Here is a 72,089-nt window from a genome sequence, read left to right as displayed (position 1 = left end):
GACAAGATCATTTCACTCTAGCCCATCACCCAGACGAACCAGACCTGACACGACTCTAAGCATAGCAGGCATAGCAAGGTAGGAACAACACATACATATGGCTCAATCAACTCCTACACATGCTAGTGGGTTTCATCTAGTTACTGTGGCAATGACAGGTCATGCAGAGGAAATGGGTTCAACTACCGTAGCACATAGCAGTTTAAAACGCGTTGTCTTAATGCAGTAAAAGAGAGCAGGGGCGAGAACATGGGATTGTATCGATATGATCAAATGGTTGGTTGCTTGCCTGATGGGTCGTTGCACTGATATGGTTCTTCGTTGGGGTAATCACGATACTCCTCAGGGGCAGACCCTGCCGCAAAGAGCACCGATACACCACATTACCAAACAATATGCAACAATATGATGCATGCATGAAACATGGCAATATGAGTGTGTTGGGCTAATGCAACTAAAACTAGATGGGTTTGAACCATTTTGAATCAAAGATTCAAGTTTCAAACTCATACATGGCCCTTATAAGTGCTTTAACTAGTTCTACCCTAAACATCAGGTTAGCTTGCTTAAACATGCATGAAACCAGTACAGATGGATAGATTGGATTTTTCTGATCATTTTTCATATATAAAACTTTGCATTTGGAGCTACGGTTGATTTATTATGAATTTTTGAAGTTTGGGCTATTTTCTGAAATTTATAAATCATTCTGGATTTATTTTAATTTCAGAAAAGGATTACTGCGTCAGCATGATGTCATGCTAACCTCAGCAAGTCAACAGGCCGGTCCAGGTCAAACTGACCAGTGGATCCCGCATGTCAGTAGTTAATTAACTAACTAATTTTAGTTTAAACTAATCTGGATTAATTAGCAGAGGGGGGGCCCACTTGTCATAGGCTCAGGGGGTCAAACTGGGCCCACCCTGGTCAAGGTCAAAGTCAAACACGCCGGCGTCTAGCCGCCGGCGAGCCCGACGCGGCGGCGGAAGTGATTTTGGCCGTTTCGGCCACCAAATGGGTCGCGGAAGGCATCTAAGTGGAGCTGGGGATAAACCGCAGCTCTTGGTGGAGCTAGTTGGGGTCGGGGTGGCCGGAATCGGCGCCGGCGACGACCTAGGCGGCCGCCGGAGTTCGGGTGGAGGCGAACTCGGGGCTAGGGTGTGCGGTGAGGTGCGGGTAGTGCATGGTTAGACCCTACGCGACGTGGTGAGTGCGATGGACACCGAGAGGTGACCGGAGGATGGCCGGGAGCACGTCGGCGACGAACTTCGCGGCGGTGCGTGCGGGTGATCTTCGTGTGTTTGCTACACAGCTCGGGGGCGAGAGAGGAAGGAAAGGGGAGGTAGCTAGGCTCACAGGGCACTCGTGGAGCAACCGGCGGGGTCGGGGACGGACTGATGCGGCGACGGCGTTGAAGGGGATCTCTGGCGACGGCGGACTCGGGCGAAGTCGGTGCGGTGGACTCGGGCCACACGAGCACGCGGGGCTCGGATAGCTCGACGAAGAGGATGGCGGCAGAGCTCCTAGACACGGTGGCGCGGCGCGAGGTTGACGGAGAGCGTGGCTACAGCGAGGGTGCGGCGGCGATGGCGTCGGCCATGGCGTGGGAGTGCGAGGGAGAGGAGTTGGGGGAGAATGGAAGTGTCCTGGGATTTCACGGCACGACGTGGAGCTCATCCAAGATCACAGGGGGACGAGAGGGGAAGCAGGGCGACGGGCAGGTGCGTGGCGCACGCTGCGGCCGCCGTCGAGCAGCTGCCTGCCTGTCTGGCCAAGCCAAGCAGCTCGCTGGAGCGGTGGCTGGACTGGGCCGGCAGGTGGGCCTCTGGGTGGCGCCAGGTAAGTTTTTCCTATTTCTGTTTTTTTGTTTTTATTTTGTAAGTTTGTTGAATTTCTAAAAATACCTAGGCAACTCCAAAATTCACCAAACTGCACCTGGTCCATAGTTGGAATATTTCCAACATGAAACATTTTAGTTTGGGAATATTTGAGCATTTGAAATATTTTATAAATTTTAAATGCCCAAATTCAAATACTTATGATTTAATTCAAAGACCTTAGGATGACTTAGAAAACTATGCATCACTTTTGGCAGAGGTTCTGAACCAAGACAAAAATGATGGACATTTTAGAAGGGCATTTCAGGTTCATTGAAAATATTTTTTAGTAAACCCTAGTTGTTTCAGAGGGGGCTGGGGGTTCTGTCATCCCCATTTCAGGTTTCTGTTGAAAGAATAAACATGATGCAACATTCTAATGCATGAACTAGCTAGGGTGTGACAACTCACCCCCACTCAAAAGAATCTCATCCCGAGATTTAGGTTCCTCCGGAAAGAAGGCGGGGTACTCAAGTCGAAGATGATCCTCCCTTTCCCAAGTTGCTTCCTTCTCAGAAAGGTGCGACCATTGAACCTTGAGAAACTTGATATTATGACGTCGAGTGGTACACTCGGCTTGATCGAGGATACGAACGGGGTACTCTCGATATGTAAGATTATCTTGAAGATCAAGCGTTTCGTGGTCCACTCCACGGATAGGATCCGAGAAGCAACGCCTGAGTTGAGAAACGTGGAAGACATCGTGGACTCTGGAGAGATGCGGAGGTAGTTCCAATTGGTAGGCAACTTCTCCTCGTTTAGCGAGAATGCGAAAGGGTCCAATGTAACGAGGAGACAATTTGCCCTTGATACCGAAGCGATGGGTTCCCTTCAGAGGAGTAACCCGAAGGTAAGCCTTCTCGTCAACCTCAAAGGTCATAGCCTTATGTTTTCGGTCATATTGACTCTTTTGACGAGATTGGGCTGTTTTCAACTTTTCACGAACGATGCGAACTTGCTCTTCTGCTTCCTGGATCATATCCGGGCCAAAGAATTGTCTTTCCCCGGTTTCTGACCAGTTAAGGGGTGTTCGACACCTTCGTCCATAGAGAACTTCAAAAGGGGCTTTACCCATGCTAGATTGGTAGTTGTTGTTATAAGCAAATTCAGCAAATGGAAGGCATTTCCCCCAATCCATTCTGAATGTGATAACAGAAGCTCGAAGCATGTCTTCTATAATCTGGTTGACACGTTCTACTTGACCACTTGATTGAGGGTGAAAGGCAGTGCTAAAGGAAAGGCGGGTTCCCATAGCATTTTGGAAACTTTCCCAAAATCGAGAGGTAAAGAGACTTCCTCGATCCGAGTTAATTTCCAGTGGAACACCATGGAGAGACACTATTCGGGAGATATACAAGTCTGCTAGCTGACTAGCGGTTATACTCTCCCGAACAGGCAAGAAATGGGCTACTTTGGATAGACGATTGACAACGATGAAGATAGCGTTATTCCCTCTCTTGGTCCTGGGAAAACCAGTGATGAAATCCATACCAATTTTATCCCATTTCCAATTCAGGAATCGCTAAGGGTTGAAGGGTGCCAGCAGGCCGTTGATGCTCTGCTTTAACACGACGACAGACATCGCAATTAGCAACAAATTGAGCAATGTCTCTCTTCATCCTAGTCCACCAGAACCTCTAGCGTAGGTCCTAATACATCTTGGTACTACCGGGATGAATGGTGAGAGGGGATTCATGAGCCTTCTTAAGGATCAACTGCCGTAGATGCTGGTTCTTGGGAACCACTAAACGGTTCTCAAAGTACACAACACCATGATCATTTGTGGAGAAACATCTAGCATCTCCGCTAGGAATGTTCTCCTTGATCCTAGATATCCCTTTATCTCGCTTTTGGGCAGCGATAATTTGATCCGCAAGAGTAGGTTTCGCCACCAAGGTGGAAAGAAATCCTTGAGGAACAATGTGAAGGTTAAGCTTCCGAAATTCCTCATGGAGAAGTGGTTGACTTTGTTGTAACATCAGATTGTTACAATAAGATTTACGACTTAGTGCATCAGCCATAACGTTGGCCTTTCCTGGGGTGTAAGTTATCCCTAAGTCGAAATCTGTGATCAACTCAACCCAATGTCTTTGCCTGAGATTCAAATCCGGTTGGGTGAATATATACTTCAAACTCTGGTGATCTGTGAAGATTTTGCAACGATTACCGAGGAGGTAATGTCGCCAGGTTTTAAGTGCATAGACTACAGCTGCAAGCTCTAGATCATGAGTAGGATAATTCTCCTCATATGGGTGCAATTGCCGTGAAGCATAAGCAATTACGTGACGCTCTTGCATAAGAATGCAACCTAGTCCTTGTCGCGAGGCGTCGCAATAGATAACAAAGTCTTTAGAGAAATCTGGTGGTACCAATATGGGAGCAGATGTTAGGCGTCTTTTCAATTCCTGAAAGCTGTGCTCACATTGTGGAGTCCACTCGAACTTTTTATCTTTCTTGAGGAGTTCAGTTAGAGGTTTAGCAACCTTGGAGAAATTCTTGACAAAGCGGCGACAATAGCTCGCTAGGCCAAGGAAACTCCGAACTTGCTTGACCAATTCAGGTGGAGTCCAATTAAGGACGGCTTAAACTCGCTCGGGGTTGACAGCAATACCCTTTCCAGAAATTACATGTCCTAAATAGGTCACTTCTGGCAACCAAAATTCACACTTAGAAAATTTGGCATAAAGGCGATGCTCTCGAAGTTTCATCAACACTAGCCGTAGATGCTCGGCATGTTCTTCCTCGTTCTTGGAGTAGATGAGTATATCATCGAGGTAAACTACGACAAATTTATCCAAATACTCCATGAAGATGGAATTCATTAGGCGAGAGAAAGTGGCTGGAGCGTTGGTTAAACCAAAAGACATGACGACATACTCGTATTGGCCATAACGAGTAACAAAAGCCGTTTTTGGAATGTCCCCGTTCCTGATTTTGATTTGATGGTAGCCCAACCTCAAATCCATTTTGGAAAAGACTAAGGATCCAGCGAGCTGATCATACAGATCGTTGATCCTGGGGAGCGGATACTTGTTCTTGATTGTGACCAGGTTGACTGGTCGATAATCTACAACCATCCGATCCGTACCATCCTTCTTCTTGACGAAGAGGACGGGGCAAGCCCATGGAGACGAACTAGGTCGGATGAAACCCTTTTTCAAGGACTCGTCGAGTTGTTTCTTAAGTTCGGCTAGTTCTAGTGGTGCCATCTTATAGGGTCTTCTAGAAATTGGGACCGTTCCTGGAATGAGATCTATCACGAACTCAACATCTCTGTCAGGTGGAACACCTGGCAATTCCTCTGGAAAAACATCCGGAAAGTCACGGACTACCAGAACGTCTTCGAGGTCTGGCAACAGACTGGCGTTAAGAGAAAATAGTTGTCGCTTGGCTATTCGGGTCAAGACATTGACTATCTTTCTTGAGGGATGTGTGAGTTGAATAGTCCTAGAAAAGCAATCAATCTTGGCATGATGGGCTGACATCCAGTCCATACCCAAGATAATATTAATATCCGAAGATTTGAGAGCTATCAAAGATGCGAGGAAAACAAGCCTGTCGACTTGAATTTCATTTCCATGGCTTACTCTAGAGGTTTGCCATTTGGATCCCGGAGTTTGAATTACCATAGAGGTGGGCATCTCACAGAATGTGGTGTTATGCATACGAGCATAGCTCTCGGATATGAATGAATGAGATGCTCCAGTATCAAAAAGAATAGATGCCGGGTGGCAGATGCCGGGTGGCAATTAACAAGGAGCGTACCGAGAACGACGTTGGGATCCTCTTGAGCTTCTTCAGCAGAGATACAATTGACATGGCCACGTGCAGCGGTGGCCGGCTTGGCGTAGAACACTTTCCCTGTTGGCTTGCCACGGCCAACAGATTTTCCTGACTGGTTGGGGTTGGTCTGGGGACACTCGCGCAAATAGTGGCCTGGTTCCCCACACTTGAAGCAAGTCACAGAGCTGGTGCGTGGAGGAGCACTGTTGGTAGGACCACCATAAGGTTGGCTGGTGCAAACTATTGAGCGGGGCGAGGCGCTTGAAAGGATGGCCTCGGTGTGAACCTGGGTGGCAGGGCGGTGTTAGGCACCCACACGCGGCGCTTCTGAGAACCAGCACCGGATGAGGAACCAAAGTCACGCCCATGCTTGCGTGTTGCTTCATAATCAGTCTGACCAGACTCGGCACTGATGGCTTTGTTAACAAGCTTTTGAAAGGATGTGCACTCATGCAGACGGAGGTCGCGGCGAAGCTCAGGACTAAGTCCCTTGCGGAACCTTGCTTGCTTCTTTGCATCAGTGGAAACTTCCTCAGTTGCATACCGTGCTAGGTTACCGAACTCCCTGCTATAAGCATCAACAGAGAGTCGGCCTTGAGTGAAACTACAGAACTCCTCACGTTTACGGTCCATGAGACCCTCCGGAATGTGATGTTCACGGAAAGCCTCGCTGAATTCAGCCCAAGTAGTGACATGGCCCGCTGGGCGCATAGCTCCATAGTTCTCCCACCATAAACTGGCGGGGCCTTCAAGATGATATGCAGCAAATGTGACCTTGTCAGCCTCAGCTACGAGTGCAGAGCGTAGCTTATGAGTAATACTGCGAAGCCAGTCATCAGCGTCGAGAGGCTCGACGGAGTGGTGGAAGGTGGGTGGATGTAACTTGATGAAATCACTGAGTGACGCCAAGTTATTCCTCTGGTGGTGTGCTGTGTTTTGCTCGATGTGCTCCAACAAACGGTTGGTCTCCCACTTGTTTCTCTCAGCCTCTAGCATAACCTCGGCCAGAGAAGGAGGTTGGGGCAGGTTTGCATTCCTGGCTTCACTGCCTTCGGCCTGCTCTTGGGGGGCAGGGTTATTGCGCGTGTTGACCATCCTAGGAAAACAAGACAATGATTTAGTCCAGAATGATGGGATTCTGACGTAGAATGCAGAATGTAAGGAAAAACTCGGAATGCAAGATGATCATCTGTATGACATGGTAAATACAGAAACTGCTTCTTTTATTCCATCATCATACACACCATACAAGGTTTAGTACAGAACCAAACAAAGTACAACTGCGATGAAAGGAAGATTACATCTCATCGGAGGCATCCCAAGCTCCTATACATTATTTTTTTACACCTCCGGAAGGTGGTACACGCTAAGTCATATCCCACGGGTCACGCAGGACGGTGGACGATATGGCTAGTACGATACTAGTGATACTACTACTAGCTCAGATAGCTCCGTAGTAGTCTTCATAGAAGTCACCTCCATAGCCTGGAAGCTCAATGTGATCATCCGGAAACAGACAGTCCCGTGGAACTTGTGGTACATAGGGGCTAGGATGAGGTCTTGGACCAACAAACGGTGGCCTGCGAGGACCACGAGGTGGGGTGATGCCTCCTACATCACGCCAATCCATCACGTCTGGCAGAGCAGATCTCACAAGATAGAGATCTCGCATATCCATATATCCAGCTTGCACAGCCGGTGCAAACCGAGTCAAAGTGGCCCAATGATCAGCACGGGTTTTGAAAAGCTCCATCCTCAAGGCCCGATTTTCACGGTCCTTGTCCTCAAGCAACTGTGCAGTGGTGCGGGTTAGAGAGTTCTCCTAAGTGGAGTCGGCATAGATAGCCTGGAGATACCCTTGTGCTCCCGGGAGTGAAGCTGGCATATATCGGAAGTTAGAGTTCCGAAACAAACTAGTCCTGACTCGCATGATGGTCATCATAGAGTAGGCAGCATCCTGCACCGCCATCTCAATAGTAACCCCGAGTCCATAGGAACAGTGAAGGGGCTCGGTAGATCCAGGATAAGATGGAAATATCCTGACAGTGCAAAGATATTGACTTTGATTAAAGTCTCGAAATTGCTCTTCAACTGTGTACTCAGGATACCAACGGTATCCTGCCTCGGTCATTACCCTGACCAACATAGCAGTATGGTCGGGAACATCTAGACATCGAGTCAAACGAACCACTTGATTCTGAGGACGGGAAGCCATCTGGAACATGATAACACAAGGCATTAGAATTTCTAGCAGAAATTGGACAGCATGACGGCTGTAAATGCTCAAAAAGGATTTTGAGGCATTTGTTAAGAATTGCATAGACACTCAACAACATCATATCAAGGTTCTGGGTCCATCTTAACAACATAATGGGGTAGTAGAACTGAACTAGGCTTGTATCCATCAAACCTATAAGATACTAATGATTAGTAACACGTGAACCTGATAGAGAGGACAGATCCTAGTCCTTAACCCCCGGTGGAAGAATAGACTAACTCAGATCAGAAGGCCATGAGGTAAAGAAGTAAAAAGAGCCTTACGTTCCATCCCACAAACAATTCCCCTACATATAACTTAAGCATTTCTAGACTCAACATCGACCAGTTTGGCTTGGAGAACCTACAGGCAGCCCGGCTCTGATGCCAACGCTGTCAGGACCCCGACTCGATGCCACATCGATCTAGCATGTAACACCTCATATCACTTTGCGGCCTCACGCACGGTATTCCCACGGGTGTCGTCTTACCTTTGCCCGGGACAGTTTGCGCCTTTTGGCACACGTATATGATAGTGTCGCTAGCATCCATATGGTAAAGAGCTCGGGCTGACATGGCTAGTCGTAAACCCAAAGTGGCACAGACTTACAAGGACAGGCATCCATGACCCAGCATCAAACGTGTCGGTCAACAGCAGGTGAATCCGGGCTGTAGCACTGGGCTAGCAGGACTCCGGTAAACCGGGCTGTAGCGGGCTAACAGGACTCCGGTATCCATCGCGTGACATTTCCCCGAAGGGACAGACACAAGAACGAAGAAGGACACATGCCGGCCAGCCTAAGTGTTCCGGAGCAGTAGCAAGCTACCAAGGCTCAGTGGAGACACTAGGAGACATTTCCCGGTAAGAGAGGCTACTAAGAATAAACAACTAGATAGTCAGATCCCACACATACCAAGCATTCCAATCATACACACAATATGCTCGATATGTGCAAATACAACAAGGCATCACAACATGACTCTACAACACAAGTACTTTATTTAAGGCTCAGAGAGCCATACATAACATACACACAAGTACGGGTCACACGACCCAGCATTCAAGTCATACAGACATACAAGCCAACAGCGGAAGGGACATGTCTGAGTACAGACATCTAGTAAAATAAAAGAGGCTTGGGTAAGCCTAGCTATACTACATGGTCCACCATAAGCTCAGGATCACCACCTGGGCTCCAGCCTACTCAATAATATCGACATCTACGAAGAACCCATCAGAAGGGGTTGCAGCGTCTTTTGTAAAATGTAAATTATAGCAACATGAGTACAAAGGTACCCAGCAAGACTTACATCAGATCCTACATACATGCATATTATCAAGAAGGGTTGGTGGAGTTATTGCAGCAAGCCAGCTTTGACTCTTGGCTAAGCTATCTTACGAGACACCAACTTGAAATGGTTTTGCGCACACGAGTCCACTACTCACCACTTCAATACACCACCGAGGATCCACCTCCGTCATCCTACGAAAGAGCCATCCTCGGCACTCACACTTATCTTGAGGATTTTAGTAGTATCCATTTACTTGTCTATGAACTGTATAGGCAACCAAGTAGTCCTTTACCGCGGACGCGGCTATTCGAATAGATCATGTTAACCCAGCAGGGGTGTACTTCTTCATACATGTTTCCAGCACTTAGCGTCTGCACACGACATGTGCTCGGCAGACTTCAAGCGAAAGCCGACGTGGGTGTAGACCACGACCTACCTAAACACCTAAGTCTCTAGTCCAGGTTTATCGCCTATCCAGGTTCCATCCGCAGGGAGTCCGGCCGAGGTTTCCACATACGGCCCCGAACGATGTGTACATGGTTCCCGAGATACCTAATGGGTATCCGGTACACCGTGCCACGTACCTACCGCATCACAGCCCACCCCGCGGGTCAGCGCTGTCCACGGCCTCCAGTAGGCTACAAACACCAGAAACTACTTGCAACTCCTGGACAGAGTACTAGGGTGAATAAGAAGTCGAGCGGGGTCATATTTTAGGGCCCAATGCATGGTAGTAGCTGAATCTTAAATCACACATACAGATCTCAGTGCTTAAGGTCGGCTTCAATGAAACAACCCACCATGTACTCCTACATGGCCTCTCATCGATACCTTTTCCAAATCATGTTCAACACATCCCTCTCATTACCGACAAGATCATTTCACTCTAGCCCATCACCCAGATGAACCAGACCTGACACGACTCCAAGCATAGCAGACATAGCAAGGTAGGAACAACACATACATATGGCTCAATCAACTCCTACACATGCTAGTGGGTTTCATCTAGTTACTGTGGCAATGACAGGTCATGCAGAGGAAATGGGTTCAACTACCGTAGCACATAGCAGTTTAAAACACGTTGTCTTAATGCAGTAAAAGAGAGCAGGAGTGAGAACATGGGATTGTTTCGATATGATCAAATGGTTGGTTGCTTGCCTGATGGGTCGTTGCACTGATATGGTTCTTCGTTGGGGTAATCACGATACTCCTCAGGGGCAGACCCTGCCGCAAAGAGCACCGATACACCACATTACCAAACAATATGCAATATGATGCATGCATGAAACATGGCAATATGAGTGTGTTGGGCTAATGCAACTAAAACCAGATGGGTTTGAACCATTTTGAATCAAAGATTCAAGTTTCAAACTCATACATGGCCATTATAAGTGCTTTAACTAGTTCTGCCCTAAACATCAGGTTAGCTTGCTTAAACATGCATGAAACCAGTACAGATGGATAGATTGGATTTTTCTGATCATTTTTCATATATAAAACTTTGCATTTGGAGCTACGGTTGATTTATTATGAATTTTTGAAGTTTGGGCTATTTTCTGAAATTTATAAATCATTCTGGATTTATTTCAATTTCAGAAAAGGATTACTGCGTCAGCATGATGTCATGCTGACCTCAGCAAGTCAACAAGCCGGTCCAGGTCAAACTGACCAGTGGGTCCCGCATGTCAGCAGTTAATTAACTAACTGATTTTAGTTTAAACTAATCTGGATTAATTAGCAGAGGGGGGCCCCACTTGTCATAGGCTCAGGGGGTCAAACTGGGCCCACCCTGGTCAAGGTCAAAGTCAAACACGCCGGCGTCTAGCCGCCGGCGAGCCCGACGCGGCGGCGGAAGTGATTTTGGCCGTTTCGGCCACCAAATGGGTCGCGGAAGGCATCTAAGTGGAGCTGGGGACAAACCGCAGCTCTTGGTGGAGCTAGTTGGGGTCGGGGTGGCCGGAATCGGCGCCGGCGACGACCTAGGCGGCCGCCGGAGTTCGGGTGGAGGCGAACTCGGGGCTAGGGTGTGCGGTGAGGTGCGGGGAGTGCATGGTTAGACCCTACGTGACGTGGTGAGTGCGATGGACACCGAGAGGTGACCGGAGGATGGCCAGGAGCACGTCGGCGACGAACTCCGCGGCGGTGCGTGCGGGTGATCTTCGTGCGGTTGCTACACAGCTCGGGGGCGAGAGAGGAAGGAAAGGGGATGTAGCTAGGCTCACAGGGCACTCGTGGAGCAACCGGCGGGGTCGGGGACGGACTGATGCGGCGATGGTGTTGAAGGGGATCTCCGGCGACGGCGGACTCGGGCGAAGTCGGTGCGGTGGACTAGGGCCACACGAGCACGCGGGGCTCGGCTAGCTCGACGAAGAGGATGGCGGCGGAGCTCCTAGACACAGTGGCGCGGCGCGAGGTTGACGGAGAGCGCGGCTACGGCGAGGGTGCGGCGGCGATGGCGTCGTCCATGGCGTGGGAGTGCGAGGGAGAGGAGTTGGGGGAGAATGGAAGTGTCCTGGGGGTTCACGGCACGACGTGGAGCTCATCCAAGATCATAAGGGGGCGAGAGGGGAAGCAGGGCCACGGGCAGGTGCGTGGCGCACGCTGCGGCTGCCGTCGAGCACCTGCCTGCCTGCCTGGCCAAGCCAAGCAGCTCGCTGGAGCGGTGGCTGGGCTGGGCCGACAGGTGGGCCTCTGGGTGGCGCCAGGTAAGTTTTTCCTATTTCTGGTTTTTTTGTTTTTATTCTGTAAGTTTGTTGAATTTCTAAAAATACCTAGGCAACTCCAAAATTCACCAAACTGCACCTGGTCCATAGTTGGAATATTTCCAACATGAAACATTTTAGTTTGGGAATATTTGAGCATTTGAAATATTTTATAAATTTTAAATGCCCAAATTCAAATACTTATGATTTAATTCAAAGACCTTAGGATGACCTAGAAAACTGTGCATCACTTTTGGCAGAGGTTCTGAACCAATACAAAAATGATGGACATTTTAGAAGGGCATTTCAGGTTCATTGAAAATATTTTTTAGTAAACCCTAGTTGTTTCAGAGGGGGCTGGGGGTTCTGTCATCCCCATTTCAGGTTTCTGTTGAAAGAATAAACATGATGCAAGATTCTAATGCATGAACTAGCTAGGGTGTGACACTAAATAATTATTTCAGTTATTTTGAATTTTGGCCAAATCTGGTCAAACTGTGGTCAAACTATGGTCAAACAATGGTCAAACTAATTATTCAAGAAATATTAGTGTTACTAAATAATTATTGTTTTTTAAAACAATAGTTTCAAACTCAAACAGTAAAATGTGTCACTTCATGTTCAAGCAAAATTCCTGAGGGTTAATAGGATTGACATCTTACTATTGTCAGGAAAACAACAAGTGCAGACTTGGAAGCGAGGGAGAATAGAACCCGGAAGTTAAGCGTGCTCAGGCTGGGGGAGTGGGAGGATGGGTGACCGTTCGAGAAGTTAGATGATTTGGAATGATGAGGGGTGATTAGAGATTAGAGGATAAATTGAGCAGTGATGAGGGGTGGTGATTAGAGATTAGAGGTTAAAATAATTCAGAAATTTGAAAATAAATAAAAAATTCAAAATCATAAAATCATAAAATTTCATCTAGTCCCGGTTGGTGTTACTAACCGGGACTAAAGGTGGAGCTCCACGTGGCCTCGGTCTTTAGTCCCGGTTCGTGTTAGAACCGGGACTAAAGGGGGGGGGGGCATTAGTAACGACCCTTTAGTCCCAGTTCATGAACCGAGGCTAAAGGCCCTTACGAACCGGGACAAATGCCATGTTTTCTACTAGTGTTCTTGGTAAGAAGATTATTGATCCATTCATGACCATCAGGGTCGATAAGGTTATGTGGGATGCGCTTGAGGCTAAGTTTGGGGTCGCGGACATAGGAAGTGAGTTGTATATCATGGAACATTATCATGACTAGAAGATGACTGATAACCGCTCCGTTGTTCAGCGGGTTCATGAGATTTGGTCGCTCACTAAAGAACTTGAGCATCTCAATTGTGTGTTAGCGGACAAATTCATTGCCGGAGGCATCATTGCCAAGCTTCCACCTTCTTGGAAGAATGTTGCTACCTCTATGAAGCACAAGAGGCAAGAGTTTAGTGTTTTCAATGATATTGGCGCTCTTGATGTGGAAGACAAGACGAGAGCAAAAGACACACGTGCTGATTTCCATGAGGGGAATTCTAGTGCTAATTTAGTGCACAAGAGAAATTTTCCAAACCCATTAACAGAAACAACTACGTGGGAAAAGGAAAATTCGAAGGCAAGAACAAAGCCCAACACCTTCCAACTTCAAGAAGAAGAAGGAGACCTATTAGAAGAAAGGAAAATGCCATGTAAGCGGTAGTGAAAATCATTGGGCTTCATCCTGCAATGACCACTGGGACATGCGCCAGAATGAGAACAACGTAGGACTACTAATGTTGCTATTGGAGATGCTGATATGAAAGATGTCGGGTATGGTAAATCCCCTACCATTCTTTCAGTGTGTCATTCTCCCGATTGGTGGATTGACACCGGTGCCAATGTACATGTGTGTTCTGACATAAACATATTTTCTTCTTATCAGGTCACAAGAACTACACCCGTGCTGATGCCAAACGGGTCACATGCATTTGTTCATTGTGTTGGTACGGTCGATCTGATGTTTACTTCGGGAAAGATCATGACTGAAGAACACGCAGCATGTCCCCTCTAAAAATAGAAATCTTGTCAGCGGCTCTTGTTTGTGCCGAGATGGCTACAAGTTGGTATATGGGTCCAAGAAGGTTGTAGTGTCCAAATTTGAGGGATATGAGAGCAGAGTCTTGTTCCGCTTATCTTTGTCAGTCTTTTGCAATGAAGTTATTAATCATGTTTGCAGTGAAACTGAATCAAATGTTTGGCATTCATGGCTTTGTCAAATTAACTTTGATTGCATGACGCGGCTAGCAAATTTGAGTTTAATCCCGAAGTTTATAATTGTCAAAGGTTCTAAGCGACAAGTGTGTGTGAAATTAAAGCAACCTCGCAGGTCCAATACGACTGCTGAGGCGAGGCATTTGGCACCACTTGAACTCATACATTCAGATCTTTGCGAGATGTGTGGCTTGTTGACAAAAAGGTGGGAAAATATACTTCATGACTCTGATCAATAAATGTACTAGATATTGCATGATATATTTGTTGAAACAAAAGATGAGGCCTTGCACTACTTTAAAATCTATGAATCCAAAATAGAGAATTAACTCGATCGAAAGATCAAAAGGCTTAGGTCATATTGCGCTAAGAGTATTTTTCCAATGAGTTCAATTTATTCTACGCGGAACATGGCATAACACATGATATAATGCCTCCCTATTCTCCCCAATCAAAGGGATTGTTGAATGAAACAATCCCACTCTAACTGATTTGGTTAATGCCATGTTAGACACAATGGGACTTTCCAAGGAATGGTGGGGGGAGGCTATGATGACTGCAATTCACGTCCTAACAGAGTTCCCACGAAGAATAAATAGATTACCCCATTTGAGGAATGGGAAAGGAAAAGGCTTAAAATCTCCTACTTACGAAGTTGGGGTTGTTTGGCTAAAGTTAATGTCCTAATTACCAAGAAGCAAAAGCTTGGACCCAAAACAGTTGATTGTGTTTTCTTGGGATATGCTTTCAATAGCATTGGCTATAGATTTCTTGTGGTAAAATCTAAGGTACTTGACATGAATGTTGGTACAATCATGGAGTCGAATGATTCGACTTTCTTTGAGTATATTTTTCCTATGAAAGATATGTCTAGCTCATCTAATCGAAGGTCAGAGACAACTCCTGAACCTTTTATTCCATTGGACATTTGGAGCAGAAACATACTGAGATACATGAGGAGGATAACAATGAAGCTCCTAGAAGGGGCAAGGGACAAAGGACCGCAAAGTCATTTGGTGAAGATTTCATTGTGTACCTCGTGAATGATACTCCCACTTCTATTTTAGAAGCTTAGGCATCTTCTGATGCTGACTACTAGAAAGAAGCTATGCGTATTGAGATCGATTTCATCATGGCTAATGGGACATGGGAGACCACTGATCGTAATTATGGGCGTAAACCAGTGGGGTATAAGTGGATAAGAAAAAAATAGGCCCGATGGTCCAATTGAAAAGTACAAGGCATGACTTGTAGCCAAGGGATATACCCAAAAAGAAGGTGAAGATTTCATTGATACTTATACGCCTATGGCCAAATAGACCACCATTCGAGTACTACTCTCATTGGCTGCCTCACACAATCTTCTCGTTGATCAAGTGGACGTTAAGACAACTTTCCTAAATGGAGAGTTGGAGGAGGAAATTTACATGGAACAACCTGATGGTTTTGTAGTAGATGGTCATGAAGGAAAAGTGCAAATTGTAGAAATCTTTGTATGGTTTGAGACAAGCACCTAAGCAATGGCACGTGAAGTTTGAAAGAACTTTGACATCTATGGGCTTTGTTGCAAATGAAACTGACAAGTGTGTTTACTATCGCCATGGTGGGGACGAGGGAGTTATATTATGTTCGCATGTTGTGAATACTTATATTTGGAACAAATATCAAGGTCATTGAGGAAGTGAAATATTTTTTAAATCAAAATTTTGAGATGAAAGTCCTTGGAGTAGCCGATTTATCTTGAACATGCAGCTTTAAGAGGTGATGATCGTGGGATCACTCTGTTGTAGTGTCACTATGTGGAGAAGGTTCTGGATCGCTTTGGATATTTAGATTGTAAACCTTCTCCAACACCTTATGATCTGAGTGTGTTATTCTGAAGAATGAAGGAAAAACAAAGGATCAATTGAAATTTTCTCAAATCATTGGCTTGCTCATGTATTTAGCTAGTGCTACGAGGCATGATATCTAATTTGTTGTAGGCACAACTAAGCTGGTGTGTTTCTAACCCAAGAGATCTTCATTGGGATGCACTTGAGAGAATAATGCACTATCTTAAAAGAACGGCGACTTATGGACTTCACTATATTGGGTATCCAAGATTATTTGAAGGTTATAGTGATGCGAAATGGATATCTGATGTCGATGAGCTTAAATCCAAGTGGTTTTGTTTATACTTGGTGGTGTTGTTGTTTCCTAGAAGTCTTGCAAGTAGACCATCCTAACAAGGTGAACAATGGAAGCAGAACTCACAGCATTAGACATAGGAGCAGTTGAAGCAGAATGACTTCAAGAACTTTTAATGGACTTGTCGGTGGTTGAAAAACGAATACCAGCTATTCTAATGAAATGTGATAATCAAGTGGTGATCGGCAAGGTAAACAGTTCTAAGGATAATAAGAAGTCATCAAGACATGTGAAAAGGAGACTGAAATTTGTCAGGTTTATGAGAAACGCCGGAGTTATAGTATTGGAATATATAAACGCATCCAAGAATATGGCAGATCCCTTCACAAAGGGTTCATCACGAAATGTGATAGACAATGCATCGAAGGAGATGGGGTTGAGACCCACTATATAAGTTGTTGATAGTGGTAACCCATTCTATGTGATCGGAGATCCCGGGAATTAGAATTGGCGATACAAGTTGTTGAATAACTAAGAGGAGAATATTTATTAAAGATCCACTCTATTATGATGCAATTATCTCCTAATATGTATGGAAGGCTAATATTTATCTTAATGTGTTATGAATGGCTTGGGTAGGCAAAGATGTTGTCCTACAGAACATCTAGAAAGAACACACCTATATGTGTTAGACTGTTAAATGTCGCAATATGTGAGAGTTGGGTGCTCTCTAATAAATTCATGAAGAGGCCCCGAAGTATGACGTATATGCTCCTACCCGCGGGAAAAAATTTAGCGGTCTAGTATCGGTCAAGGCTCTAATGTGAAACTTGCTTGCACAGAACTTGCAGTTCAAGGCATAGTACATTGTTCAAGTTGTGAACGATTGTAGCGTGTAGTTCTATGTGGAAGTTTAACTTAACAGTCTCCAGCGGAACATCGGTATATAAACAATGTTTTTTGGAACCATAGGAAAGCTTGATGTGCCTCTGGGATCTGGTGGGGGATTCTTAAAATTATTGGGATTTAAACCATCTATTATATCCAATAATTTCTAGAAAAGTCCCGTAGGCCCATGTGGCACGTTCATGCATGACAAGAAATAAGCTAAGATTTTTGCTCCAATGGAAAATGAAAGGAAATGGTTGTGAATGTTGTGATTCATTTCCCACTGATGGCATCAATGTTTTGGTTTCGGTTTCTTTTCTCCACTAGTACATTGGTTTCTTCATTCCGTGCGTGCTAGCATATTTTTGTCATACAAGAAGTTGAAACAATTGGCCTACTAATGAAAGAAAAACTGACTAGGTTTTTTAGTGCATCTCTTTCTCCTCTCCTTAATGGGAATTAGTGCGTTCATTTTCAGTTTCATTTTGTCACACCTATAAGAGGTTTCTCCTCTTCACAATGAGATACACAACACATCGTCTCGTTCCAGAACATTGCATCTCTTATCTTTTTCCCATCTCGCTTCTCGGTGTACACCGGGGAGTGACAGAGTAGGCCTCCGAAACTCTGCCTCTTGTCATCCGATACGTGAAAGGGGCTATCAGGTTTTCGGGGAGCGCTTCATCACGACAGTTGGATCCTTGTTTATCATGGCTGCGATTGATGACGAGTCCCCAACGACGACTTCTTCCCTGACGTCGACGACCTCTTCGACAACATGACGAACGGCGCATCTGCTTCCTCTTCTGCTGCTCTATTTGTCATTTTATCCTTTCTGTTAGGTGTAGTGTTTGGAGTACTACTAGTAGCAATCGATAGAAGTATGACGTCTTTTCCTTATGATTTCGATTGCATGTCTAGTTTCAACAATTTGTTGTCTATACGATTATCTTCACTATCATTTTTTCCCTATTGTTTTTCTGGATGAAATTCAACCAGAAAATGCCTAATTATTCAACAAATATATCATATAATTCGCTTGAGGAAGGTAAAGTGTGGCTTCCACTCGTCATGCATGAACAAGCCCACCTAATAAACGGCGTAGACGATGTGGCGGCGCGTCAGGGTGAGGTGCTGGAGAGCACCTGCCAAATTGCGGGTAGAAGGACAGATCGGAGATTGGCAGCCTATCGGATGCGGAGAGCTTGGAATGTGTATCGATGGGCATGGTGATGGGCTTGCAGTTGCTCATGTTAGCGTGCTCGATAACCTCAAGGCTTACTGGTGCTAGGAGCGAAAGTGACCATTCTTGTGACGAGTGAATCAACATAGAAAATTTATGGTGGACCTGCATGAAGATGTGTCGGATCATGGCAGAGGTGCTAGCTGTCAAGGTGATGTCATATACGTACACGAGGAGGAAGGTAGTGGCTGTTAGAAATGTATATGCATGTGTATATGCATGTATATGGCTGCAAGATTGTATCGAGTTGAGAAAAAAAAGGACGCGGCTAACTGTCACACGTGTGGCATACTAGCCATCGGCCCACACATCGTGTGTGGGGTGAGCAGGAGGCAGCCCACACGGATTGTATGTGGACGAACATTAGAATTGCCCACACGTGTGGGCGCAGCTACTTCGTGCCACACGCCTAACAAAGTACTACTCATCTTCACCCCGCGCGTGTGGCACGAAGCAAAGATGCCCACACATCCTGGCGCAGCTACGTTAGATACTCCCGGAGGATGACGATTTAGTTGTCATCCGGGATGGCAGATGTAGTTATCCGAAGATGGCCAATGTAGTTGTAAAAGCATGGCAACTCTATCTGTTTTGGTTAACTATAGTTGCCATGTCTAATTTATGGTAGTTGCCGCGTGTAATCAAACCATAGTTACCGTGTGTGATTAATTGCTTGTCACATATGGTCAAACAGTAGTTGCCATGTGTGTTTATCTAGTTGCCACGTGTGGTCCAACCATAGTTGCCTTGTATGGTTAATCACAGTTGCCATGTGTGTTTATCTGGTTGCCACATACACGTAACTGCAGTTGCCATCTTGCAACGAATCATAGTTGTCATATGTGTTTACCTAATTGCCACGTATGCGTACTGCATTTGCCATCCAATAACGTACGGGTGTTGTGTGGGCGAAATCAGTTCATCCACATGCGCGTGGACTAGGTGTTGGTTGTGTGGGCAGAAACTAGTTCGCCCATACAGTGGAGCTGCCAAACCGCGTGTTGCAGGCGTGTGCGCGAACTCTCCAACGCACACACACCAACCCCGTCCTACATGGCACGTGAATTTTGCATCAATGTGTCAAGATTCATGCAAACTCGACTGGACGGTCATCCACGCGTGTGGGCGAGTTGCAAAACTGCAACACATGTAGGCGTGAGTCTTTCCATAAAATAAAAGAAGGCACGACAAGGGCCCTTGGCTATCAGTTTTTGTGCACGTGTATCTGCAGTGATTTTATGTGATCGATCCTATGGGTGAAATTCCAACAATTGGTATCTGAGCAAGGTTTGAGATTTGAAGCTGCACTTGCCTCGGGGTGGTGACCTACTAGCGCCTCGGGGCGGGCCATGAAGTCGCTAGGTGATGCAGCAAAGAGGAGGAACACTAGTAGAAAAAGGGCCTATTGTCCCGGTTGGTAAGGGCCTTTAGTCCCGGTTGGTGAACCGGGACTAAAGGGTCGGTACTAATGCCTCCCCCCTTTAGTCCCGGTTCAATCCAGAACCGGGACAGAAGGGCCTCCACGTGGCCTGTCCCCTGAGCCTAGGCAGGAGGGCCTTTGGTCCCGGTTGGTGGCACCAACCGGGACCAATAGGCATCCACGCGTCAGCGTTTATGTGGTTGTGGTTTTTGTTTTTTTTTGAAGGGGGGGTTGGGGGGTTTTGGGGGGTTAATTTAGGTGTTTCATATATTGTGCTATAGCTAGCTAATTAATAGAGAGAAGTGTCCTCTCTTTTGTTCGTGATTGGTCGACGCTACGTACCATACATACATACGTATAGAGAGGACTAGCTAGACACGCTAGCTAGCTAGTAAGCAAACAGAAGATCGTCATGAACATATATGCATACAGAGAGAAGTGATATCGACCACCTCTCCTTCTCCGAGAGATTGGTCGAACAAACAAGTTCTCGTATATCTATCCGACACTACCGGCTACATATATACAATAATTATCTTTTACAAATATATAATCTCCGGAGCCGTCCTCACGGTCTACTTCTTCACCCTCTCCTTCTTGCATCGGCATTGGGTCATCGGAGCCATGTAAATCAATGAGGAGAGGGCCAGCTGCTTCTTCACCCTCTCCTTCCAGACCATCGTTGTCGTTGAGAAACATCGAGAGGGCATCACTTCCTTCTGCGATTATGTCCCTCAACAACGCTTCTTGTGCTTCGTCTCGGGGGGTGTCCATAGTTTCTACAAATATTTACAACATGGCAATTATTATTCAAACATGACAGATATGGATATATTAGTGGCAAACGTAGAACTAGCTAGCTAATCACAATAAGGATTCGTCTAGGGTTTGGGGTGGCCTCGACAACGCTTCAAGGGTTAGGGGGTGGCCTCGAGAACGCTTCAAGCTAGGAGGGGGTAATATCGACCCCCCCCCCATGTGTTGAAGCTATTGGGAGGGGGTCGGCGTTGAACAGTACATCTATGTCCCACAAGTGACGTGGGCATCGACGTGGGCATCGACGCCCACAAGCTATTGGATTTCTTCAATACTTTGACACTATAGGAACCCTCGACCCTGAAACCTTCGACCCTTGACCCCTTAACGACCCTCGACCCTCTACCCTAGTTCCCGACCCTCGACCCCTCGGCGATCCTCGACACCCTTGTTATATCGACAACGACGCAACATACATATACATGGGAAAATAATGTTATCGGGGAGGGGGTATCGGTACCCCCCCCCTCGTGTCAAAGTTTCTTCTTTCTCCTCTATTCCTTTCTTTCTTCTTCTCCTCTTCTTTTCTTCTTATCCCTCGAGAAAGGAAAATAAGGAAAAGGAAGAAAAGAGGAAGAAGGAAGAAGGAAGAAGAAGAAGAAAAAAAAGAAGAAAAAGAAAGAGGAGAAGAAGAAAAGAATAGAGGAGAAGAAGAAAAAATAGAAAAATTTCTATTTTTTCTTCTTCTCCTCTATTCTTTTCTTCTTCTCCTCTTCTTTTTCTTCTTTTTTCTTCTTCTTATTTATTTCTCCTCTTCTTCCTATCCCCTCTTCTTCTCCTTTCTTCCTCTTCTTTTTTCCTTTTTCCTCTCATTCTTTTTCTTCCTCTTGCATTGCTTGTTTTTTCTAAATAATGTTCAAATAAAAATCTATGAACATAAAACATATATACACACAGAGAACATATATACATTTTTATAAAAATGCAAAAAACAAAAAATATTAAAAAAAAGACATATAAACAGATATACATACATACATTTTTCTTTCATATGAACATACATACATACATTTTTCTAAATATACATCAACATATATGTTTTTCTAAATATACATCAACAAAATTTAAAAAAAATCTAAAAATTATATGAAGAGGATCGAGGGGACAGGGAGGAAAGGGGGTCGCCGGAGCCGGACCGAACGGGGAGGAGGGGCGGCGTCGAGGCAGGGGTGGCAGTGGGGGCGGGCGCCGGCGACGACGTCGACAATGGTGGGGGCGGGCCGGGGCGCAGGGGCGCGGCCGTGCGTGCTCGGGGACGAGGCAGGGGCACGGGGCGGCGGCCGGCGTGGGCTCGGGCGCGGGGCAGGGGCACGGGGAGACGGGGATGGCGGCCGGCGGCGGCGACGGCGACGAGGAGCGCGCGAGCGATTTGGGCAGCCTGGCGGCGGCGGCAACTGGCGAGGGAGATGTGAAATTTTCACAAGTCCTGGTTATATAGCAAGGGCATTAGTCCCGGTTGGTGGCACCAACCGGGACTAATGCCCCCCTTTAGTCCCGGTTGGTGCCACCAACCGGGACCAAAGGCCAATTTTCAGCAGCCCAAAGGGCGGGAAGTGGCGGCCTTTGGTCCCGGTTGGTGGCACCAACCGGGACTAAAGGGGGGCATTAGTCCCGGTTGGTGCCACCAACCGGGACCAAAGGCCCCCTTTAGTCCCGGTTGTTGGCACCAACCGGGACCGAAGGCCTTGTGCTGCCCCGCGCCAAATGTTTAGTCCCACCTCGCTAGTTGAGAGGGAGCCGCACCAGTTTATAAGGTGCGGTGCGGCTCCCCTCTCGAGCTCCTCTCTAAAGCAGGCTTTCGGGTCTAACTCTGCCATCTGTGCCTGTGGGCCTACTGGGCCTTCCACGGGCCTGAATCCTGGCCCATAGTGTTTCTAGTCGTATTCAGGCCGTGGGGGCCCGGTAGGTGGCATTTTTTTGTTTTTTTGTTTTATTTGTTGCTTTTATTTAGTTTATTTTGGTTTTGGTTTATTTTTCTGTTAGTGCCATTAGTTTTCAAATCTGAAAACTCTTTTTTTGTTTTCTTTGTTGCTTTATTTATTTTATTTTGTTTCTACTTACAACAAAATACTTATTGTTGCTATTTTTATTTTTTTCAGTTTTTTGTTCTGTTTTCTGCATTATTTAGTTTTTGTTGTTTTTTCTTTATTTTTTAATTCTTTTTGCTTTTAGTTTTAGAAAAATTATAAACTTTCTGTTAGTGCCATTAGTTTTCAAATCTGAAAACTCTTTTTTTGTTTCCTTTGTTTCTTTATTTATTTTATTTTGTTTCTACTTACAACAAAATACTTATTGTTGCTATTTTTATTTTTTTCAGTTTTTTGTTCTGTTTTCTGCATTATTTATTTTCTTTTGTTTTTTGCTTTATTTTTTAATTCTTTTTGCTTTTAGTTTTAGAAAAATTATAAACTTTCTGTTAGTGCCATTAGTTTTCAAATTTGGAAACTCTTTTTTTGTTTTCTTTGTTGCTTTATTCATTTTATTTTGTTTCTACTTACAATAAAATACTTATTGTTGCTATTTTTAGTTTTTTCCAGTTTTTTGGTTTTGTTTTCTGCATTAATTATTTTCTTTTGGTTTTTTGCTTTATTTTTTAATTCTTTGAAATTTGGGTGAATACTTAAATTGAATTCTTTGAAATTTGTGTGAATTTGAAGTTTGTGATTAACTTTACTAGTGCCATTATTTTTTCAGTTCTACTTAGAAATAAATACTTACAGTTTTTTGGTGATTTCTTTTTTCTTTTAGGTCACAAAAAATAAAAACTTCTCTGTTAGTGAACATAGATGCACTTACAGAGAAAATTAAACATAAATTCATAATCAATTTTTATTTATAAATTTAGGTCCAATTTCCTCTATAGGTGCATCTATTTTCACTTTGAGAGGAGATCAACAACAGAGAGAGGGACGGGCTTATAAACAGGTGTGGGCGCCCTTCTGTTGGCGAGGTGGGACTAAAAGCTGGGTGCAACGAGGGCCAACCCTTTAGTCCCGGTTGGTGGCATGAACCGAGACTAAAGGTAACCCTTTTGGTCCCGGTTCATGCCACCAACCGGGACCAATAGTGGTGGGCCAGGAGCCAGGACCATTGGTCCCGGTTCGTCCCACCAACCGGGACCAAAAGGTCCGGACGAACCGGGACCAATGGCCCACGTGACCCGGCCGGCCCCCTGGGCTCACGAACCGGGGCAAATAGCTCCATTGGTCCCGGTTCTGGATTGAACCGGGACTAATGGGCTAAACTGGCCTGGACGAAAGCCCTGTTTTCTACTAGTGGAACAAGCGATCGCCGTTCGTTGGAGCGACAAGGTGTGAGACGGCATGCCCTTGTTGGCAAGGTGGTGGAAGGAGATCGTTGATGGGAGAGGTAGTGCCGAGGTGTGGTGTTGTAGTTCACCAAGCTGGTCGTCTGGGGGAGTCGGATGAGTCAAGGAGTCGTGCGTGTTTACACGCTTAGTCGTCGTTGTGTTTGTGAGTCATCGTCGTGTCCAAGTGCCCGTCTTGGTGATGATTCGTTGGAGTGGAAACGATGTGCATAGTGTTCTGTAAGTCATGTCCACGTCCTCGTGGACCATTCTGGTCGCGGCCAGTGTGGATTCGGTATGATGCCGAGGGCGGCCGATGGTAGGTGAAGCCATTGTAAAGCGAGGAGGTGTGCGACTAGTGGAGAGTGGATCTACTGCAAGGAAGTATAAGGAGTATGGTGCAGACCGAGTGCAAGGCAGCGGCCGAGCAATGGCGGTGGCACAACATGACATAGCAACGAGACACGACATGTTAGACGAGTTATATTTAGTGTACATATATGACAGTTAAAGATCAAGCTTGGCATGTAGTGGGACTGTCATGTTAAGTTGAACGACGTGGAGACTGATGATGTGTCTAGTCTTGCATGTTGCACGCGTAGATGCGATCGTGTGGGCTGGTATTCCGGATCGTACTTCGAACTTTGGATAGTCAGGTGGCAAATATGCAACGAGTCAAGATGAGAAAAAGAATGAGGAAATGACAAATCAAGATTAGGAGGTGACTGTTAGAAATAATCTTGATTATTATTATTTTTGAAATTAGAAATAATCTTGATTAAGCAGTAGTGTCATAACGTGAGTTTGGTTTCTAGCTATTGTATACGTGTGTTAGCTTGGCAATTACGTGTGTCCTAATCCTTGTAGTAGTAGCACTGGTCATGTACGTAGAAGTTTAGGAATTGAATACGGCTCGTAGGATAGGTTGAGTCCTAGTAGTACTAGGATGTCATGCGGAAAACCAGTCTTCAACCAGGGTGAAATATGTTTTCCTCCTGTCCCTGACGGCTCGAACCTAGCCGCCGCCAGGAGTGCGCAATCTTCCAGCGCCGTTCTGGTGAGGGGGTCGCCGGATTTACATGTGTGGATTGTTTTTACTCTCTCCTGGTTTAGGTTTTTAGGATGTTCATCGTCTTTGCTTCGGCGGCGACGATGACAGCGCTGAATAAAGATTCTTCGGGTCATTCCTTGACAAGGCCATCGGTCCTATGATTAGGGATGTATTTGGAGACCAGTCTGTTCAAGTAAGGATGGCGTAGCAGCGGCGGCATCCTCGTGGTGGACCTGTGTCCTCGGGCTCCGCCGTTGTGACGGCGTTTGTTCCAGCGTCGGCGCGGAGCTTGGGAGGTAGTCCAGGAACGGATGCAGATTGTGGTCTGAATCGACGGCATCTGGATGACGAACATGTGCTAGGTTCATAGTTCATGGATGGCAGGTATGGTTTCCTTATGCGGCGTCCTAGTCGCGGTGGGGTGCCAGATCTGGAGTTCGATGGCGTGTCCTGGGTGTTGCCCCGGTCTGATTCGTTCAATGATATGGGCTTCACTTTTGGTGAGCCACCTTGGAGGTCCGCAAAGCTGCATATCAGCGATGGAGCCACGTCGACTTCGGGCGAGGAGGTGATCCATCATTCTTTTCTTCGATGGTTGTTGTCGTGGTGCCAGAGGCAAGTGATGGGCGTTGGTGTCAAGCTCAGAGATGTTCTGCTATCTTTTCAGTTTTGTCATGTCGGTCCTTACGTGACTTGTACTTTAATCTTTATGATATAAATGAGACACGTATTACCATGCAAAAAAATAGTACTAAGAGGTCAAGTCCGTGTAGTAGTCCAGGCCGGTGGCTTAGAGTTAGGTCCTATGCGTGTTTATATATATGCACGCATAGGGCTGCAAGATTGTATCGAGTTGAGAAAAAAAAATAAAAGAAAAGAGGGTATGACAAGGGCCCTTAGCTATAAGTTTTTGTGTGCATGTGTCTATCGTGATTTGATGTGACCCTCTGGACGATTTTCCAATAGTGGCACCGTTGTGGTGGAGTATGAGCATTGATGTGGCTCTTTTTTAAGCCATGAAGCCTAGGCGAGGAAGATACATGGTGAAATGTAGGAACCAAGCGCACGTGGCTTATTTCAGCTCGTAGAGTGAGCGATGCAGCTGAAAAAAGTGCGAGGGCCGAGAGGCGTAAGGACGACGGTGTCGACATGGCTGTGGAGGAAGGCATTCTTGACATTCAATTAGTGGATGGGCCAGTCATAGGAGACGGCGAGGCTTATAACAACATGGATCATCGCCAGCTTGACGATGGTGTTGAAAGTATCCTCGAACTCATCACCATGTTGCTATGTGAAGCCACACAAAACCCATCTAGCCTTGTACCGTGCAAGAGAGCTCTCGGGGTTCATCTTGTACTGGAATATCCACTTGCCCACACTATATTTGTTCCTATAACATAGAGTTGTACCAATTAGGATCCTTCGAGAGCTTGTTTGTAGGATAAGGGAATCGGGGGATATGCATTCGGTTTCGTGGTGACGGAAAGATTTAAAAATGTTTTAGGCTGAAGAAAACTGCCGTTGGCGTGCGTACACATCACATGCATATTTTTTGGCGGGGTAGCTGGAACGGCGCGTCGTGTGAGCAGGCGTCCAGGTGGAGAGACTAGAGCGTTTTGAAATGGTATGAGATCAGTATGTGGACCCGCGGTCATGCATGGCAGCAGTGGTTGTGGTTGGCTAGAAGGGATAAGCTCTGAAATTATGGGAGATTCGTTGGGCCCACCGACAGAATCGGGTGTGAGAGAAGTACAATAGGTCCGAGTCAGTAGGCGATAAGCCGTTCCAAATCAGCAATATCCTAGGTGAAATAGAGAGACGGGAGAAAAGAAAAGCGATCCGGCGCTTCACTAGTCGCCCGCCTGTAGCGCGCTACACGAGAGAAAAGAACTGCATGCATCCCTCCTCCATAGCTAGCGCTGCTTTCTCCATCCGAATCAATATGCTTCCCTTCTCTTCCTACGCATGCAAATATTAATTACGTGCGGATGTTGTGGCGCGTGCGTTGTGCGCGTGACGAGCGTCTGGTGCTGGGCTGCGGTCGGAGATCATGGTGGTTCGTGGCCTCGGGCGGTGCGCCTTCGTTCTTTGCCGGCATGGTGCTCGGCAGGGTGTGGTGGTTGTGCCGCGTCCGGTGGCTCTGTTCTTGGTTGGCCTTTGTTGGATCTGGCAACCCGCGCTGGTGTTTGGCCGTTGTTGGTCTCCGCGAGGTGCGGTTGCGTGCGGCGGCTGCGGTCTCTTCATCCACGGGCTGGTTTGTTGGTGGTGCTGGTGGACTTGCCGAAGCCGATGCGGAAATGATGTGCGACCGAGGTGTTGTGGAGCTTGGGTGAAGACCTTGTCTCGGCATTGTGTCGTGACCAGCTATGGCGGCGGCCGTGGCCGTCGTTGACCTCCTTGGAGGCATAGCTGCTTCGCTGCCACACCCTGCTCGCACGGATCCGGCCATCTAGGCATCTCCAGGGGAAACCCATGATCTTTTGATCGGACGATTGCGGCACTTTGGTGTGTCGTTTCCCTCTTGGGGGCTTCGTCTCGGAGCTCCGCATTGGCAAGCGGGACCTGTGGTTTGCGGTGGTTGTGGCGTCCAGACTTCTGTGGCAACGATGATGGTGGAAGCGATGTTGGCTACGCGGCAATGTTTGTGGTAGTCGGCTCTTCTTCGGCGTGTCCACGGTATTGCCTCGGTTCGTTTGTTGCTGTGGAGTCGAAGCTGCGGTGGCGCGGCCCTGTGGTATACGATGACTGGTTGCAGGTGACCCGTTCGGTGATCTTTCGTGGCGCCAATCGTGCCTGATTTTGTTCTTCTGAGTTCTCCGTGAGAGTCGGAGCTGCGTTGTCTGGCCGCAGGTTGACTTGTCGTTGATTAGTGTGGGCTTTGCCCTGTGTGTTTCAATCTATGGGTGTTGGCTTGGCCCTTGTTGTTCCGGTTTTTGTCCGGTTTTCTGTAATTAACTGGGCGATTCTCTTCTGCTTAATTAATAAATGAGGCAGTCTTTGCCTCCGTTTCGAAAAAAATATATTAATTACTATAGCCAGTTGAGCAGGTCTCTACGGCCAAACATTCTTTTTTGTGAATACTATAAGGTGACATGGCACCAATATACAGCCGGTAGCCATATCTTCTACTCCCTCTATTTTAAAATAGATGACCCAACTTTGTAGGAAGTATTAGTGATGCACTGATGGGTGGTGACACGTGAGACGAGGAGGATGCATGGCTGCCATCAGGTGTATGGGATCCCGAGACGGAGTGGGCGGGGCATGAAGGATGCATGCAGATTCTATGACAAAAAAAATCTCAATATTCTACATGTGATGGCCGAAATTGCAAGTTGTCTCAAAGGCCCGAAAACCACACAGTTGTAATGTCTTTAAATTAGATCATTGTTGGCGCGCATTGTTGTGTCCGTCTATTTTAACAAATATAGCAATATTAAGTAGAGAAAATCCATCCTACCACCCGGTGGTAGTTACCCCATATGTCTCATATACTATCATGTGGTACTATATATACTATTTTATTATTTTAAATATGTTCATATACTATATCTAAGATATTTCAAAGCAAGTTACATGAAAAAATTGCATATGAGCCCATAGTTTTTGTTATATTTGTAAAATATGTACATATTTGTACGTAAAAATGAGCACACTCAAAAATGGTACATACTACCTAAAAATTAGTATAAATACTACGTAATCATTGTTATATACTACATACTACACGTACATACTCCCGGTTCTGACAGATACTACATACAACATAACGCAAGTGGTGGTAACTACCACTGCTTGTAGGAAAGATTTGTCCTATTAAGTATATATATATATATATATATATATATATATATATATATATATATATATATACTGTATTTTTACTAGTGCGACAATTTTCCATCTCATTTTCTATGAATTCATCATTGGACACTAATAAGGCAAGAAAAAGTGGCATCATTTTTTCAAATAGCATGTCAATATAAACATGAGGCAAAAAAGTGAATATATATTCTCATAAATGGCCTTTTCAGATGGCATATCAATATAAACATGAGGCAAGAAAGTGAATATATATTCTCATAAATGGCCTGTAGTGTAAGGAATGACCGAGGAACAAAACAGAGGTTATGGGAGGGAGAAATGATTATCTAACAGCAAAAAATAAAGCAGTCCATTAGTTCGCTAGCATCACACCACTAGTAGAAAAAGGACCTAATGTGAGACACATTAGTCCCGGTTCGATTTTGGCCTGGCACTATAGGTACCATTAGTGCCGGTTAGAATGGCTATGCATTAATGCCGGTTCGTTTTGAACCTGCCACGAACCGGTACTAAAGGGGTCGTGGCAGGCTGGCGTCAGGCCGGGGCCCCGCGATCACCTTTAGTACCGGTTCGTGGCACAAACCGGTACTAAAGGGCTAACCTTTAGTACCAGTTCGTTCCACGAACCGGTACTAAAGGGGTTTGACTTATAGTCCCGGTTGGAGACACAAACCGGGACTATAGGGCAATTTTCAAACTCTACCCCCCCCCCCCCCCCCAATTGCCATTTCAGTTTTGAAAAATATAAAAGAAAATGATAAAAAATTTAAAAAATAAAATTCTTTGAGATGTAGTTATATTACTACATCTACTAGTTAGGAAAATTAAAAAACTTAAATTTGGACATGTTTTGCAAAAAGTGTAGGGAAAATGTAAAACGGCTATAACTTTTGCATACGATGTCAGAAAAAATGTATAATATATCAAAAAATTCAGCACGAAAATGCGCATCCGATTTTGACAGCCTATGGCTTGTTTGCAATTTTTTAGAATCCTCAAATTCCAAAAGGAAAAAAAGATATGCTCAAATTTAAGTTTTTTTTAATTTTGGTTAAATCTGGTCAAACTATGGTCAAACTAATTATTCAAGAAGTATTAATGTTGCTATATAATTATTCAAGAATATTAGTCTTACTAAATAATTATTTCAGAATTTTGAATTTTGGTCAAATCTGGTCAAACTATGATCAAATCTGGTCAAACTATGGTCAAACTGTGGTCAAACTTATTCAAGAAATATCAGTGTTACTAACAGTTTTTTAGAATAATAGTTCCAAACTCAAACGATAAAACGTGTGACCTAATGCTCAAGCTAAACTGCTGAGGGTTAATAGGATTGACAGCTTACATTTGTTAGGAAAACAACAAGTGCAGACTTGGAAAGTAATGGAATAGAACTCCGAAGTTAAGCGTGCTCAGGCTGGGGGAGTGAGAGGATGGGTGACCCGTCGTGAAGTTAGATGATTTGAAATGAGTGATCCACACTTGAGCAGTTAAGAGGGGTGATTAGAGACTAAATAATCAAATAATTCGGAAAATTGAAAATTGAAATAAAAATCAAATATTTTTTACAAAATTTTCAAAAAAAAATCAAAAAAAATCAAAAAAATTAAATCTTTAGTACCAGTTGGTAACACCAACCGGTACTAAAGGTCCCCCACACCACGATGCGAGTTCACGCCACGTGGTGGGCCTTTAGTGGCGGTTCGTGCCGAACCGGTACTAACGGGGGGGGGGGGGGGGGGGCCTTTAGTCTCCACCCTTTAGTGCCGGTTGCAGTACCGGCACTAAAGGCCCTTACAAACCGGTTTTAAAGCTCCGTTTTCTACTAGTGCACATCTAGATACATGGATTCCGCAACCACTCGTAGCAATTCTTCAATGACCTATGCTTTGTACCTTGGCAATGTGTCTCCCAATCTGGATCATTTGGTTCTTCCATGATCTTCGGTTGAGTCTTTTTTTTAGAAAAGGAGGACGGCCCCCGGCCTATGCATCTGGACGATGCATACGGCCATTTTATTAATTATTGATACAAGACCTTACAGAGTTATACATCAATAAGCCTAAAGCCACCAACTAAGCAACATCTGTCGCTATCCCTATTCAGTTGATGTAGGGGCGCTGAAAATCTGTGCCTAATACCAAACAGACCTTGCAGCCAAACCTAACATCTAAAATTTGAGGTCGCAACCAGGACGCCTGCCGGGTATGGGCACCCACCAGTCCGACGCGCTTCTCAACCAAGACGCCTTCCGAGTATGAGGCCGCCGCAGCCACCTGCCACCAATCCATCTTCAAAGCTGTATTGTTGCATCAACCTTGCTCGGTCTAGCTGCCGCCGACGCCACCACGGCGCCAGGCAGCGTCACCCTCCTGCGCAAGTCCATCTCCGCACATCAGGCGCCGAGTCTCCACTATGCCACGCCGCCAAGATCCGACGTCATCAATGGACCAGATGAATCACCGCTCCTCCTCTTATCCCATCCAACCAGCACTTGCTCCAAAATGATGCCCCCATGAGGGAGAACGATACCGAAGGCACCGTCATCGTCCGGTCCGGTAGACCCAGGTCTAGGGTTTTCCCCGGAGCTTCCCGATCAGGTTGATGTGACCTGCAACAACGATGCCTCCAGAAGGGAACGACGTCTGAGACGCCGCCATCGTCCGCCAAGACCGCAGTCAGGCGCGAATTTTACCGGAAGCCACGTCTTCGGTTGAGTCTGTATTGAAATAAACAAAGTGTTGTACTCCTACAGTCCTACTTACATGTGATCGTACACATGGTCAAAATAGTTTGCCTCTCTCACTTGTGTAACTAGAGGGGCGTTCCACAAAATGAGGCAGCCTGCCAGTTTGTTACATGAGAGTTCATGGTAGGACAAAATGAGTATCAAATACTCCCTCCATCCCAAAATAAGTGTCTCCTACTTAGTATAACTTCAGTACAAATTTGTACTAAGTCAGCGACATTTATTTTGGGACCAAGGGAGAAAAATATACGAAGAACTATTTAGGCAGAGATCATGAATAAGGAATATCATTTGCATGGCGTAACAGAAACCCCATAGGCAGGATGTCATATGAATACGCTGATCATACTGAGGCAAAACCAGACATGTTAAACAGTTTAATTTTCATCCATTAACAATGTTGACTAAGGAGGTGGAATAATTTACATGTAGGAAGCAACTGCAAAAACAAGAACATGGTCATGTTAGTTGTGAAGAACATGCTCACAATCATATCAGCTGACTATAAAAAATGATCGAGGTGCAAAAAGTCCCCACTTCAGTATCCTGCGAACATAAGTAATTGTGTTATATATGCATGAATCAAAATGCATAATTTAATGCCCCAGAATTTACTACGCACATATGCTTATTGTTAAAACTTGATTTATAAGGAATCATAGAGAAAACAAACACATATTTTTCTCATATACTTGCAGTGCCACTAAACACTAAACTTAATCAAATGAGTAATCTACCACCTAGATCTAGTTCGTTCACATGTCTAAAATCTGACATCTGAACAAATCTCACAGAATTAGAACACCAACAACTGCAAATAGTCTGCCAATTATACTACATTTGCTAATACACAATGCCATCTTAGGGCCACATGTATGTGCACTACCATGTTATCCATACTAAATAATAGTTCTGGATAATCTTGTTGCTACAGGTTGACAAAGAACATGCATGAAATATTTGCTACCAAAAACCCCAAGAAACAGGGGCCTAGTTACTATCCCATCACCTAATCTTCCTTCAATAAATAGCCAACAAAGGTGTCGAACAGATACGACACTTACATTTTAATTTTTCAGTTACAACTGGTCCGTTTTCAATACTGTGCTCATCTTTGCATTTCTTATTGTACTGATGGTACACATAACTGTATCTTCACTATAGGATGGTCAGTGTTCATCACATAATGAAGGAAAAACTATAATTAAGAAAATTATTGAAATGTGATCATGCAAATGCTTGAACTCACAATGCAAGACAATCAATCTGCATTTGGAAATTATTCACAATCAAGCAGTGGCAAAATTGTTGAACTGAGTCTTCACACTCATGTTTGACCCGAGCTAGCTTCACCATTAGAACTTCTTCTAGGAAAAACAGAAAATATATAGACCTGCAACAAACTAAATCTCAAGTAAATTAGCAAAATAACTGTACCCCACTATACATTGAGGGAAATGAGGCTGGCAGTGGAGAACAAGTATTCTATCTATCACGATCTTTACTCTTCCAATGCAATATGTGAAATCCAGCGCATAGTTGATGGCAAGTGGAGATGTGACTTCACTGGTCTTCTAATTTGAAGACCTCACCAACGTAGCTTTTTAAAAGTGCGAGTGAAATCTGACAAAAAAAATTCCTTTATTTGTCAGCCTATCCATGTGTAGTGTTTGCAAATATGGACAAGATTCATGAAAACAATACTCATCAGAGGTCCTTTCATCCAAATTCACAGCATGTGCAGTACCAAAATCAACCATATTTGAGAGAAATAAAATCAACCTTTATGCATGGAACATCGAACAAATAGTTCTATACAGAATATTTAATCTGAACTAAACCATCTGTAGTTCGATACATCTTGGTATACCGGATCCCAATTCAGCCAAGGCTAATTCTTTCTGCTCTGTCCACATGCATCCACGCCCGTCTCCATCTGCTAGCCTGTAGTAGCAAATTTAACAAGATCAGACAGAATTGAACCGCTCCACTGTCATTAAGGTGCTGGCAAATTATGCAAGAAAGCACCGTTTTTGATTATCACTAAAAATCAAGGAAATGTTGTTCATTAAACGAATATGCAGAAATATCTTACATGCTACAATTTTTTGCAGTCCCTAACTCTCCATGGTCACCAGGCAACACACTACGGCCATGTTGGTACAACTCCTCACCGAGCAGATATGTCATTCTGTCTGTAGCTCATTACATGGAAATATGTGGGTCTGGACATGGTTGAGAAGATTACCTCTTCCTTATAAAAAGCTTCGCTACATTCTTCGAGTCGAGCAGAAAAGCCACAAAGCATCTTGGTGACGTGTCGGCACCAAAAGCTACATAGAGCAATATACTATTCTAAAACTCTAAACAATAGATCTGATTTAATATCTCCATGAAACATTGAACAAACTTTCAGCACTAAGTGGAACACAAAATTGCAGAGGTTTAGTAAGGAATCTCCGAATAATAAAAAATAAGTACGAAACTAACTATTGTCCTTTTGGAATAAACATTTATCAATCAACTTAGTTTGAATATTTAAACTTCCAGCAACTGGTAAATATAGTGCATATTTACACACTATATATAGTTGAAGCTAACATATCGAGGAGAAAATAAACTTTGCGAGTGAAAAGGGCAGAGAATTGGACCATGTTCCCATTCTAGATACAGCAGGTAGGGGCTGATTGGATGGTGAAGCCTTTTCGTGCTGGAGGTCCATGAGTCATCTGTGTGTCGATGCCCTTGCGGCCACGCACCTCGTGGATCTCATGAGTCGGGGATAAAGGACGTGCTCCCTGGCCCTGAGTGTCATTTTTTCGGAGTCTCGTAAGAGCAGTGGCAGAAGGCGAGCCCTGGAGCATGTGTGAGAGGGACGGCATCGGCGCCCTCGCACGAGTCGGACGAGGTGGGAGGCATGATCCATCTCCGTATAGGGTGGCTTGGCGTGGCAGGGGCGAATATAATGCTTTCCCAAGTCGGGCGAGAGAGGAGAGGTTGATTAAGGATTTCTTTCACACTAGGAGCCAAAAATTGTCACTGGAGCAGCGGCCCATTGTTGAAGTCACCTGGCTTTATTTTATTATTTTTTGAGATAAAGCAAAGATTTATTACTTAACGTACCCGGCAAAATCGGCCTGAGCACAAGCAGCCACATTGGCGGGAACATCTAGACTCCCATTGTACAAAGTAGTGAGGATTACATAGATGACCATAGCTAGCCTGTTTGTGTGCCACAGTATTTGCACTCGTACGACAGGATGAAACCTCCTGTTTTGAAAACCAGAATATAAGCTGCAGCTTCGTATCTTCTATGAGGGCCGAATATGCAGTAGAAATAGAAACCACCTTCCTCAGGTCCAGCGCATCCGCCAATAGCTGAGAATCAGTCTCAAATACCGCCCTCCAATTCCCAGGTCCGATACTAAGGACACCGCATGTGTCATGGCATAAACTTCTGCAGCAAAAGCATCCCGGACATTCTCCTGTCTGTCAGCACGCGCGCAAATAATATTGCCAGGCTTTAGGAAACACAACGGTTTGTCTCAAAAAAAGAAAAGGAAACACAACGGTTCAAAGCGGGATTAGAAGTAAATCGATGGACAAAAACACCCCAAACTGATGATCCGATAGCCGCAAACGCTAATGCTCTGGGATGTGTCCACATATGAACTCTGACTAGGGAGTAGTTTATAATAATCTCTAAATTCGAGCATAGAGTTTGACAAACAAGTCACATACTTGCCAATCAATACAAATGATATTATTTAGTGAGCATTCAATAATTTATGAAAACAACAAAATATAATCATCACTATGTAGCCCGTACGTTATCTCCATTGGGATGAGCCAGCAGGAGAGTAGGCAAGCGGCTAATTTACTTAATTGTAAGCTTGGGGGCTTCACAATTAAGTACCTCGGCTTACTGATATCCCACCAGAAATTGTCGATTATGGAATGGGAACCGTTAGACGGCAAGGTGGCTGATCGGGTGAGCCCGTGGATAGGGAGGTTCATGTCCTCGGCGGCAAGACTAATCCTAACTAAAACTAGTCTTTCCTCCTTGCCCCTCTTCACCATAGGTATGTTTCTCTTAGCGGATGGGGTTCATGCAAAGATTGACATGCCTCGTTCCAAGTTCTTTTGGGAAGGATGTGGAACTAAAAAGAAGTACCACTTAGTTAGGTGGGCGGCGGTCTGTAGACCTAAAAAATTCGGTGGTCTGGGGATCATTAACTCTAAGTTGATGAACATGGCCCTATTAACAAAGTGGTGGTGGCGACTAGCCCAAAAAGAGTCGGGGCTCTGGGCGGACATCCTTAGGGCTAAGTACTTCCCGGATGGAAATTTATCCACAGCCAAACGCAAAGGGTCGTCATTCTGGAATGGGATCCAGGCGGTTCGACCAGCCTTTGCGGTGGGGGCCAAGTATGAAGTACATAACGGATTGTCCACGTGGTGTCGTGGTCCTAAGACTGACAGTAGAAAGGGGGGTACATATGGAGAGGCAAGATCTTAGCTATGATGAAGATGTACACACGAGGTTTACGAGTTCAGACCCTTCTCGGAGGAAGTAATAGCCCTACGTCTCGGTGCCCGGAGGCGGTCGATTGGATTGTGTGTGTTGAATTACAGGGGGTGCGAACCCTTGTCCCAGAGGAGGGGGTGGCTTATGTAGAGTGCGCCAGGACCCCCGCCCGCCTCCGTTACAAGGGGCTTAATGTTCATAAAGTAAGGAGCGTTACTGATAACGCCGGTCTTAAGTACTCTTAATGCTCATAAAGACTAGGGAGTGAATGTCCAGCCGTTGCGTGCTCTTCCAACTCCTGGTCTTCAATATAGTCGATTGACTCCCCATATGGTCGAGTGACGGTAGGGGGTGGCCGTCGAGTGATATGATAGTCGAGTGGATTGCACTCAACGTACTCGACTGGTGCTCTTCTGTTGACTCTTGGTCTTTTTATCTTCTGGGGTAGTGACCTTAGGTAGGACGTATAGGCCGGGCCTATGACCCTACCCCAGGTCTGTATCCTCGTCAGTAGCCCCCGAATGGATTAAGGTGCGAGTGGTAAGTAGGCTGAAGTTGAACCTGCTCCGAGCTTTGGGCCTTCGCGAGTGCTTTCTGCAAATCTAAGCGTCTGCGTCGGTATTTCGGTGTTGAGTCAGTCGCCTTGATCCATTCAATGAGCCGTCGACTGAACTGGTGACATCAAGCGTCGAGTGATGTGTTAGAGCGCGAGATCTTGGGTGTGATTGTCTGCGGCGCATCCCGGATTTCGCGGGATACGAATTTTCGGAGAAGTGCGGGGGCCGGAGAGTGCCGAAACGGGCGGCTCGGATAAGTAGCAATGCCTCGATTACCGTGCTGCCTTTTTCACCATGTACGCTGCACGCAACTGTTAGAGGATTTGGCGGGATTGCCTGGGTCCACGCGTCAGTCACTCGGAAGTGGCCCTTTATAAGGTGACGGGACCGAGGCGCTTGCACTGTGCACGCCTGTTCCTCCTTCTTTCTCCTCTGTTTCTCCACCGCTCCCAGCGCCTCCGCTCTCGACGCCGCTGCTCCGACGCCATGGTGATGGACAAAACGGCGGCGCTGGAGCGCGCTAAGAAGGCGACGGGGGCGGCGAAGGGCAAGAAGCAGCAACGCGGGTCGTCGTCGCGCGCGGGGCTACCGCCGGGCTGGATCCAGGGCGATTGGATCCGGTCTTCGATTCGGCAGGCGGATCTGGACGAGCTGGCGGAGTCTGGATTAATCGCCAAGGGAGCAGCAAGGCTGCCGGAGGGGGAGATGAGCCCCCAGCCTCGACCGGGTGAGTGCGTGCTGCTCGCCATCCACGTCGACCGCGGTTTTTTGCTTCCTCCGCATCCTTTCTTCCGGGGGTCCCTGAACTTTTTCGGTGCTCAACTGCACCATTTCTCTCCCAGCACCATCACGTATTTAGCTGCGTTTGTATCGATGTGCGAGAACTTCTTAGGGTGTCGACCGCACTGGGGTCTCTTCAAACACATCTTCACCATTCATTCGCAGTCGGTAAAAAAGGCGAAGTCGAGTGACTCGAAAACCCATGTCATCTAGATGTGTGGGGGCTTAGGTATCCAAAAGAGGAATAGGAGTGCCTTTCCTGCCATGACTCTCCCTGACTCTGTTAGAGGCTAGCAGTCGACATGGTTCTATTGCAAGACGTCGCAGCTCCAGGTCAGTCGAGTGGTCTTCCCCATTTCTCGTTTGACCGTGTTCAGACCCCTGCTCCACTGAAAGTGACCGCTGATGAGACCATGGAGACGAGGATGTTGGTGGATAGGGTGGTCCAGCTCATCAATGAGGGCGTTACGGGTCTGGATCTGCTGGAGGTGTTCCTCAGTCGATGCATTCAGCCTCTCCAGGCCCGTGATCACCTGATGTGGTTGTATTCCGGACTGGACGACACCGCTCGGGTCCATCCATAAGAAGTGCCGTCCGAAACTGTAGCCTTGTGGCTGAGGAGTATCACAGGCAACCAGGACAACCCCAGAGGATCCAGGCGAGTCGTCCCCTTTAGCAACGTGAACCCGCCTGACAAGGTATATCTTTGTTCTGACTGCTTCCCGGTCATGCTCTGACTGTACTTGATGTCGACTGACTCTGATTCGACCGATTTATTCTGCAGGTATTCAGTGAGATGCATTCAATGCCCAACGGTGAACAGGCTTTGGCGCAGGACCAGGAGGGAGAGGCCAGTGCCGAGGAGAGTGGTGAGTGGGAGTCCCCGGAAGAAGAGGAGGAGGAGAGCGAGGAGTCGGACGAGGAGGAAGAGGTCGACTCGCCGCCCCGTTCTGAACATCTATCCAAGCAGCAGCATGATCCGTCTGGCGGACGTGGGAAAAGTGTGGCTCCGAGTGCCACTACTCAGAAGCACACTCGGACATCGACTCCGGAGCCAACGGAGAAGGTGGCCAAGCAGCCTAAGGTCACTCCCCCCAAGGCTCATAAGACACTGCCGCGGATCAAGATGGACGTCCCTATTGCTTCAGGGTGAGTATCTTGTTTGCGTTCCCATAGGTCGACTGAAGATTTTCTTGTTCTGATTAACCAATTCATCTGTCTTTCCAGTCCCACCTCTGCTGCCACTGACATGGACACTGACAAGGCACCAGGAGATGAAGAAGCCACTTCACGAGATGGTAAGTCTGATCGACCGAGCCTTGTTGAGTTGAGTGAATCATCAATCGGCAGAGTTTCTATCATTTCTCTCTTTCTGTAGTTCTGCAAGAAGTTGTTGTGCTCACTGACGACGAAGAAGAGGCACCTCTACAGGAGAGGAGGAGGAAGGGTGGAAGCTCTGGCAGGAGGAGGCTTGAAGTTCAGGTCCCTCAGTCGACGCCGACGCTCGAGGCAGTGGCCGAACGCTCCGGGGAGCTTGTTCGCACCAGCGTCACGTTCGCCAGCCCCCTAATGACTGATCGCCCAGCGAGCTCGACTGTTCCGACCCTTGCTGCTCCAGCGCAACTTCACGCCTCCGCGGCAACTGCTCAAGCTGCTCTTCAACCATCACTGTTTACTGTGTATCAAACTCCAGATGACTCACTGAGTGCAGCCAGGGAAGCTCTTCGCCAGGTGAACCTTGTCATGGAGCAGGTGAAGGTGGTGCACGAGGCTAGCCAGGTGGCCTGCAACGCCAGTACTGCCCTTCAGGCCAATGTTCAGGTCAGCAAGACTCCGACTGACTTTTCGAATGTTGTCTTATATCTGGTCACCCACTGGGGTGTGTTGTTGCTTAGAGTCTGGAAAATTTTCCATCTCACTCGACTTGAGTTGAATCTTTAGTAGACTGTCTGGACTCACGCTGACAGGCCCTGCTGAGTATTGATCTGAACCAGTGGGGGCACGCTAAGTGCACCCACTGGGTGTAGTCCCCGAGACTACTTGTTGGATATTTGATTCGACAGTAGTCTTAGAGTAGCTTTTCTCCGTCGATTGTTTTTTATTTCTGTCGACTGACATGGCACTTTTGCTACTTGTAGAGGTCTTGTGATCTTGGAGCTCGTCTGTCCGAGTTAAACAAGAAGCATATAAGCGTTGAACTTGACCTTGAACTTGCCAAGAAGAATTTGAAGACTGCCCAGGAAGAGACGGCAATCATGGGAGGTAACCATTCGACCATCTACTTAGTAGACTTTCCACTGCTTATCATTCAATCTCTTAGAGCCGAGTGACTTCACATAAGCAGATGTGTGTAGTGAAAACCGCCAACTTCAGTCTCGTCTGAAGAGTGTTGTTTCTTTAGAGAGGATGAAGGAGGCTTTGGAGCAGAAGGACCTGGATCTGGTAGCCACTCAGAAGGAAGCTCGCGAGAAGACGAAGCTTGCAGACCAGAAGCTGGCTACAGTCGGCAAATTAGAGGAGGAGAACGCGAAGCTGAAGACTGCTGTCTCGGACGCTAACCGGGAGGTCGAGCAACTGAGGAAGGACAAGGAGAGCTTGACCACTGAAGTCGACGGTCTCAGGGCCAAGACGGGCAAACTAGAGTCCCATTTGGAACAACTCGCGGCAAAGCTTGTCTTGAAGCTTGAAGGTATGATTGTTCAGTTAGATAACTGTCGTCGACTGAGATTTGCGATACTATCGACTCATTGTTTGTTGTGATGGAACAGAACTCTATTAGGACTTTGAAGCTGAAACTGGACGGGTCGAGACAGGACTCGACCCTATCAACTGTCCCATGAAAGATGAAGTTGCGACGAACTTGCTTCGACTGGAATCACGCTTGGACGGTGCAATCAACTATCTGGCTCGGCTGAAGGCTGCGATGGCCCGAGTGGTCGCCGAACTCTGGCCTCAGGCAAAACTTCCTCAAAGTCTCGAGTCGCTGATGACTCGACTCAACCAAATTCCTGACCGAGTGCAAGAGTGGAAGAAGTCTTCTGCCCGTTGTGGCGCCGACGTCGCCTTGTCCCTTGTTCGCGTTCACTGCAAGGAGGCCAAAGATGAGAAGCTGGCGGCTCTCAAGGTGGCGAATACTAAGAAGCACTCTTTTCAGGACTTCATGGACACCTTCCTCGAGGCAGCCACTCGCATTGCCGACAATATTGACCTCGACAGCTTCTGCGACCCGGCCAGTCCTTCTCCCACCGAATGATTGAAAAAACATTAAGCTTGACCTTTATTTGCCTCAGGATGCCGAGTAATTTTGTACCCATTAAAACTCCTTCAGGCCTGGTGCCCGAGGACTTTTAATCTGCGGTTAGGAAACTCTGGGTTTATCTTTGAATATGTTGGGTTTGCCTTCGAGTGAAGTCTGTTCTTCACTTGGGTTAGTTTCTCATTGTTTAATGTAGGTGTTGAAGAAGGGTCAGCAGTTGACCTGTTGATGAGCCCTTGGTAGTATTGATCAGCTCATCAGCGAGGTATTCAGCAATGGTCTTGACATTCCTGTCATCAGCGAGGGGCCGATCGTTGGGTGCACACAATCTCAACCTTCTTCTTGATGGTGCAACCCCCGGGGGGAGGGGCGTGGGCAACCCGCAGCCTCACCCACCACTCGGTAAGATTTTTCGAACTTAGGCGAGCGATGGGCTGCAGCTAAGCCTCCGAGTGGGAGGGTCGCTCACCACTCGGTAGGATTTTTCAATACTTAGGCGAGCGCTGGGCTGCAGCTAAGACCCCGAGTGGGAGGGTTGCTCACCACTCGGTAGGATTTTTCAATACTTAGGCGAGCGATGGGCTGCAGCTAAGCCCCCGAGTGGGAGGGTTGCTCACCACTCGGTAGGATTTTTCAAACTTAGGCGAGCGCTGGGCTGCAGCTAAGCCCCCAAGTGGGAGGGTTGCTCACCACTCGGTAGGATTTTTCAAACTTAGGCGAGCGCTGGGCTGCAGCTAAGCCCCCGAGTGGGAGGGTTGATCACCACTCAGTAGGATTTTTCAAACTTAGGCGAGCGTTGGGCTGCAGCTAAGCCCTCGAGTGGGAGGGTTGCTCACCACTCGGTAGGATTTTTCAAACTTAGGTGAGCGCTAGGCTGCAGCTAAGCCCCCGAGTGGGAGGGTTGCTCACCACTCGGTAGGATTTTTCAAATTTAGGCGAGTGCTGGGCTGTAGCTAAGCCCCCGAGTGGGAGGGTTGCTCACCACTCGGTAGGATTTTTCGAACTTAGGTGAGTGCTGCTCACCACAATCTCGTCCTTCTTCTTGATGGTGCAATCTCTGGGGGGATGCCGTTTGGTAGGACTTTTTATTACTTAGACGAGTACTGGACTGCAGCTAAGCCCCCGAGTGAGAGGCAGACTCACCACTCCGTAGGATTTTTCAAACTTAGGCGAGCACTGGGCTGCAGCTAAGCCTCCGAGTGAGAGGCAGACTCACCACTCGGTAAGATTTCTCAAACTTAGGCGAGCACTGGACTGCAGCTAAGCCCCCGAGTGAGAGGCAGACTCACCACTCGGTAGGAATTTTCAAACTTAGGCGAGCACTGGGCTGTAGCTAAGCCCCCGAGTGAGAGGCAGACTCACCACTCGGTAGGATTTCTCAAACTTAGGTGAGCACTGGGCTGCAGCTAAGTCTCCGAGTGAGAGGCAGACTCACCACTCGGAAGGATTTCTCAAACTTAGGCGAGCACTGGGCTGCAGCTAAGCCCCCGAGTAAGAGGCAGACTCACCACTCGGTAGGATTTTTTCAAACTTAGGTGAGCACTGGGCTGCAGCTAAGCCCCCGAGTGAGAGGCAGACTCACCACTCGGTAGGATTTTTCAAACTTAGGCGAGCACTGGGCTGCAGCTAAGCCCCCGAGTGAGAGGCAGACTCACCACTCGGTAGGATTTCTCAAACTTAGGCGAGCACTAGGCTGCAGCTAAGCCTCCCGAGTGAGAGGCAGAGTCACCACTCGGTAGGATTTTTCAAACTTAGGCGAGCATTGGTCTGCAGCTAAGCCCCCGATTGAGAGGCAGACTCACCACTCGGTAGGATTTCTCAAACTTAGGCGAGCACTGGGCTGCAGCTAAGCCCCCGAGTGAGAGGCAGACTCACCACTCGGTAGGATTTTTATAACTTCATCCTAGGCGAGACAGATTCGCAGCTAAGGCAACAAATACAAAAGAAATAAACAACAATCACTCGGAAGACTGTAAAATTATGTCTTTTGATAATCAAACTAAGAGGTACTTCTTATTACATCTCATCAGTCTAAATACTTAAGAGTAAAAAGGGCGGAGCAGTTCCGCATTCCAGGCGCGTGGTTCATCTTTGTTGTGCTCTACGTTGAAGAGACGGTACGCTCCGTTGTGGAGTACCTTGGTGACGATGAAAGGGCCCTCCCAAGCGGGGGCGAGCTTGTGTGGCTTCTGCTGATCCACTCGGAGGACCAAGTCCCCTTCCTGGAACGCACGACCTCTTATGTTCCTGGCATGGAATGGACGCAAGTCTTGCTGATAAATGGTCGATCGGATCAAGGCCATCTCTCTTTCTTCCTCCAGGAGGTCGACTGCATCTTGTCGAGCTTGCTCTGCTTCCTCTTCTGAGAAGAGTTCGACTCGGGGAGCGTTGTGGAGCAAATCACTCGTTAAAACAGCTTCGGCTCCGTAGACTAAAAAGAACGGAGTCCGTCCAGTCGACCGATTGGGGGTTGTCCTCAGCCCCCAAAGCACTGATGGGAGGTCATCGACCCAAGCTCCTGCTGCGTGCTTGAGTTCATGCATTAACCGGGGCTTCAGTCGTTTGAGAATCAGTCCATTCGCTCGCTCGGCCTGCCCATTCGACTGAGGATGGGCGACCGAAGCATAATCGGCCCTCATGCCTTGGGAAGCACAAAAGGCTCTGAACTCATCAGAGTCAAAGTTCGATCCGTTATCAGTGATGATGTTGTGCGGTACGCCATATCTGAATATCAACTCTCTGATGAAGCTCACAGCAGTACTTGCTTCAAGGTTTTTAATGGGCTTGGCTTCGATCCACTTGGTAAACTTGTCAACTGCTACCAGCACGTGGGTGAATCCGCTCCTGCCGGTCCTCTGAGGTCCAACCATGTCCAATCCACAAACAGCAAAAGGCCAGACGAGTGGAATAGTCTTCAGAGCTGATGCAGGTTTGTGGGACATGTTGGAATAAAACTGACAACCTTCACACTTGTCCACTATTTCCTTTGCCATCTCGTTGGAGTGTGGCCAGTAAAACCGGCTCGGTATTCTTTGGCCACGATGGTCCGAGAGGGCGCATGGTGACCATAGGTCCCCGAGTGAATATCATTGAGGATCATGCGGCCTTCTTCTGGCATGATGCACTTCTGGAAGACCCCAGTTACACTTTCTCTGAACAACTGTCCTTTTATCACAGTAAAGGCTTTAGACCGTCGGACAATCTGTCAAGCCTCTTCTTCATCCTCTGGGAATTCCTTCTTAAGAATGTATGCAATGTATGGCACTGTCCAGTCGGGAGTGATGACCAAAACCTCCATGACTAAGTCGACCATGGCGGGGATTTCGACTTCAGTCGGATTTGTGGCACTCTTGGGCTGTGGAGACTCTTCGGTGAAAGGATCTTCCTGAACTGAAGGTGAATGAATATGTTCCAAAAACACGTTTCGAGGAATGGCTTCTCTCTTTGATCCTATTGTTGCCAACTCATCTGCAGCTTGATTTTTCAGTCGGGGTATGTGGTGAAGCTCCAAACCTTCAAACCTCTTTTCCAGCTTTCTTACTGCATTGCAGTAACCAGTCATGGCTGGGCTCTTGACATCCCATTCCTTCATCACCTGATTAACCACCAAATCTGAGTCGCCATAGACCATAAGGCGACGGACGCCGAGTGAAATGGCCATACGCAACCCGTATAAAACTGCTTCATATTCGGCTTCATTATTGGAGGAATCAAAATGAATCTAGAGAACATAACTAAGCTTGTCTCCACGGGGAGATACCAATACTACCCCCGCACCAGAACCATTTAGCATCTTGGAGCCATCAAAGAACATAGTCCAATGCTCCGAGTGAACTTGAGTCGGTAATTGTTGCTCAATCGACTCGGCAAGGAAATTTGCGATTGCTTGGGACTTGATCGCTTTCTTTGCCTCAAACTTGATATCCAATGGAACGAGTTCAATCGCCCATTTTGCCACTCGGCCAGTTGCATCTCTGTTATTCAGAATTTCAGATAGTGGCGCATCGCTGACGACTGTAATGGAGTGGTCAGAGAAATAATGCGCAACCTTCTTCATGGTCATGTATATTCCATAGACAAGCTTCTGATAATGTGGATATTGTTGCTTGGATGGAGTCAGGACTTCAGGGAGGTAATAGACTGGGCGTTGAACCTTGTAAGCTTTTCCTTCTTCTTCTCGCTCGACCGTGAGTACTGTACTGACGACTTGTCCAGTGGCTGCAATGTAAAGCAGTAAAGGCTCTTTGCTGATTGGCGCAGCGAGCACTGGCTGGGTGGAAAGCAGGGTTTTGAGATCTGCAAACGCTGCATCAGCTTTTTCAGTCCACTCAAACTTATGAGACTTCTTTATTAGTCGGTAAAGAGGCAAGGCATTTTCACTGAGACGAGAAATGAATCGACTCAGGGCGGCCAAGCAACCAGTCAGCTTCTGAACGTCATGCACTCGCACTGGGCGTTTCATTCGGAGGATTGTATCAACTTTTTCTGGATTAGCGTCGATCCCTCGTTCGGAAACGAGAAAACCGAGTAACTTTCCTCCTGGAACTCCAAATGTGCACTTTGACGGATTAAGCTTGATATCGTACCTCCTCAGGTTGGCAAAGGTTTCTGCAAGGTCAGTCAATAGGTCGGAACCTTTGCGAGACTTGACCACAATGTCATCCATGTATGCTTCCACATTCCGACTGATTTGAGTGAGCAGGCACTTCTGAATCATTCTCATGAATGTGGCTCCGGCATTTTTCAACCAAAAGGCATGGTGACATAGCAAAAGCACCCGAATGGGGTGATGAAGGTTGTTTTTATTTCATCGGGACTATACAGTCGGATCTGATGATATCCGGAATATGCATCTAAGAAAGACAAGCGCTCGCACCCTGCAGTCGAGTCAACAATCTGATCGATGCGAGGGAGAGGGAAGTGATCTTTCGAGCAGGCCCGATTGATATGCTTGAAATCAATGCACATACGAAGTGAATCATCCTTTTTGGGGACCATGACTATGTTGGCTAGCCACTCGGAGTGGTAGATTTCACGGATGACTTCTGCTGCCAACAGCCGAGCCACTTCTTCGCCAATTGCTTTTCTCTTCTGCACGGCGGACCGCCGAAGGTGCTCTTTGACGGGTTTTATCCTGGAGTCGACACGCAAACTGTGCTCAGCCAGTCCCCTAGGTACACCTGGCATGTCAGAGGGTTTCCATGCAAAGATGTCCCAGTTCTCACGGAGGAACTGGATGAGCGCTTCTTCCTATTTGCTGTCGAGTGTTGTTGAAATATGAGTCGGCGCAGCGTTGGGATCGGTTGGGTGAATGTGAATCGGCTTCGTTTCACCAGTTGACTGAAATGCAGAGTCTGTAGCGGGCTTCTTGGCTCGGAGCAAATCACTCGGATCCGCACTCTTCTGATACTCTCGTAATTCTACCGCTTCCATCTGAGCGTCGGCGATTTTGGAACCTTTCTGGAAGCATTCCTCTGCCTTCTGCCGATTGCCAGTTACTGTGATCACACCTTTGGGGCCAGGCATTTTCAACTTGATATACACATAACATGGTCGAGCCATAAAATGGGCGTAGGCTGGCCTACCCAGGATGGCATGATAGGCACTCTGGAAATCCACGACCTCAAATATCAACTTCTCCTTACGGTAATACTTGGAATCACCGAAAACCACGTCGAGGGAGATCTGGCTGAGTGATTCGGCTTTCTTCCCAGGGATAACACCATGGAAACTCATGTTGCTCTCGCTAAGTTTGGACATCGGAATGCCCATCCCCTTCAAGGTTTCAGCGTAAAGGATGTTCAGACCGCTGCCACCGTTCATCAGTACTTTGGTCAGTCGAGTGCCCCCAACCACGGGGTCGACCACCAGTGCTTGCCTCCCAGGGGTGGCCACACGAGCAGGATGGTCCGACTGGCCGAACGTGATGGCTGTCTGAGACCATTTCAGGTAGGTGGTCGTCTCCGCAGGGGCGACCATATTCACTTCTCTATTGATGACCTTTAATCGACTCTTGCTTTCAACATCAACAAAAATCATCAGAGTGGAATTGACTTTAGGATAGCCATCGTCTTCCTCGTCATCCTCGTCTTTGTCCGACTCTTTCTCCTTCTCATTGGGTTGTTTCTCTTGGAACTTCTAGATCAGGAGTCGACACTGCCGAGTGGTATGCTTCGGGTAAATCAGATTACCTTCTTCATCTTTCTTAGTGTGGATGTGACATGGCAAATCCAGCACGTCATTCCCTGCTTGATCCTTTACCTTCTTAGGGGGGCAGGGCCCCTTGGGTTTTCACTTAAACTTTCCTTGATTTACTGCCGCAATCTCTTCAGGTTCCGCTGGCTCGGCCTTACGCTTCTGTTTCCGACTGGAGTTACCTCCACCGGCCTCTTGGCCGGCTAGCTTGCCTTTCCCGCTACGGAGTCGATCCTCTTCTTCTCTGTTAGCGTACCGGGTGGCTATCTCCATCATTCGAGTCAGAGTCATATCCCCAGTCTTTGATGCCTTCCTTGAAAGCGCACACTGCCTGATGCTCTGAAACATTCTCAACGGTGTGGTGCAAAGGGGACCACCTCTGGATAAAATCTCTCAAGGTCTCACCCGACTTCTGAACACAATGCTATAACTCGGTCAACCCCGTTGGTCGTTTGCACGTGCCTTCGAAAGTTCTGACGAACACTCGAGCCAGTTCCTCCCAACTGTATATACTGCTTGGAGCCAACTGAGTCAACCACGCTCGGGCTGACCCTTCCAACATCAGAGGAAGATGTTTCATCGCAACCTCATCGTTTCCACCGCCAATCTGTACAGCCACTCGGTAATCTTCAAGCCAAGTTTCAGGCTTAGATTCCCTGGTGAACTTACTGACTCCGGACGCCAACCTGAAATTGGGAGGTATCACTGCTGCTCTGATGGCCCTGCTGAAACACTCGGGACCAGAAACATGCACTCGGCTGCCACTTGGACGATCTCTGCCAGGGTCTTCTCTGTGTGCTCTGTTCCGGTCGGCCAGGCCTTGAACGAGGATTGACCTCGCGTCGAAGCCCGGTTCCCTTGGGTCGACTGAAGCTCTACGCTCACCACTGTGACGGCACCTGTCATCGTTCCGCTGAGGCACATACGATGCACTCCTCGGAGGAGGCGTGGGCCCTCGATGGCGATTGTCACGGTCGAGTGGATGATCATACTGCCCACGACCTTCACACCGTGGAGGCGATCTTGGGCTGTGAGCCGACTAAACTGTGTCCGCTGCAACGGATCTGCTGTGAATCCTATTCCGCGACTGAGATACTGCTGTATTTTGCTCTCCTGCTGCCCTGAGCAGGGCCCGGATCTGCATCAACCCTCTGCCAGCTTCTGACTGGGAAGGTTGGATTGACTCTGCTATTCGGGCCGTAGCCATAAGATTTTGAATCGGAGTGCGGTATACCTTAGGTGGAGGTGGAAAAAGCTGTCATCGACTGGACTCATGGATCCGCTCCTGAGCGCGCTGGTCGAGAGCCCGTTGAAGGTTATCCAATCGAGTGCGCTCAGCCAAATTAACAAGATTGACCAATAGTATATGTCTTTATTTATTTTTGTTTTTCCAACGGTTTGATACACATATGTTACAAAGTATCAGCAGCCGCAGTAATTATTCAAGACTCAAAATGAAGAAACTGAATTTTCCTAGCAAACGTGGAGCAACGGTGTGTCGGCGTACGGGCCGTTGAGCACCCCATTGGCAATGACGTTGTACGCCTTCTCTGTCATGTGGACCTGGTCCCAGCTGGCGAACCTGGACGGGTCGGGGCAAAGCCTCGCCGTCTGGTTGCACGTATGGCCGGTGCCGTAGGGGCCATTGCCACCACAGCACGCCACCAGAGGGTCGTCAATGCCATACCTACTGGGATTCTTGACGAACTCCATGAAAGCACCATAGTAGTCGGCGTAGATGATCTTCACGTCGGCGTTGAGCGACTTGAGCTTGCCGACCTCCTGCTTCAGCAACTGATTATGCATTTGGGAGAAGTCGTTGAACCGCTTGAGGCAGTGGTACTGATCGTAGTCCGCCGACTTGTTGCTCTTGTTACCACTCAGGTACGCCGGCACACACCCGATGGGGAAGTTCCCCGGGACAAGGACCGTCTTGGCACCGAGGTTGATCACCTCCTGGACGCCGTCGCCTATGCGGGCAATCACGTCGGGCATGTACTGCTCGGGCGTGTGTGTGTCATCGCCGTGTCCTGCGAAGAACCAGAAGTTGTAGTCGTTGCCGCCGATCTCACCAAACACGATCAGCGACTCGCTCAGTAGGCTCTTGGTGGCAGCTGATCATCACGGGAAGAAAAACAAAGGAATAAGCTGACCAACTAAAATATGATAAGCTGCACCGAGAAAACCTATGTTTTCGCATGCGTTACGTACCATCTCCCGGAGCAATCCGTGCCAGCACTTTCTTGAATGTAGCCAGCTGATCATCGAGGCTCCAAGAAAACGGCACGCCGAATTTATACCTCTTGAAGAAGTTCGGGTTTAGCGCCGTGGCACCGTACAAGGCCAAGTTGGCGCCGGCCGGGAACTGGCCCGTGTTCTCCTTGGGCAGGCTCGGCGGCAGCAGCGGCAGGCCCAACGCTTGCGCTGACACAACATCACGCACCAAATTTAGCACTCATATGGAAATCGGACTATTGGATTATTGGAACACACACACATGCATGCATATGTACTCACCGTAGAAGTCGACGATGAGACGCCCGTCGGAGGCACGTCCCGTGGGATGGTGGAAGTAGGTCTCTCCATAAGGGGGCACCGAAGGTGGACCCGGATTCTTATTGTTACGACCGGTGTACGCGAAGTTGCCGGCATCAGTGATGGAGTCGCCGAAGGTGAAGATGCGTTTGAAGCAGCTGCACGACCCTAGATCAGCGTTGAGCAATAGGATGGCAAAGACCAAGGGGGCGGCCACGGAAATGGAACAGAGGCGATTGGGACTTCACATCTTAGCTATCTGGCTAAGCATGAGAAAACAGGGACGCCAGCTACCTACCTATCTGATTATGAACAAAAGTGTTACAGATGTATGTTTCGTTTTGCATTCCAGATGAGTTCCCTCGGTCCACATTTTATATTAGAGCGTTATGCGGTCGAAGCGTGTATATCAAGATGTTTATAATTTTAATTAATGGTATATTTTTAGCAGGGCGTATTTTACTACCCCACTATTCTTACCCTGCAATTATATTATATGGTTGGTGCATTGGGAAGATATCGCCAAATATGGAATTCTATACAAATGCAGTCTTTAAAGATAATATTTGGGGTTCCATGCCATTAATTCATGCACTATATATGGGCCGACTATTGAATAGGCACCTGAAATTTGTTTTGTGATTTCACTCAAATTGCTCTCCACCATCTGATTAGGCTCCAAAGGCCCATCTGCCATCATCTTCCTTCCTCTGCTTAACAGGTCACTGACAATCACTTCTTTCCCTACAAGACTATATATTAAAACCGAAATAAATAAAAGCTGAAGTTTCTTTTTGGAAAGAATGAATTGAAGACATTTGTATTACCCTAAAAAAAGAAAGGAAGTAAATAAACTTTAAGGAAATGACAACAAAAACTTGAACACAAGTTACACAGAAACAATATACATAATAATGCAACTTTCAGACAATAGTATAGTTCACACACATTTGGTAAAAAAAATAGTGTAGTTCACACACATATTACGTAATACTTGCGTTTATACTTGGAGATTAATCGCCTCATGTTATATTGGTGGAACCGTCTCGTGTGCATGTACACGAGAGCACGTTGAAGATGAATTTTGTTTCATACTGATACCGCACGTGCGTGCAAACTATACACATGCACACCCGCGACACTCATGCGTGCACAAGCACGGTCACCCACACAACACACATGTACACATGCAGCGGTGCGCGGACACATATACACGACATGCACACGTGGATTACGCGTGTTGGAGTATAGATTATGGTAGGCTAGGATTTATTAAGATTGATTGTATTCTTTCTTATGTGATTCCTACCTTGTCTCTAGGAGAGGCTTCTCCCCCTCCAAATCATGTACCGCATTATGTCCATCCCTCTCTATTCCTTCTACACTTTATTTTCTTTTATCTAGCTTTTTAAATTTAAAATTATGAAAATTAAAAAGAAAACTTAGGTAATTTGTCCGAAAACGTAGTTAATTCTTCTACACTACATTCATTCTGCGCTATATGTCCCTTTATCTAGATTCCCAAATTTAAAACTATTCGAATTCAAACAACAAATTCATTGCTTTTTACAAAAGAATATACATTCATTTATCTGCACTATATTTCCTTTGATCTAGATTTTTAATTCAAACTTATTCAACTTCAAACAAAAATTTTGCTGATTTTTCTAAAAAAAATATGAAACTATGATCATTTCAAGGGTGAGTGATATTTTTTGAATAGTGCAAAACATTTTTAAAACTACATGAACATTTTTTAGATTGTATAATAATCTTAAAATGCGACGAACATTTTTCTGAGATGCGTGAACATTTTTAAAATCCAACATACGTGTTTCTAAATACTCAAACATATTTCTTATATTTTTTATAATGTTTTTATAATTTCACATACATTTTTTAATGCATGATTTTTTTAATGCCAAAAACATCAGAATATAAGTTCTTCTCTTACACATAAAAAAGAGATGGCAACATAAAAAATATTCCCCATATATGATATTGGGTCGCCATAGATAGTTAGTTCGCTCAGGCACGAGCGACCACGAGGTCACACCGCGGAGCTACCTCTTTTTGGGTTATATTTTGTCTATAATTATTCGGTCCCTATTGGTTGGTAGGATATAAAATTTAGTCGTGTGAACTGAACATGAATCATCATTGGTCTGTTGGCAATTCGCGCGAGGTTACTATCCACGGGTCGTGGGTTTGAAACCTTCCATTTTATTTGAGGGGCTATCATGTAAATAGAAAGAAAACTGATTGCATTTCTGCAATTTTATCAAGCATGCAGGGTTGCAATGGCTGACAGCGGGTCTGGCTACGTTGGCGTGCCGTGGAGACAACAGATATGCCCGCGTAGGCGAAATGTAACCGGATTTGCATGCCTGTGCAAGTTTGATGACTAAAATCACGTATTTTAAAATTTTATGCAACAAACTGGCCGTCGCATTCAAGTTCTAAGACTTCAAGTGTATTTACCTCTACATAAAGATATCGAATCTCTAAGAAAATACCGGTGTTGCATGCCAGCAACCAGTACCACCGGTCCTACAAGCGTGAGCCTCCATTCACTGTTCCCATGTGGGCATGCAATATACTCCACGGCAAGATGCCCTATGCCACACAGTGACAACCCAACCTAGAACTAGACATTGTATATAGAAGACTAAGTCGAGCACTACTCTGGGTGGTGACGCCACCGAAGAAGATAAATCCTGGTTGGGACTTCTTTTCGACTTTCAAGGGCTATCTCCTTATGGTACTTTTGTAAGTGCACAATTTTTAACCATCCTATTTTTGTTGTTTAGTGCAAATTTTTGTAAGCATTAATTGTGAAAAGAACATGATGCACACTTACAATAGTAATTTTAGATATTAATTCATGGAAACTTTGTTATACGGGAATTATCTAGAATAAAACATCGGTCATTCCACATGTTTATTAATGTGGACATTGAAACATATCACCGAGAGTCGAAGTTAACTGGCGGTTATTGCTATCCCCTGTCGGGTGTTTTTTTTCTCAAATAGTTGTGTCACACATGTACTGTCGGTCATTTTCACTTATAGGTGAGTGTTTTGTTTTCACCTTCCAATAATAAATTTCACCGCCGGGCATTACATATAATCCCGGTGGGTGTCGCAAGAACCATCAGACACTACAATGGACCGTCGGGTATTACTTGTAATCCTCATGGGTGTAGCAAACTACGTCGGATATTACAATGTACCATCAGGCATTACATGTAATCCTTGTGGGGGTAACAAAAGCCGTCGGACATTAGAATGAACTGTGGGCATTACATATGGAATCCCTATGGATGTAGCAAAAACCATTGGACATTATAATGAGCACGCAAATATTAAATTGGATACTCAAGAGTTGAATTTTCACCGTCAGGCAATATAGTATACCATCAGGTATTAGTAGTATAACATGTGAGTTGATAATAACCGTCACCGTACCATTGGGATGACAGTAGGCTATTTCTATCATAATCGACTGCTCGTCGGCTATTACATTTTCACCATTAGAGGTATGATGATTTCTAGTAGTGAGAACATGATATGGCATACAAATAATTGCCACTTTAATTCTTTAGTGAAATATTTTGGTAATGGGCGAGGCTTGATAAAACATGAAATAGAACATTGGAATTGAACGTTGACTATATAATACATGAGACCACATCGTCTATGAAAATTAATACATGGAAGCCGGAAGGTGCGGTAGTAAGTTTCTTGTATATACAAGATATCAACATATAAGATTGTTCTATGAAGGATTGCACTAAAATTGGATAATTATTTCATCATATAAGTGTTGAATTGTGAGCTATGAGTACGAAGCTCCATGGAAAGAAAGACATGAGCATGCTAATATCAAAAGGAATCAACAATGGTCTAGCCATTCCACACTCTGTTATCTTTCAATTGTGAAAACAAAATCCTTATAATTATATGGACCATGATTCAATCTAATAAATAGTCAGGCCTTACTTTATTAGGATGGAAGTAATTGGAAGAAGTTAATTATGCTTCATCTAGTAACCGGTGAGTTCATTTGCTTGATTATATGCATATAATTCCAAGTCCTTCCTGAAGAAATGGCTGCCATTAATTTTCTTTGCTGGAGGCTCAATTGGTTTGATTGGGTCTAGCCTATAGGACACGAACATAACTTCTGTTTGCCTTGTCTTTCATGGATTTCGAGTGATATTCATACCCAAATGATAAGTACCTGACGTGTGGTATTTAGGATTTCACCCCGGACACGTTCATAGCCATCTGATCACCAGCACGAATCGTGGCTCATGTCATCTTGCCACGCCGTAAGTAGAAGTGTTCGGTACATGGCGTGACAGCCCGAATGATCCACTCGCATGACACACCAATCTCTCCCCAATCCCCACCCATCCCCCATCCCCACTTCTCTTCCTCCCATCCACGAGGACTTGGCAGTAGCCTAGTGGCAAGGTCACTGTGGCGCACCATGCATACAGGGGTTCGACGAATTTCCGCGATCTCACCCGGGTGGGCTTCTATAAAAATATTTCCTTCGTGCTACTTCCCATGGATCTCATTTTCTTCCCCTCCCATCCACCACCCTGACCCCACACTGACACAACTTCTTCACCTGCTCTCGACGGCGGCTGAAAGAACATGCGGTGCCCCCATGTTTGGTTTTGGTAATTGATGACAATCTCTATGGACTAATGGTTGTCTTGAGTTGTATTTGAAGGATTTGTCCATAGGCTTTTCTTGAAGTCCATGTGTTGGTTTCAAGGAGTTTTTGAGTTGACCAAGGTGCTATTAAGAAATTATACAAAGATTGGTCATGCGAGTGTTGAGCTTATTGCAAGCATGTCTTGAATAAGAAGGTTGTGTGATCATTCATGTTTACCTTCAAGACATCATCCAAATGAAGAGAGTTGCAAAGATTCAAGGTTGATCAAGACTAAGTCAAGAGTGAATCAAGTTGATCAACTCACAAAGCATAGAAGATGTACCGAGAGGGATCAAGTGATCCCATGGTATGGTAAGCATTGTCCATTACACTTTATGTACTAACCCATGGTCTATGTGAGAGTTGTATGTGGGGTTAGGTACGTATCCATGGGCTTGCGTCAAGAGGAAGATATCATACAACCCATGGAAAGGATGACATCAAGTGGTGATCGTCATCAAGATTGCCGTGTGCAAGTTCAAGTGGAGCATTACGAAGAGATCAAGTGCTTGAATCATGCAATCCATTGTGGTGTCAATGGACTTGTGAATATGTGACGAAGAGTGGCTCACCCATAGTGAACTATGGGGGAGCAATCATCTAGTCTTCATCGAGCCAACGCAATCAAGAAAGGTGGTCCAACTTGAGGGAGTCAAGATCGTCTTCATCTAGCTCAAGTGGACAATGTGCAAGGCAAAGGTTTTCCCTTGATAGGTTTTCTATTTTACCGGTCTTGTGGTGGTAGTTGGGAGACTGAGTTATAGGATCGTTTGCCGTACTATCAAGGGGGCTCTCAAGTTGGTAGCTTGATCGTATCGTTAGTAGAGAGCTCAAACCATTGCATCCTTGCATCATGTTTCTTGGTTCTTGTTTGGTTATCTTTGTGAGTCTTAGATCTTATGGTCATCTTGATTACAAGCTTGAGTTCATCGAAAACGGAGTTCGCTTGCGTCTTCTATGATGTTTTCGGTGTTGGAGGTTTTACCGGTCTTATCCGATGAAGGGTTCTCACCATTTTCTTATGGGACTTTTATCATTTGCTTATTCTTGATATTTATATCAATATTGTGTTAGCCCATGTCGTTAGCTTTCCAACAAACTTGGTTTCGTTGAATTCGGAGTCCGTTTGCAAAAGTTGTGGTTGTTTTGGTAAAGGCTGCAGCGGTACTACCGCGACTGGAGCGGATGTAATTATTTACTACCGCTCCAGAGCAGTACTACCGCGGCTCCTGAGCGGTAGTACCGCTCCAGAGCAGTACTACCGCGGCTCCTAAGCGGTAGTACCGCTCCAGACCAAAATCTCGTGTTTTGCTCAGCGGAAGTAGGCACAGAAGTATTTTTTAGTACCGCTCGCTAGCAGTAGTACCGCTACCATTTGCGGTAGTACCGTGAGGTCGAGCGGTAGTACCGTGAGGACGAGCGGTACTACCGCTCCGAAGGTTCTTTTGGCCTTTTTGCCTCCTCGCTTTTGTGTTTCGAAGGGGTACTACCGCCCTAGCGGTAGTACCACTCCTTGGAGCGGTAGTACCGCTCTGTGCGGGCTGTGAGCATAACGGTTGGATTCAGGAGCTCCTATAAAAGGGGTTCTTCTTCCCCATTCAACCTTATCCTTTGAGCTCGTGTTCTTCCCCCATTGTTGACCTTCTTCGAGCTTGCTAACTCTCAATCCCTCCATGAATTCTTGCTAGTTTTTGAGGGAAAAGAGAGAGGAGATCTAGATCCACGTTTCCACCAGTCACTTTCTCCTCTAAGTGAGGGGAACCCCTTGGATCTAGGTCTTGGAGTTCTTCGTGTTCTTCTTTCGTTCTTCCTCTCATTTTCCTCCCTAGCATTAGTTGCTTTGGTGGGATTTGGGAGAGAAGTACTTGGGCACTCCGTGTGCCCTTGCCATTGCATTTGGTGCATCGGTTTGAGTTCTCCACGGTGATACATGGAAGTGAAGTTTGAGAAGATTATTACTCTTGGGTGTTTGGGCACCCTAGAGCTTGTTCCTCTTGGTTGCCTTGGTGCCCTAGATGGTTGGTGGTGTTCGGAGCTCAATCATTGTGGTGTAAAGCTCCGGGCAAGCGTCGGGGTCTCCAATTAGGTTGTGGAGATCGCCCCGAGCAATTTGACGGGTACCGGTGACCGCCCCCAAGGGTTGCCAAAGTGTACGGGTTCGGTGACCGCCCCCAAGGGTCGCCATTTGTACGGGTTCGGTGACCGCCCTCAAGGGTCCCTTAGTGGAATCACGACATCTTGCATTCTGCGAGGGCGTGAGGAGATTACGGTGGCCCTAGTGGCTTCTTGGGGAGCATTGTGCGTCCACACCGCTCCAAACGGAGATTAGCATCCGCAAGGGTGTGAACTTCGGGATACATCGTCGTCTCCGCGTGCCTCGGTTATCTCTTACCCGAGCCCCTTTACTTATGCACTTTACTTTGTGATAGCCATATTGTTCTTTGTCATATATCTTGCTATCACATAGTTGCTTATCTTGCTTAGCATAAGTTGTTGGTGCACATAGGTGAGCCTAGTTGTTGTAGGTTTTGTGCTTGACAAATTAACCGCTAGGTTTATTCCTCATTTGTTCAAGCCTAAACCGTAATTATTTTAAAGCGCCTATTTACCCCCCACCTCTAGGCGACATCCTCGATCTTTCAATTGGTATCAGAGCCACGTCTCTCTTTGTTAGGCTTAACCGCCTAGAGAGTAAAGATGTCGACTAGGGGATTAGGATTCTCTGACACTCTTAGTTTCGATGGCACAAATTTTGATGTTTGGGTAATTCGCATGCTTAATCTCTTTAGGGTCATGGACCCAAATTTAGAGCGAATTGTAGATATGGGTTTTTCTCCTCCAAAGGATCCCCAAAGATTATCTTTAGAGGATGAGAAAAACTCTTATCTCAATGCTCAAGCTTCTAATGTGCTTTTTGATGCTTTGAGCAATGTAGTTATATTTCAACTCATGTCGTTCCGAGATGCTCATGAGTTGTGGACGAAGCTTCAAGATAAATATGGTGTGACCAAGATTTGTGGGGATGATTGTTCTCCCTCCACCTCCGGTCGTATAGTCTTCTCAACTTCTTCTACTTCACCTACATGTGGTTTGCCACAAGGTAATGACATGGTGAGTAGTGTTGGTCATTGCAATGATGATAGTATGCTTATTGTGGATGATCCTTCATCACTATATTATTGCAATGCTCCTTCTTTGGGCTTTAACACTTCGAGCACTCCAAATGTTTCACATGCTTGTGTTGATAGTCCTTGCATATCATGTAGAAATTGCTTGACTAAATCTCATGATGATATGCTTGCTATGTCTTGTTGCCATGATAAAAATGCATCTATTTCCTCGAATTGTTGTGCTAACAATGTAGTGGAAACCGAACACTCCATGGAACAAGATGTGGTGTTTAATGGTGCCTCAAGGGATCCTACATCATCATCTATTGCTTTTTGCCTTATGGCTAAGGCGTCAAAGGTATCTCCTACTTTGTACCCCAATATGTCTCTTGATGATGATGTTGATGCTAATGATGATGAGGATAATGATGAAGAGAATGATAATGTTGCCTCCTTAAAAACTAAGGGGGAAATGATTTTTAAAGCTCTTCATAAAAATAAAATTGCTCGTTCCAACTTCATGGAAATAATGTCCATTGCCATTGATGGCAAGAAATACATTGAGGAGTTGGAATCTCATCTAGAGGAGCATGAGGTCACCATTGATAAAATGGAAGGTCATGGGCGTGATTACGCTAATGAGATTGCGGACCTCTCTCAAGCTCTTGAACTTGAACAAACCACCAAGGAATCTCTTGAGGAGACTTTTGCTCTAGAATTGTCTAAAGTGAAGGAATCTACTGATAGAGCTCTTAAGGTGGCCAATGTTTTTGAAACTAAAAATGCTAAGCTTGAAGTTGCTCATGCTAGACTCCTTGAGGATTTTGAGCACCTCGAAAATGGCTCAAGGGTCATCAAGGGTGAGCTCATCAAACTCACCGAGTCTCATGCTCAACTTGAAGCTTCTTATTTAAAAGAGCTTGCCAAGTTGCCTTCTCCTCTTGTTGTTAATGATGATGCTTGTGCTACTAATTCTATTACTTGTGAAGCATCCATTTTGAAGGAGAATGTTGAGCTACGGGCTCAACTTGAGGTGCTATCTTGCAATTATGGGAAATTGGAAGAAAGTCATGAAAAGCTCTCAAGCTCTCATGATGATCTTCTAGTATCCCATAGTGTGCTAAAGATAGCTCATGAGGCCATGATTGCTAAGGTAACATCTAGTGAGCCTCATGTGGATACTAGCACTACTTCTAGTCAAAATAGTATATTGCCATGTGCTAGTCCTTGTAATTCATCTACTCACAATGTTGGTACATCTTGTGATGAATTGCTTTCCTTGCCTTGTTGCTCTAACGATGAAGCTTATACTTCCTCTAGTACTTGTGTTGAGACTAACCATGTAGAGGAAATCAAAGAGCTCAAGGCCCAAGTCACTTCTTTGAAGAAAGACTTGGAAAAGTGTCATGAAGGGAAGGCCACACTCAACAATATCTTGAGTGTGCAAAAATCCCCAATGACAAAGGTGGACTTGGATTCAACTCCAACAAGAAGAAGAAGTCCAAGTTGAACAAGAAGAAGGGCCAAGAACAAGTCAAGAATTCGGCCAAGATTGTTTGCTTCAAGTGCAAAGTCGAAGGGCATCATGTTAGATCTTGCCCATTGAAGAAGAAGGCCATTAGTGTCAAGCAACAAGGGAAGAGGGCACAAGTTCAATCTCATGCTCAACATCAAGTTGAAGAAAGGCCTCTTCCCAAGAAGACTCAAGTTAATGCTTCTCAAATTGAGAAATCAAGTGAGAAGAAAGTGAAGAGTAGACGTTGCTACTTATGTCGTGAGAAAGGTCACGTCGCTTCTTCATGCACTAGTGGTAACTTATCCAACCCAATTATTATTGATGATATCTATTCTCTTGGTAAGGATAAGGTTGGCAATGTGTTTGCCAAGTTTGTTGGTACTCAAAGTGGTGTCAAGCAAAGAACCATTTGGGTAGCCAAACCTATTGTGACTAACCTCTTAGGACCCAACTTGGTTGGGGACCAACAAGCTCAAACTTGATCAATAGGTGTTGTTGGAGGGCATTGGAGACTTGGCTACATTATGAAGAATTAAGGGGACTTCATCACTCTTATTGTCTCAAGCCAAGTCAATTGAATCATCAAGTTTATATCTTATATCCAATGTGCCTCCTTGCGGTAACTTGTACTTAAAATTGCTTACATTGAAAGTTACTTGCCCCCTTGCATGTTTTGGTTTTGTTCCTTGCATGTGTTTGTATATGTTGTGATTCCAACTTGCTTATCTTGAGCAATCAAGTATGTGTATGTTGGTTTGCACATCATGTACGTGTGTGTCGTGTGTTGAGCCTTTATGCTTCTTGTTTATTTCCTAGTTGGCTCGTGTGAGAGATTAATGGAACATCCCATTTTGGGGGAGTGATGTGCTTTGTGCACCTCACAATCCTATAAATGTGTGTACATGAGGAATACCATCTAGTATTGATATTACAAGTTTATCTAGTCGCTAGGTGGTATATCTCTCATGAGAAATTCAAATTCTAAATAGTCCATTAATTATCTCTTGTTTGTTCCTCTTATTGCCTCTTGGTAAGTTCTTATTGGTATCACATTATGGGGGAGTAATATGCTAAGTGCATATTACAAGCCTAGAAAATGTGTACATTGAGATATTGTCACCTAGAATTGATATTGTAGATTATCTTGTTCCTAGGTGGCATGTTAGCTCTACAAGTTGCAATTTGCTTGTGTTTGTTGTGAAGATGATGTTGGATGTCCTTGTTATCTACCACCGGGAATTATTTCCAAATACTTCTTGTCTTTTGACAATTGGTAGTCACTTATGTGTGGTAGAATTTGTTGATCATCTTTACTTTGGCTTTTGTTTTTATTTGCCTTTTCTCTTGCCAAGGTTTGTGTCAACTCCCGGTGTCTTCCCTACCACTTGTGGATCTTGTTTATTTCTTGTTCTTGTCTAGTGTTTTCTAGATATAGTGAAAGTAGTGATCCCACCTTGTGCATTTTGTATTCAAATGCAAATCCTATATAATGCACAACTCGTGGGGGAGCTATCCTATTTTCTTTAGAACACTCTTCTTGTGATCCTTATCAAGTGTGTTTTGGTGGAAGGCAAGCCATTTCTTTTTGGTACTTTGTGCCATCATGAAACTTTGTTGAGAGCCTGGTTTGTTTGGAACCATCCTCTCTTTGGGAGTTTGACATCTTTAGTTTAGTGTGTATCAATGGATATCTCATTCCTTGATGTATCTTTAATGATATCTTCCAAGTGATGATTTCTCCATTTGGTATCCTTTTCACTTGGCATTTCTTTGTTTTTGGTTTCGGGTTTTGAAAGTCTTGAGCATGCATGTTTACTTCATGTATTTCATTTGGCATGCTTTCTTTCTTTGACTCAATATATAGGGGAAACTCCACCTAGTCTCAATTTGGATGAGATGTGCATGAAATTCATTTTCATATCTATATGCACATATTTATGTGGGGTTTGTCCTATGTATTGGTGTTTCTAACTATTTGGTCCCGATGAGTTTGGGTACCGTTTAGTTTGTGTTGTTCTTCTAGGAACATTTGGAGATGCATTGGATGCTCGGCTCACTCACAAGGAAGGTGTTGTCACCATGTGCATATTGGAGTCAAGCTAGGATGATCAATGAACTACTATCTACCTTCAATTGGTATCTACTACATCCTTCCAATGATATCTCGGTAACAAGTATCTATTCATGCTTTCTCCTCTTGCATTCAACCTTGTGTAGGTTGCATCTTGGCATGATATTCATTTCATATCTTGTGATACTTGTTTCCTCTCTCAAAGCATCCCAACGATGATCTCTTGTTGCTAGTTGTGATGACTTTGATGGATGTGTGTTTGGACTTCATTTATATACAATAAGACCATATCTATCCAAGTGCTATGCTTTCAAGCAAATATCTTATTGGTATATTTATGACTTCCTTGTGGATATCTTGTTCCTTCATGTTGTAACTATTTTGGGTGTACATCCTTCTTTGTAGATATATATATCATCATGATTTCGTCTACATAGAACCTTATACACTTGAGAGAAATTACATCTCTAGTTGATATCTTTTCTTTCACGTCCACCTTGTCTTTCTTATGTTATTTCTTTGGTGGCTCCGTGAAAGCTTTTGCCTTGAGTGCGTGTCCTCTATCATTGCATCTTGTTGCACTCTTGTGTGGTGAAGATTATTTTCCTCTTGCTTATCTTTACGAAGTTTTTGCCATCTTAATTGGTATCCCTCGTCTTGATGAGCCTCACCTCGTCTATCTTCACCACGGGTTGTCACAAGCATAGGTTCTCTTTTGCTTATTAGTAAGCTTGTGAACCCATTTGCCAGTTGTGTGTGGGAATGATAGGCCTTGCACCGTGTGCCTCATTCTTTCAAGACTATGTTGATGCTTAATGCTCATCCTAATTTTAGTCTTCTCAAGTGCTTCGCCATGACTCACACACATCATTTTGGTTGAGCCTATTCTTAAGTTGCCTCTTTTACATGTTGCTCAACCATGTGCTTGTTGCAAGCGCTAGGCTTTGTTTCCTATATGCTCACTTGCATTGGATGTGAGTTTCTATTGATTTTGGGGGAGCTATGATCCTATTTTGTGCACTTTGTATTCAACTACAAAAATTCTTATGTGTGCACAAATCATGGGGAGCTTCTCTAGTTTCTTTAGAACACTCCTTTGCGCTTTTCATAATATCTTTATTCTTGTGGCATGTAGGATCATTGGTCTAGTTGGTTCAATTGATATCCGTTGATTGCTTGCTTCAATTAGTATCTTCTGATTGCTTGTGTCTCTCTTTGTTATGTCTTTGTGGCATATCTTTTTGTTGCAATCTTTGGGCATCAATATAGTTTGTCTTCCTCCAAGTATTGGCAGTTGGGTATGTATATTGCATTCCACTCTCTTGTTGAGAAATACACAATTTATGGAGGACCACAATTTATATTGTCCTTCTTAGATTTTCGCCCATTTTGGCAATCGATGCCAATGGGGGAGAAGTTTCAGAGAGTTTTGTGGAGAAGTTTAGAGAGTTATCTCTTCTTGCTTTGTTTTTGTTCCTTAGCATTTGCATCTCATTCGCATGCACTATTAGTTGTCGCATTGCATGGTGATGCATAATTCCTTATATAAACTCTCTTGAAAGTGATTGTCATCAATTACCAAAATGGGGGAGATTGAAAGAACATGCGGTGCCCCCATGTTTGGTTTTGGTAATTGATGACAATCTCTATGGACTAATGGTTGCCTTGAGTTGTATTTGAAGGATTTGTCCATAGGCTTTTCTTGAAGTCCATGTGTTGGTTTCAAGGAGTTTTTGAGTTGACCAAGGTGCTATTAAGGAATTATCCAAAGATTGGTCATGCGAGTGTTGAGCTTATTGCAAGCATGTCTTGAAGAAGAAGGTTGTGTGATCATTCATGTTTACCTTCAAGACATTATCCAAATGAAGAGAGTTGCAAAGATTCAAGGTTGATCAAGACTAAGTCAAGAGTGAATCAAGTTGATCAACTCACAAAGCATAGAAGATGTACCGAGAGGGATCAAGTGATCCCATGGTATGGTAAGCATTGTCCATTACACTTTATGTACTAACCCATGGTCTATGTGAGAGTTGTATGTGGGGTTAGGTACGTATCCATGGGCTTGCGTCAAGAGGAAGATATCATACAACCCATGGAAAGGATGACATCAAGTGGTGATCGTCATCAAGATTGTCGTGTGCAAGTTCAAGTGGAGCATTACGAAGAGATCAAGTGCTTGAATCATGCCATCCATTGTGGTGTCAATGTACTTGTGAAGATGTGCCGACGAGTGGCTCACCCATAGTGAACTATGGGGGAGCAATCATCTAGTCTTCATCGAGCCAACGCAATCAAGAAAGGTGGTCCAACTTGAGGGAGTCAAGATCGTCTTCATCTAGCTCAAGTGGACAATGTGCAAGGCAAAGGTTTTCCCTTGATAGGTTTTCTACTTTACCGGTCTTGTGGTGGTAGTTGGGAGACCGAGTTATAGGATCGTTTGCCGTACTATCAAGGGGGGCTCTCAAGTTGGTAGCTTGATCGTATCGTTAGTAGAGAGCTCAAACCATTGTATCATTGCATCATGTTTCTTGGTTCTTGTTTGGTTATCTTTGTGAGTCTTAGAGCTTATGGTCATCTTGATGACAAGCTTGAGTTCATCGAAAACGGAGTTCGCTTGCGTCTTGTATGATGTTTTCGGTGTTGGAGGTTTTACCGGTCTTATCCGATGAAGGGTTCTCACCATTTTCTTATGGGACTTTTCTCATTTGCTTATTCTTGATATTTCTATCAATATTGTGTTAGCCCATGTTGTTAGCTTTCCAACAAACTTGGTTTCGTTGAATTCGGAGTCCGTTTGCAAAAGTTGTGGTTGTTTTGGTAAAGGCTGCAGCGGTACTACCGCGACTGGAGCGGATGTAACTTTTTACTACCGCTCCAGAGCAGTACTACCGCGGCTCCTGAGCGGTAGTACCGCTCCAGAGCAGTACTACCGCGGCTCCTAAGCGGTAGTACCGCTCCGGACCAAAATCTCGTGTTTTGCTCAGCGGAAGTAGGCACAGAAGTATTTTTTTAGTACCCCTCGCAAGCAGTAGTACCGCTACCATTTGCGGTAGTACCGTGAGGTCGAGCGGTAGTACCGTGAGGACGAGCGGTACTACCGCTCCGAAGGTTCTTTTGGCCTTTTTGCCTCCTCGCTGTTGTGTTTCGAAGGGGTACTACCGCCCTAGCGGTAGTACCGCTCTGTGCGGGCTGTGAGCATAACGGTTGGATTCAGGAGCTCCTATAAAAGGGGGTCTTCTTCCCCATTCAACCTTATCCTTTGAGCTCGTGTTCTTCCCCCATTGTTGACCTTCTTCGAGCTTGCTAACTCTTAATCCCTCCATGGATTCTTGTTAGTTTTTGAGGGAAAAGAGAGAGGAGATCTAGATCCACGTTTCCACCAATCACTTTCTCCTCTAAGTGAGGGGAACCCCTTGGATCTAGGTCTTGGAGTTCTTCGTGTTCTTCTTTCATTCTTCCTCTCATTTTCCTTCCTAGCATTAGTTGCTTTGGTGGGATTTGGGAGAGAAGTACTTGGGCACTCCGTGTGCCCTTGCCATTGCATTTGGTGCATCGGTTTGAGCTCTCCACGGTGATACGTGGAAGTGAAGTTTGAGAAGCTTCTTACTCTTGGGTGTTTGGGCACCCTAGAGCTTGTTCCTCTTGGGTGCCTTGGTGCCCTAGACGGTTGGTGGTGTTCGGAGCTCAATCATTGTGGTGTAAAGCTCCGGGCAAGCGTCGGGGTCTCCAATTAGGTTGTGGAGATCACCCCGAGAAATTTGACGGGTACCGGTGACCGCCCCCAAGGGTTGCCAAAGCGTACGGGTTCGGTGACCGCCCCCAAGGGTCGCCATTTGTACGGGTTCGGTGACCGCCCTCAAGGGTCCCTTAGTGGAATCACGGCATCTTGCATTGTGCGAGGGCGTGAGGAGATTACGGTGGCCCTAGTGGCTTCTTGCGGAGCATTGTGCCTCCACACCGCTCCAAACGGAGATTAGCATCCGCAAGATTGTGAACTTCGGGATACATCGTAGCCTCCGCGTGCCTCGGTTATCTCTTACCCGAGCCCCTTTACTTATGCACTTTACTTTGTGATAGCCATATTGTTCTTTGTCATATATCTTGATATCACATAGTTGCTTATCTTGCTTAGCATAAGTTGTTGGTGCACATAGGTGAGCCTAGTTGTTGTAGATTTTGTGCTTGACAAATTAACCGCTAGGTTTATTCCGCATTTGTTCAAGCCTAAACCGTAATTATTTTAAAGCGCCTATTCACCCCCCCCCCCTCTAGGCGACATCCTCGATCTTTCAGCGGCGGTGGTGAGGACGAAGCCACGACAGAGTAGTGCGCGAGCGTGGCGGGGGCAGCCGCTGCATGCGGGCGTGGTGCTACGCACATTGGATTTGGGGGCATCGGGGAGGAGGGAGAGCCCCCCAGCGTTGTGCTTCGGTGGGAGCTCGCGGCCTACGGATCGCAGCGAGAACTAGCGGGGGAGGTGATGGCATGGGGAGCCGGCGGTGGCACGGCGGAGGAGCATCCGCCTAGGCTCTCACTAGCTTGAGCCGGTGACCCATGGGTGGTGTGCGATGGGGAGGCGTTGGCACGGTCTGGATGAGGCTGCATGCCTCGGTCATGATGGTGCGGCTCATACCTCGGTCCTCTCTCGGCCAGAGGTAACCGCCGATGCCCCATCCACCCACCCATTTTCTCTGTCGCCACCGTAGTTCGCAATTTCAATTGCTTACTTTCATTGGCAATCATACATGGTTGCAGGAATCCACGATGCATGTTCTTACAACCACGACCACATCATATGAGCACCCAATACATGCATGGAAACTGAAGGATTTTGATGCACTTTTTCCTGAATGTATGAAATCTTCTAAGATACATGCACGGCAATTTTGTAGGCATAACCCGATATTTCTTGCACGCCCTTTCAATGCAGTACATGGCAGCTTAGGATTTCTTTTTATGTTTTGGTTCTGAATTTCTGGCATTTTCTACACATAACGCATGGAAATTTTTTAAGTCACTACCTGACACTTTTGTATTTTCTACACATAATGCAGGATTTATTTCGCATTGTTTCTGAATGTGTGGCATCTTCCCATGGCAATTTTTTGAGGTGTATTTGATTGTACAACAAAAAGCAATGGTTGAGGTTAGAAATCATGACAAGAAATGATTTTACATGGCAACTTAAACCTTATCGTGTTGACATGAACATGGCTAATTTTCTCACTTACATTGCAAAATTATTATACAACCCATGGCAGAAAAATTAAATAATGTGGCAAATTTAATATGCTTTTTTTCATGGAAAATTTTTCTTCTCAAAAATTTACCTTTTAGTTACATGGAAATTTTTACTTTGTAGCATGGCAAATTTTATTTACTGCCATAGAAAATTTACCTACATTGCCTTTCATTTTTTTGCTATCAACTTTTCCATGTCAAATTTTACTTTATTTTGGCATGGAAAATTTACTTTAAATACATGGCAAATTTACTTTCACGTACCTGGCAAATTTTACTCTAATCGCTCATGGCAATTATACCTTCTTTGGCCATGGCAAATTTACTTTATGGAACATGGCAAATTTCCTTTCTTATTGCCATGGAAAATTTGACAAGGTGTACAATCATTGAGTATTTGTGCATAGCATGAGGCAAAAATAAAAGTTAGGCAAGGCAAAATTTTCAATTTTATTGCCATGGCAAATACAGTTTTCTTTTGACATGTCAATTTAATACCTCATGGCGATATTTTTTTTCCTTTTCATGGGACCACAGTAAATTCAACATATCATTTTTTACTTTCAAGTACATTGAGCATGGAAAATGAACAAGAAACAAATTATACAATCATTGATTGCATTGAGAATACCATGAGGGGAAAAAGTTATGCATGGCAAATTCTTCATTTTTATTTCCATGGCAAATTCTTCATATGGCAAGTTTCAGAAAAAACTGTGTCTTAAAAACCATGGCAAGTTTCGGAAAAAACTGTGTCTTAAAAACCATGGCAAGTTTAAGATAATTGTTTTTGTAATGTTCATACGCGTAATGTAGGAAAATTTACTTCAAGAACCATCGCAATTTCATTTTTTAATATCATGACAAATAAGTTAAACTAGCGATATGACCTTTTCTGACATATAACTAGCTAACTTAATGGTGTTTTTCTCTCTTTTGCCTTGAACAATGTTAGTGCCTTTGTCATTGTTTAGGCACTGAAACAAGGCATGATGTCTTAGTGTTGTTTGTGTTGTCCTCTAGATAGAATTTTGAACTTGTTTTTGTACCTATGAATAAAGGAGGAGATGATTTGTCAAAACAAATTCTTGTTTTTGTACCTACATTCTTCTGACATGGCAAATCTTTCTGATTCTTTTTCCATGGTATGTTTTTATGTTTTCTGCTCTACAGTTGTATAATTGCCATGATGCTATCAGCAACTTAAATTGTGTTGTTTTTCAATGCTAATTAAGATGCTTTGCCATGTAAAGTTTGGAGTTTCGGTCACATGCCAATTAGCACTTGTAACGGCAAATTAACATGTGTTTCCATGGCAAGTGTCGATGTTTTTTCTGACCATGGCAAATTATCACTGTCAGCGTTAGTACATCTGAAGTTGTCCTTTCATGGCAAGTTTTTTAGATTTCTTTTTCCTACATGATTTTTTCTTAAAGATGAATTATTATTTTTGGGCATGGAAAATTTACTCTTTTAACCATGGCAAAGTTTATTTTCTGACCATGGATATTTTATCATTTGAGCGATGGCAAATTCGTAATCAGTGGCAAAAGTTGCCATGCTAAATATACTACTTTTTTAACCATGGCAAAGTTTAAACATGAGTAGAACTCAGGGAGGTCGTTTATTTGTTTTGCACATAAATAGCTTTTCTTAAAGTTTTGTTTTTCCATGGCCAAATACAATAGATGTAAATAACATTAGTTATAGACACAAACGGCAAGGTCAAAAATAGTGGCAACTCTTCGCTTCATGTGTCCATGGCAAATCTACTTACAAAGATCATTGCAACTTTTGTTTAACATCACATGCCAAAATCTTTTTTTCATATAGCTTGGTAACTTCATGTAGGTGACACTTTCCATGATCTACATAGCGATTTTTCCCCTGACATTTATTGTTTACAAAATACATTTTTTTTAATTTTCCATGTCTAATTAGGTCTTTGTTCTAGTACGGTTGGGGATGTAGCCCCACGATATGACCTGCCCATTCATGCCCGGGTTATCCAGTGGCGACTTGAACAATGAACTCGACAGATGGGCCGTAATGACCAAAAAGCTCAAGGCCCGAAAGGTATCCATGATGTAGGCCGACTCATTGGCCCAGTGCCTGGGGCGCCGGCTCATCTAAGAAGATAATGGAAACTCCCTTACTTGGCGAATACGATGAGTAGGAAGTAGATTAGGGCGCAGGTTTTAATACGACCCGAACTCTGTTGGAAGCCTAGGGCCTCGACCTATATATGAAAGGGAGCACCTAAGGCAGAAGGACGAAGTTACAAGCTCTCGAGTACTAGGATAGCCAAGTTGCACCCTTGTCCCAAGCAATAATCAATCAAGCAGGAAGTAGGCTATTACATCCATTGAGAGGGGCCGAACCTAGGTAAACTCGTGACTCTCGATACCGATCAACCCCGTTCAAGCTACTACCTCGCGGCGATGGCCTCACGACTTTTCACGAGGACATCTGCCATGACAAAACCACGACAAGTACCATGGCATTTTTCTGCTTAGGAGCCTTAATCTAGAGTTCTTTTTTCTTCCTTTTGTTTTGAATTCGTGTTGTTTGCCATGGCAAATGGCAATTATACCACATGGACCATGGCAAATATATCACATGGATCATGGCATTTAAAAAAAACCACGGCAAAATCGTAATTCACATAGTATGGAAGTTTTGTTTAACAAACCCACGACAAAATCATAATTCACACAGCATGGCAAGTTGTTCTCTTTTCTTATTTAATGTTCACATTAGATGACTATTGGCAATTTATTTTTTAGCCATGTTTTTGGCATGGCAAATTTTGCAGAGCAAATGCCAAATTATAACGCAAAACGCTATGAGATTTGCCATGACAAATTATTCTTTTAAGAATAAGTTGCCATGGCAAGAATAAATTGCCATGGAAAATTATTCTTGACATGGCAAATTATTAAAAACGCAAAGGAAAAAAAGATGGCAGAATTTACTTTTTAATCATCATGGCAATCTTACCATTAATTACATGGCAATTTAACCTATCGCAGCGTGGCAAATTCTTTTGTTACCTCTATTTTTCCTATGATTTTTTTCTTTTAAATACATGTCAAAATAATCATTAATGGCTATTTTAATCAACATATTTTTCAACACAATGTATGTACACAAGGAAATTGCCATGCCAATTTTGGGTCATTGCAAAAAATAATATCTTTTTCTTAGCCAAAGCATTTTTCTGCTTTTAAAGTTGTTGCCAATTTTTTTCGCAACACAGCAAAAAGCTGTGTTTTTTTGTCAAAGAAAAAAGAAAAAACCTGCGCTTTGTTACTGGACTTTTTATCCCTTTTCATTTCTCACAGAAAAGGCTTCTAGGGCCGATGTGGAGGCCATTCGGGCTTTGGACATTTTCTATCGAACAAAATTCGTTTGTTCCCGGAGGAGCTTTGTATTGAACATTTTCGTTCGGTTTCAGGGAAATATCAACGTACTATTCATAGTGTACATGCTTCTGGTGCTTGCACACAATAGATACTCAGATGGAAAAAAATGCACATGATATTGTTTTACGTATTTATATTGGGCGACCCTATATCTTGCACTCAGCGAGGCTTTGGACCATCCGCTGAAGGGGAGGGCAACTTGGGCCGGCCCAGTCATGCGAGAGGCCAGAGCCTCATTTCTTAACGTTTTCTGTATTCGGTTTTGCTTTATTTTTAAAATTTTGTTTATGCGATAAATATACTATATGTATATATACCAAAAATATATCCTACCAACCGGGTAGTTACCCTCATGTGCCATATACTATCATGTGGTAGTATATATACTACTTTATCATTTTGAGTATGTTCATATACTTTGTCTAAGATATTTCAAACCAAATTATATGAAAAAATGTATGTGGGTCCATAGTTTTTTGTATATTTTAAAAATACCTTCATATCGGTATGTAGAAAACAATATACTAAAAAATATCACATGCTACCTAAAAAGTAAGATATATACCACTCAAATATTCTTATATATAACATACTACACGTACATACTCTCAGTTTTGATAGATACCATATATAATATACAAAACTCACATGAGGGTAACTACCTCTAAGAGGTAGTAGGAAACATTTGCGCTCTCTCTCTCTCTCTCTCTCTCTCTCTCTCTCTCTCTCTCTCTCTCTCTCTCTCTCTCTCTCTCTCTCTCTCTCTCTCTCTCTCTCTCTCTCTCTCTCTCTCTCTCTCTCTCTCTCTCTCTCCCATGTACAAAAATCACTATACAATTTTTTGTTGAAAATGTTGACCTAGCATTTGAAAAATGTTAAATGTGTATAGAAAAAAAATTATCATGTACACAAAAATGTATACAAAAAATATACAACGTGAAATGTTTATAGAAAAATGTTGACCATGTATTTAAAAAAGATAATCCAAGAAATTTATAAACAATGTTGAACAAGTTTTCGAAAAATGTTAAACTTGTATTTATAAAATGTTAAACGTGTATATAAAAAATGTTCATCATGTATTAAAAAATGTTAAACTTGTATTTGATAAATGTTAAATGTGTAAAGAAAATTGTTGACCATGTTTTAATAAATGTTAAAATCTTATTTAAAAATGCTAAATAAGCATTTGAAAAAATGTTAAAGGTTTATAGAAAAAGTGTTGATTATGTATTCAAAAATGTTGACCATGTATAAAAAATGTTGACTTTGTATCTGAAAAATGTTGGACATTTATAAAAAAATATTAGATATATACGAAAAGTTAATATAGAAAAACCATGAAAACCAAGAGAAAACAAAAGGCTGATGATAAACGTCAAAGAAAAAGAATGAAGAAAAAAGCTAACGAAAACGGAGAAACAAACAAACAAAAGAAAAAAACAAAGAAGAATAGAGAAAAAAGCAATGAAAATTGAGAAGAAAAATGAAGTTCTGGTGTCAAAACAAAAACAAAAAATCGGTTAAGAAAACAAATTTTAGGTCAAGTAGGTCGTGCCCTATTTATTTAACACAAACTTGGCCATGGCGTGCAGTTCTACGAAGGAACCACTAAGTGCGGGGCTTGAATCTTTTCTGCGGTCCCTTTGCCCTCTCCCTTTCTTTTAAAGGTTTGCTAACGGGACGACCCAGTATCTAGAGTGAAGAGCAATTTGCTTCAGCGAGAGGAGCTTCCAAGCAATATAGCTCCCGCGCAATATTTTGGGACAGGACGAGTCTCCCAAGCCATTGAGACCCCCGGTTGGCCCAAAGGTCCACTAAATAGGGTGTTTTTGTTGAGAAAATGCCATGAACAAAACTCAGAAAATTAAAAAATGCTACAAAAGTAGCCATGTTCCTAGTCACCACCCAAAAAATCTCGTGTAAAAACAGTGGCAGTAGAACAAATGTCACCTCTCAATATAAAAAAGTCATCCTCTTAAAATAATAAAAATGTCATCCTCACAATAATTAAAATGCCCATCCTATTAAAAAAATAAAAAAATGCCATGCTCTTATAAAATAAAATTACCATCCCCTAATAATAAAAATGCTAAAATTGGCATCATATTCTAATAGAATTCCATCCTAATAAAAATGTCATCCTGGCATTAGTAAAAATGCTATCCTCACATTAGTAAAAATGTCATCCTATTTGAAAATAAAAAGGGCATGCTCTTATAATAAAATTGCCATCCTCTAATAATAAAATTGACATCCTCTTATAATAAAAATGCAACCTCGTATAATAAAAAGGCATCCTCCTATAATAAAAAGTGACATCCTCCTATAATAAAAAAGTGACATCCTCTTATAATAAAACTGCCCTGTGGGAATGTAAAAAAAGCAAGATTTTTGGACGAACTAAAAACAAAAAAGCTTATATAAAAATTTGTTTTAACATGAATGTTCATGAACCCCCCCTCCACCCCATTGGCGAAAAGCCCTGCGCTCTCGCAAGAGGTCATTAGTTTGAAACCTTCCCCATCGTCCGGGTTTGAAACGCACATGGAATCTCTTTCCATGGATCTTGCTAAATGT

General features: G+C 44.8%; 1 pseudogene; it reads right to left on the bottom strand.

Annotated features, from left to right (window-relative positions):
• Nucleotides 1-48,355: 48,355 nt before the first annotated feature.
• On the bottom strand, nt 48,356-49,667 carry LOC123156881 (GDSL esterase/lipase At1g28600-like; annotated as a pseudogene).
• Between the last annotated feature and the right edge of the window lie 22,422 nt (nt 49,668-72,089).

This window comes from Triticum aestivum, chromosome 7B, assembly GCF_018294505.1.
Source record: "Triticum aestivum cultivar Chinese Spring chromosome 7B, IWGSC CS RefSeq v2.1, whole genome shotgun sequence".
In the NCBI taxonomy this organism is placed as follows: Eukaryota; Viridiplantae; Streptophyta; class Magnoliopsida; order Poales; family Poaceae; genus Triticum; species Triticum aestivum.
The sequence above is the reverse complement of the archived record's forward strand: the minus strand, read 5'-3'. Positions and strand labels throughout refer to the sequence as shown.